Consider the following 64,333-nt stretch of genomic DNA (forward strand, 5'->3'; position numbering starts at 1 on the left):
ATATCTACTATATAATTTCCATAAACTCCTGTATGAGCCGGAATCCAACAGAACTGAATTTCAATACCATTTCTTTGTAATCCCAACAACAGCATAATTATTTCTAACCATAAATCTCTCGTTCTGACTTTCCAGATCTTAAACTACACAAAACTGATGCAGAGTCCGAACATATTACTACTCTTCTTGGTTGCACCTCCTATATCCATTGCAATCCAACAATTATCGCAACTATTTCTGTTGAATATACAGATCCATAATTTGTTAGTCTCTTGCATAGATTAACATCGAACTCAATAATAAATACACCTGCTCCTGTCTTCCCATTCATGGGATCATTTGAACCATCTGTATTCATTGCAAGGCAAGAATAAAACTGAGTACTAATATATTGACCCGCTATTGTTCCTACATGAACTTCTTCACACCACTGTTTCTTTTCTTCGATCAGGCTAAGATCAACATGTGATCTTTTATAAAACCACGGTGGCACATTTCCTATTGGCACCGATGGCACTATAACAAGGTCCCTGAGTCCATATTCATCAAGCCTTTTCCCAATCTCTGGACCAAAACCCCTCTTTTGATTCATATTCCCATTAGTCTTCCAATACTGTCAGTATAGGATGATCTACCGTACTACCCTTCAGTCTTGCCCAGTATGCCAGAGCTAGTTTAACTCGTCTAAGCAACAAATAATTAGGAGGGTAGATCAGCTTTAATGTCACGTCTCCTCCCGTTGCTCCCCTCCTGCGCTCTGATTCGCCGGTCTACTGAGCCACCGGTCTGAGCGCACCACCTCGGCAACACCGGAATAGAAACCCAACGCACCCTATTCACCTCCAGCGCACCTGCACCTCATCATCTCATCACCACCCCTATATAGCCCTGGACTGTTCCATGTTGTGTCGTGTGATTGTTAGTGTCATGTCGTGTACGCGCTCTTTGTTGTTCTCTTGCGCAGTGTTACATAAACCTTTACATTGTTGATTTCTGCGTCCTACCTCTTCGTGTCCTCGTCACATTTAATATTGCAGATAGATTGTGGCTTCCATCAATGTAATTGTCTGCATAATTTCCAATCCCCCATATATATTTTTTGTAAATATATATATTAAATATATAGTTTTAAAATATATATTCCTTTATTATTTTCCACTAACCCTACCACCCGTCGCCTAATTGGAGTAAACTAATGGACAACAACACTTAGGTTTCTACTTCCAGCTTATACATACTATATACATTTTACAGACACAGTATATTTTACAATAGTTATCTTTTGTTTGTTTTTAGTCCCATCCTTCAGCTCCACTCAACCCCTCCCATCTATCTCTGAACACCATCCAGTTTTGATTTCTATTTGCCATATATTTTTCAACTATGCTGTGATGTTTTACAAAAGTTCTGAACCTTTCTATTATCATAGATTCTACATATTGTAAATTAAAGATAAACATTTTTGCTAAGAGTATTATTGATGGATTTACTATGATTTTTTAAATTGCCCAGCAGTGCTATTTGCAGAGTTAACGCCAGGTAAATGTTGCAATTTTTCAGCCATTCCTGAACCTGCGACCAAAAACAAGCTACATATGAACAGTACCAAAACAAATTATCTAATGATTCTGTCTCTTCACAACAAAATCTGCAGAGCTGGGATGATTGTATCCCCCATATATATAACATTCTATTGGTTTCAAGAATTTTGCATAATAATTTAAATAGAACAACTCTATGTTTTGAATCCATTGTTGTTTTGTGCATCAGTTCATAAACCATGTGCCAAGGAATCGGTGCATCGAAAATCTCTTCCCAACTATTTTGCAATCTATATGGCACAGCTGTCAATTTTTTGGTCCTTAAATGGAACTGGTATAGTTTTTTATTTATCACATTTTTCTTTAACCAATTATTAGAATGAATTCCTATATTAGTACATTCACACTGTCTGTTCTTCTGAGAGGCAACATAATAGGGTTTTTAGAACTGTGTGAAATGATATGAGCCTCTGAGATTGAACTCTGACCGTCGATTTACGCTGGTTTGGTGATAAGACAACATTCCATTCCATGATTAGTGTCTGTGTGCCTGTCTGTCGTGCCAGGGAGATCCAATCTCCAGTTTATTTATCCCATATGGCAGATGAATACTGGACTCCATCATTCTGAGAAAAGGGCTTAGTATCCTATGTTGCATTAGTATTTTTGTATAAACAAGCAGTAAATGAACTAGAGACAGATATTTGGCGCCATGTAAATATTGATGTCGGTTGAATGAGAGCACAATGTACCTTTGTCTAATTTCACGTATCTGTTCTTCGTCACAAGGACTCAGGAAGACTATAAAGAGTTGTAACCGAATCCTGTTTATTTGGGCTTTAACTCTACACCATTGGGTGACCTTTAACGCTCCATTACTTCAGTAATTAATAAAGTTCAATTGTTTTGAGGAAATCTAAAAGTCTCTCCTTTGATTAGAATAATTACCATGACAAAAGTAGTGTATGTCTTCCTTTCAACCCTTTGCTGGATGTCTTGTAGCTCCACTTGTAGCCCTCAAAACCTAAGTGGCATTTCATAAAATGGTCTGATGGTGATGTGGATATACTCGGAAATACATATCCCAAATGAAATAAATTATCTCACTCCAATCAATTTTAATAGAAAGTTAGCAAAAATAGATAAGATCTTGCTACTATGGAAAGGTAAATACCTGTCAATTTGTGGAAAAATTACATTTACATGTACATTTACGTCATTTAGCAGACGCTCTTATCCAGAGCGACTTACAAATTGGTGCATTCACCAGTGGGATAACCACTTGACAAATTTATTTATTTTTATTTTTATTTTTTTTAGGGGGGGGGGGGGTAGAAGGATTACTTTATCCTATCCCAGGTATTCCTTAAAGAGGTGGGGTTTCAAATGTCTCCGGAAGGTGGTGAGGTGACTCCGCTGTCCTGGCGTCGTGAGGGAGCTTGTTCCACCATTGTGGTGCCAGAGCAGCGAACAGTTTTGACTGGGCTGAGCGGGAACTATGCTTCCGCAGAGGAAGGGGAGCCAGCAGGCCAGAGGTGGATGAACGCAGTGCCCTCGTTTGGGTCTAGGGACTGATCAGAGCCTGAAGGTACGGAGGTGCCGTTCCCCTCACAGCTCCATAGGCAAGCACCATGGTCTTGTAACAGATGCGAGCTTCAACTGGAAGCCAGTGGAGTGTGCGGAGGAGCGGGGTGACGTGAGAGAACTTGGGAAGGTTGAACACCAGACGGGCTGCGGCATTCTGGATGAGTTGTAGGGGTTTAATGGCACAGGCAGGGAGCCCAGCCAACAGCGAGTTGCAGTAATCCAGACGGGAGATGACAAGTGCCTGGATTAGGACCTGTGCCGCTTCCTGTGTAAGGCAGGGTCGTACTCTCCGAATGTTGTAGAGCATGAACCTGCAGGATCGGGTCACCGCCTTGATGTTAGCGGAGAACGACAGGGTGTTGTCCAGGGTCACGCCAAGGCTCTTCGCACTCTGGGAGGAGGACACAACGGAGTTGTCAACCGTGATGGCGAGATCATGGAACGGGCAGTCCTTCCCCGGGAGGAAGAGCAGCTCCGTCTTGCCAAGGTTCAGCTTGAGGTGGTGATCCGTCATCCATACTGATATGTCTGCCAGACATGCAGAGATGCGATTCGCCACCTGGTTATCAGAAGGGGGAAAGGAGAAGATTAGTTGTGTATCGTCAGCGTAGCAATGATAGGAGAGGCCATGTGAGGATATGACAGAGCCAAGTGACTTGGTGTATAGCGAGAATAGGAGAGGGCCTGGAACTGAGCCCTGGGGGACACCAGTGGTGAGAGCACGTGGTGCGGAGACAGCTTCTCGCCACGCCACTTGGTAGGAGCGACCGGTCAGGTAGGACGCAATCCAAGAGTGAGCCGCGCCGGAGATGCCCAGCTCGGAGAGGGTGGAGAGGAGGAACTGATGGTTCACAGTATCAAAGGCAGCAGACAGGTCTAGAAGGACAAGAGCAGAGGAGAGAGAGTTAGCTTTAGCAGTGCGGAGAGTCTCCGTGACACAGAGAAGAGCAGTCTCAGTTGAATCACCCTGATTAACTATTTAGTATTATCCCAGTTTACCTATTTGCTTATGGTCTTGCCTACGCCTAGCGAACAGTTTTTTAAATTATATGAGAAAAAAATATTCCATTTTATTTGGAACAGCAAGCCAGACAAAATTAAACGGGCCTATTTATATAATGAATATGAATTCGGAGGACAGAAATTATTAAATATTAAAGCATTAGGCCTATCACTAAAAGCTTCAGTCATACAAAAGTTATACTTAAATCCGAACTGGTTCTCTAGCAAATTAGTGAGATTGTATCACCCAATGTTCAAGAAAGGCCTTTTTCCCTTTATTCAGATTACAACCTCTCACTTTCAGTTATTTGAAAAGGAAATCATCTCCCAAATATCACTATTTCTAAAACAAGCCATAGAAAGTTGGTTGCAATTTCAATTTAATCCTCCAGAAACAACAGAACAAATAATGTAACAAATATTGTGGTTAAACTCAAATATACTAATTGATAAAAAACGTTTTCTTTGACAAAATGTTTAAAAAAGGTATAATCTTCGTAAATGATATCATCGGTAGGACTGGTGGAGTGATGTCGCACATGCAGCTAACAAAAACATATGGAAATGTCTGCTCTACCCAAAATTACAACCAAATAATTGCAGCATTACCGCAAAAATGGAAGAGGAAAGTGGAAGGGGGAAAAAGTAAGGAACTTGTCTGTCGGCCTTGCATTAAAGAACATAATTGGTTAAAGAAAACTGTGATAAATAAAAAAGTACACCAGTTTCATTTAAGGACCAAAGGATTGACAGCCATCCCATATAGATTGCAAAGTAGTTGGGAAGAGATTTTTGACGTACCGATCACATGGCATAGTGCACAAAACGACGCTGGATTCAAAACTTAGAATTGTTCAACTTAAATTATTATATAACATTCTTGCTACCAATAGAATGTTATTTATATGGGGGATACAATCTTCCCAGCTCTGCAGATTTTGCTGCGAAGAGACAGAATCATTAGATCATTTGTTTTGGTACTGTCCATTAGTAGCTTGTTTTTGGACACAGGTCCAGGAATGGCTAAAGGATTGCAATATTTACCTGGAGCTAACCCTGCAGATAGCATTACTGGGTGATCTGAAAAGTCATAGTCAATCGATCAATAATATAATAATACTTTTAGCAAAAATGTTTATTTTCAATATACAATCTGTAGAAACAATGAGAATAGAAAGGTTCAGAACTTTTGTAAAACATCACAGTACAGTTGAAAAATATATGGCAAATAGAAATCCAATATGGATGGTGTTAAGAGATAGATGTATGTATGTATGTGTATGTATGTGTGTGTATATATATATATATACAGTGGGGGGGAAAAGTATTTAGTCAGCCACCAATTGTGCAAGTTCTCCCACTTAAAAAGATGAGAGAGGCCTGTAATTTTCATCATAGGTACACGTCAACTATGACAGACAAAATGAGAAAAAAAATCCAGAAAATCACATTGTAGGATTTTTAATGAATTTATTTGCAAATTATGGTGGAAAATAAGTATTTGGTCAATAACAAAAGTTTCTCAATACTTTGTTATATACCCTTTGTTGGCAATGACACAGGTCAAACGTTTTCTGTAAGTCTTCACAAGGTTTTCACACACTGTTGCTGGTATTTTGGCCCATTCCTCCATGCAGATCTCCTCTAGAGCAGTGATGTTTTGGGGCTGTCGCTGGGCAACACGGACTTTCAACTCCCTCCAAAGATTTTCTATGGGGTTGAGATCTGGAGACTGGCTAGGCCACTCCAGGACCTTGAAATGCTTCTTACAAAGCCACTCCTTCGTTGCCCAGGCGGTGTGTTTGGGATCAATGTCATGCTGAAAGACCCAGCCATGTTTCATCTTCAATGTCCTTGCTGATGGAAGGAGGTTTTCACTCACAATCTCACGATACATGGCCCCATTCATTCTTTCCTTTACACGGATCAGTCGTCCTGGTCCCTTTGCAGAAAAACTGCCCCAAAGCATGATGTTTCCACCCCCATGCTTCACAGTAGGTATGGTGTTCTTTGGATGCAACTCAGCATTCTTTGTCCTCCAAACACGACGAGTTGAGTTTTTACCAAAAAGTTCTATTTTGGTTTCATCTGACCATATGACATTCTCCCAATCCTCTTCTGGATCATCCAAATGCACTCTAGCAAACTTCAGACGGGCCTGGACATGTACTGGCTTAAGCAGGGGGACACATCTGGCACTGCAGGATTTGAGTCCCTGGCGGCGTAGTGTGTTACTGATGGTAGGCTTTGTTACTTTGGTCCCAGCTCTCTGCAGGTCATTCACTAGGTCCCCCCGTGTGGTTCTGGGATTTTTGCTCACCGTTCTTGTGATCATTTTGACCCCACGGGGTGAGATCTTGCGTGGAGCCCCAGATCGAGGGAGATTATCAGTGGTCTTGTATGTCTTCCATTTCCTAATAATTGCTCCCACAGTTGATTTCTTCAAACCAAGCTGCTTACCTATTGCACATTCAGTCTTCCCAGCCTGGTGCAGGTCTACAATTTTGTTTCTGGTGTCCTTTGACAGCTCTTTGGTCTTGGCCATAGTGGAGTTTGGAGTGTGACTGTTTGAGGTTGTGGACAGGTGTCTTTTATACTGATAACAAGTTCAAACATGTGCCATTAATGCAGGTAACGAGTGGAGGACAGAGGAGCCTCTTAAAGAAGAAGTTACAGGTCTGTGAGAGCCAGAAATCTTGCTTGTTTGTAGGTGACCAAATACTTATTTTCCACCATAATTTGCAAATTCATTAAAAATCCTACTATGTGATTTTCTGGATTTTCTTTTCTCAATTTGTCTGTCATAGTTGACGTGTACCTATGATGAAAATTACAGGCCTCTCTCATCTTTTTAAGTGGGAGAACATGCACAATTGGTGGCTGACTAAATACTTTTTTCCCCCACTATATATATATATATTATTATTATTATTTTTCTGCGAGAAAAAAAACATATGGGGGATTGGAAGTGATGCAGACAATTACATTGATGAAAGTTACAATCTATCTGCAATATTAAAGCTGATAAAAAAATAAAAAATAAATAGTGGCATTTCATGGAGGCATTCCATATGTTTATCAGTACTTTATTTGCAATCTATTCTGTGAGTTTTTCTACAGACCTCTTTGTACTCGCTTTGAAGATATTTTACACATTTCTTCAGAAAGTGTGACTTTTCTTTGTAACGTGTGTATCAAAATATTTTTATTTATTATTTTGTATGATTTATCAAAAATAATTGTACAAAGACTTATCAATGCACTGTACTGTAACTGTACAGTTGAAAATCATATTAAATAAATGAGTATCATTCCATTAAAATTTCTGCAGTTAGTGGAAACTAATATTATACTTATTTGACTGCATACATTACAGTATTCACAGTAATTCTGCTGTTAGGAAGTCAAATGTTTTGTGGTAGGTTCTTCTTCAATTCACAGATGGTGTTGCATAGGTTCCTACTCAGCTGAACAATGTTTAGTCTCTGCAGCACCATACCACAGTCAGACCTTTGAGTACAAAAGGACAAATAGGGTAAATGCTCTGAGCCTCTGTCTCTGCAATCTCTCCCATCTTCATCTTCCAAAGAACATCTGCCAGGTACCACATGACAAACACACACACACACACACACACACACACACACACACACACACACACACACACACACACACACACACACACACACACACACACACACACACACACTCACACACATACCAATCTTATCCTCCTTCCTTCATCTTCTCCTCCCACCCCTGCTTTTTTCACTTCTCCTTCTCCTCTTCCACACTCCCTACTGTAAACAGTTTGTCTCCACAAGGCTGTGTAATCCCAGAAGCATCCTCACGTGCTTAGGTGGTGTTTTTTCCAAGTATTAATTACCCTGTGAAGTGAAAGGGAAAATGTGACCCATGCAGCCCTGTTTCCTATAATAAAAGTGGAGTTATGTGTCTGTCAACTCCTGTTGTTTTTTTGACAGGATATTGGAAAGGATACAGAGGACAGGATATTACAGCATTCTATAACCCATGACTTTCATTGAGGTTTTATTGCTTGGTATTAAATAGGGCTATCCTATATAAATACAAATAACAACACAACAATGTATTCTAATTGAACGTGACCATACTTCACATACAGTATGTGACAGTCTTGCTGTCCTTTAGATTTATATATTTTGACAAAAGGTAGGAAGGGACACTGGATGAGAGGAAAGTGTGAACAGCCAATGTGAATGAGCCAGATACAGAAAGCAGAAAAGAGAACAAGGAGAACTGGTGACTTGTGCAGAATGTGGTAATGATATAATGACTGTGGTAATGACAGATACAGTAGCTAGAGTGAAAGCAAAATCAACAGACAGAACTGTTTGATCAGGCCTCTTCACAGTCAGCTGCTTCCTACCCCCCTCCCCAGACAGACAGACAGACACAGCTGCCAGACCAAAATACCCCTGCCTGGCCTGAACCAACCCCAAAGATGGGAGGACACCCAGGCAGACCTGGGCAACTCCCCCCTATGGAGCAAGCCTCCCCAGCACTTCCACTCCCAAACCTCTAGACTCCCACAGCTCACCCTCCCACCCAACCCACACACCCCTGCCCCGGCATGGTACAGTCCCACAGTCCCAGGAAGGCCAGTCTATTTATGGAGGGCGGAGTCGGGCTGAGGAGAGGGGCAGGTGCTGAACGTTTTTGGAGACTGTGAGAGTCAGTAAATGCACTTCAGCCAGCACTTTCTCCCTCTCCCACCCTTTTTACCTCTGTCTGTGAGGTGTTCCATTCTTCTATCCACTTAGTAATGACCCTGGATATGGACAATGTGGAGGTGTTTGATACTGGGGAGAAAGGAAGGGGCCTCAGGACCACCAAGGACCTCTGTGCTGGGGAGGTGGTGCTCGCTGAGCCCAGCTTCGCTGCTGTGGTCTTCGACAGGTAGGGACCAATGCATGGAGATTTGGGTCATAATGACATAATCTCTCAGTGGCATGCACACACACATCAATTATTTCTTAGTAAGAAAGACAAATTGAATGCAAAAAGGATACCTACATGGTTCCTGTATCAATGCATATCCTTAACAATTTGAGATTGTGGTTCAATTGATTAAAAATGACTTACCTTCTGCTATGTCTTTGACGGGTAGGGCCTGATTCATGGTTTGTATCATGGTGGCCAAGAGGCCATGTATAGTATTGGTATTTCACAGTGGAGTGAGCATATCCATTACTCCTCAGGTGCCAGCCTTGTCTCATAGACTAGGCGTAACATAGTATACGTAAATCCGGGACGTTTGGTATGGTTATACACTGAGTATACTAAACATTAAGAACACCAACTCTTTCCATGACCTAGACTAACAAGGTGAATTCAGGTGAAAGCTATGATCCCTTATTGATGTCACTTGTTAAATCCACTTCAATCAGTGTAGATGAAGGGGAGGAGACAGGTTAAAGAAGGATTTTAAAGCCTTGAGACAATTGAGACATGGATTGTGTATGTGTGCCATTCAGAGGGTGAATGGGCAAGACAAACAATGTAAGTGCCTTTGAACGGGGTATGTTAGTAGAAGCCAGGCGCACTGGTTTGTGTCAACAACTGCAATGCTGCTGGGTTTTTCACGCTCAACAGTTTCCAGTGTATATCAAGAATGGTCCAACAACCAAAGGACATCCAGCCAACTTAACACAACTGTGGGAAGCATTGGCATCAACATGGGCCAGCATCCCTGTGGAACGCTTTCGACACCTTGTAGAGTCCATGCCCCAACGAATTTAGGCTGTTCTGAGGGCAAAAGGGGGGGTGGGGGGAGCAACTCAATATTAGGAAGGTGTTCCTAATGTTTGGTATACTCAATGTATAAGACAGAAGGTTACTTAAGGCAAAAACAAAAGGAGGGTGGTTGGTCGGGGTAGATGGGTAGGAATATAACGCGAACGTATCCGAACCCAAAAGTTCCGTGTTCGAATCTCATCACGGACAACTTTAGCATTTTAGCTAATTAGCAACTTCGTAACTACTTACTACTTTTTAGCAACTTTGCAACTACTTAGCATGTTAGCTAACCCTTCCCCTAACCTTAACCATTTAACCGAACTCCTAACCTTAACCCTAACCTTAACCCCTAACCCTAACCCTAACCCCTAGCCTAGCTAACACTAGTCACCTGGCTAACGTTAGAGTTAGCCACCTTTCTATCTAGATGACGTTAGCCACATCAAATTGGAATTCGTAACATGTCATACGAATTGTAATTCGAAACATACAGTATCATATGAAATGGATGATGGACATCCACAAATTAAAGCATACCATTCGAAACGTAACATATTATACTAAATGGAGGGAGACAGATTTACATTTACTATAATGCTATGCCTACCCCTGAGTCCAGGTTGCAGGTGCTGGGTAGAAAAGGATACCTGCTGTTCATGTATCAATGTAAACATAATCAATGTATTATTTGTTTAATATTACAATCTAACACATTCTTGAAAGAAATGGCAGTTAAGTTTGTCTAAAATTCAACATCCTGTTGTTTGAGTGCTTGTAAATGAGTTGGGTTTTTCTTGCAGATAGTCATGTTGTCACACTTTCAGTGATGTGCAGTAGAATGATGTCATACTGTGTACTTTGCCACCATTTTATTTTCACAATGGGAGTCACTCTGTCCCTCTCAAATAGGAAAATAAAGATGAGGCAATTATTAAAAAGTACAATATGTAGTGCAGATATTTCTTAACTGTAGAAAGTCCCCACATAAAAATACTAATTATAAACTGTAGTATACTGTAGAATCCTATACTACACACTGTAGTATCCCTTGATCATGTAGTACTTACTTTAGAATGTTGTAGTATACTGTGTAGAATATTATACTACACACTGTAGTGTCCCTTGATCACGTAGTGCTTACTTTAGAATTATATGATCGATTGGACGACTAGCTAGCTTTACTGCTAACTGCTAGCTTTGTCAATGCTGTTTTGATTTGAACGTGCTTTTGTGGACTTTACTGTAGTATTCAATGTAGTGTTTTTTGCGGACATGACTGTGGTATACTATAGTATTCACTGTAGTGTTTTTGCAGACTTTACTGTTGTATTCAATATAGTGTTTTGCAGACTTTACTTTAGTATACTGCAGTATTTACTTTAGTGTTTTGCAGACATGACTGTAGTATACTATAGTATTCACTGTAGTGTTTTTACAGACATGACTGTAGTATACTATAGTCATCACTATAGTGTTTTGCAGACATGACTGTAGTATACTGCAGTATTTACTGTAGTGTTTTTGCGGTCAAGACTGTAGTATATTGTAGTAACACCTGCCGACTAGGATTAGCTAAAATGACACAACTACAGACAACCCCAGTTTCTTTTTAATGAGAGGAACACCTCAATCAGAACATAAGACACACAGGTTTGTGACAGGCTTCTATTGAGTTGGGTCAACAGTTCTGAGCAATGCAACAGACTAGACAACACCTTAGCAAAAATATACAATTTTTATTACAATTGTAACATCTAAATGTTAGACACGTTCTAGGCCCATTAAATAATGTAATTGAATATTGTCATAGATTATTGCCATTAACAGCCGATTAATTATGTATGTTTATTGCTGTTATTGCCCATTATTATTTGCACCTTTCTGTGTCTACTTTTAGATCAACCATACTCCATATAAAGCCAACGAAGTCTCAATTCAAGACAAAACTCATCAACAACTGTCAATCATTCCCTGCCATGTATCATCTCCATTACCTTAATCTATAAAGACTCTTAAACTGAACTGCATCTCTACCTCCGCCTGCTCTTTAACTGGAGTCCCAGGGTAGATGGGAATCACCATAAAAGCCAATTCATGCTTCATCCAAAAATGTGGTTGGAGGCTCCATATGGAGGGTGTGACGCAATGGCGGAGCCTCCGGAATTGCGTCACGCTGGGGAGTATTTCTGTCTGTAATAAAGCCCTTTTGTGGGGAAAAACTCATTCTAATTGGCTGCACACCTGCCCAGTCATGTGAAATCCATTGATTAGGGCCTAATTTATTTATTTCAATTGACTGATTTCCTTATATGAACTGCAACTCAGTAACATCCTTGAAATTGTTGCACGTTGCATTTATATTTTTGTTCAGTATAGATTTGAATGTACTTTGTCTAGTGTAGATAAGCGACACACACACAAACACATATTACAATACAGTGTATCAATCTCTCCATCTACTGTACAGGTGGATGGTCCTTGAATAAGACCACACTTTCAGTTCTGTGTACTGTACTCTGCTTCTACATATGTCTGAGTATGTGTGTGAGAGCATGTGCGCATTGAGGGATCTCAGTCTCTATATCTGCTGCAATGCTAGTCACAGATATGCTTGCTTACTGCGGGCCAGTGTGGTGCCATATAAGAGCTAGCGTCGGTATGACAGCAGACTTAGCAGGTATGCAATGAAAGGATCATGCTGTTTGGAAAGGGGGGTGTGTGCAGGGGCTGTGTGTGTGTGTGTGTGTGTGTCTTGTCCCCTTGCAGTTTTGTTGAAGCTTTACAGCATGCCAACAATCATTGCAGGCATTAAGCTAGTTCCATTTCCTTTTAGACACACTCCCAGACACCCATAGGATAAACTGTTTACACACACAAGCCCATAGTCTTCAAGGTGTCTTCAAGGTGTGGCAGTTATTTAATGGCTGTTTAGTATTATGTTTTTGGCATTGCCATGTCACTTACACACGTTTTTAGTCCTACGCTAAAGCTGTTTGCACAATCTTTACACACCTAGGAAGAAAAAATATATTGAGTTGTGGCCTACACAGATGTTCTATTTTTAGATACAAAACCATACTGTACACATCAGCCTTCACCTTAAGGCGAAGTTCAGAGATTGAGGAAGTTGTGTACAATATACATGTTGAGAAAGCAGGTTTGAATGCTGCTAGATGAAAAACATTTAGAATGTCTGGCCTCATGTGTATTACGTGATTGTCTATTTTAGAAATGGGATCTCAGGTACCTGTTTTTTGGCACGTCAGAGGGAATGATAGCTGAGACCAGTCGGGTGCCTGTCCACAGGGGTGAACTTAGTGAATTGGGGGCCTCCCCTACTGCCCAAAGGGGCCATCTTTCCACAGACGTTACTTGCTATGATTAGGTTTATCCCACAATTGAATATATTTATTTAATATGCGTTTTTAATTTCAGGAATTTATTCAATATATAGGCCGTATAAAGATGTTAAAAATCTGTCAGCGGGGACCACCTATGAAACATTGTAGTATACTGTAGAGTACTATACTACACACTGTATTGATATGCTAATATTTAATTTGCATATGTCCCTCCCATTCCCCTCCCCCATAGCCCAATGTGTGTCACCCATAACTAAAAAACCTACATGCCAAGTATAGACCATATATTGTGTTCCATAGTTCAACAATAACTACAACTATTTATCACACTATTCAAAAATCACACACCTTCCCTCCCAGTATCCGGAACAACAAGTTTCCATCCCCTACTTTCCATTTTTAATAAAGTTATTTACCCCTTCCTCCAACCCAAGTCCCCTTACCCTAACCCGGGTTTGTATCCTATTCCCAACCTTTAGCCTAAACCAGCTTCGTATCCTCTACCCAACCCCTCCTCCTCTATTTTTGTATGTTTTACTTTACTTCTTAACTTTTTAAAATCCATTAAAGTTTGTTTTAATCAAATCAAGTTGAGGAAGAAAATAGGAGAACGCCCCCATCCCATTCCCCTTGTACCTTGCCAAACCTGACCTTCACCTGACAGATACTGTACATGGAGAAGAGGGATAGAAGAGGGCTAGCTAACATTAGCCACCTAGCCAACTAGCTAGAATTCGTAACATATCATACGTTTAGCAAATTCTGAACATATTGTACTTTTGCAAATTCGTAACATATTGTACATTTGACAAATTCTGAACATATAATACGAATTGTAATTTGTAACATATCATACGAAATGGGTGATGGACATCTACAAATTGATACATACCATACAAAACGTAATGTACTGTACTTACTAAATAAAGTGTCTCAGATTTACGTACAGAATAATACGAAATGCTCTGAGACCAGGTTGCACTGAGATGTCCCTAACAGTCCCAAAGTTATTCATCCCTACATGTTATAGAAAATAACCGGTCAGATCACTGTCCTACCTACAGTACATAGAGGTTATGGACAATTTGCTCTTTTAGTGTTTGTCCAGTAAGTTTCCTCAAGGAGAAAACCCCAAAAATATATTTTTAAAGATGTTTAAAAAGATAATAAACAAAAGATAATTAAACAAAAACACTATAGTAAATACTACATATACTAGAGTAATGTCGGCAAAAACACTACAGTAAATCCTACATTCATGTCCGCAAAAACACTGCAGTAAATACTACAGTATTCACTCTAGTGTTTTTGCTTAAAAACCCAGCGCAAAAACACTACAATGAATACTACGGTAAAGTCTGCAAAAACGCTACTGTGAATACTATAGTATATGCTGTACATCAGTTGGGGTCTCTATAAGCTTGAATATGAGGTCCTAAACCTAGCAAGAAAGTGCATCATTGTAGCTGTGTGGGCTAATATAGTCCAAATATTTGCCTTGGGGTAAGTTGAGACTATGGCCATTGGGTATGTTGAGCCAATGGTTGAGCCAATGGCAAGTTGAGCAAATTGAAGTGTTTTCTTCCCAGGCGTAATGCAAGACATAATCGCTGATATGTGAGGTAACAACAGCACCTGACCTATGTTTAAAGTGTTTTTAAAAAGTACAAAGTGTTTGTTAAAATATGTTTAAAATTATTAACAGACAAAAAAGTGATTGTGATTGTATTAAATTGGGTTTGGGAAATAAAGATAGACATGGTTATAAAAAGGTAGTGGCAATATTTCATTCAGTACAGAAATGTGTACACGGCTGAACTTACCCTGTCCTGCGGCGCAACTTACCCCATACCCAGGGGAGGGTTGTGCCAAGATACCACTTTTTTGTGACAAGCTATGTTTTCAAAACTGTAATGTTTACATGCATTGTTATTCTCTACCCCATAACAATTCTCTAGGTTGTAGTCATTAAAACTCGTTTTTCAACCACTCCACAAATTTCTTGTTAACAAACTATAGTTTTGAGCTTGGAAAATTCCAGAAAATGATGTCATGGCTTTAGAAGCTTCTGATAGGCTAATTGACATCATTTGAGTCAATTGGAGGTGTACCTGTGGATGTATTTCAAGGCCTATCTTCAAACGCAGTGCCTCTTTGCTTGACATCATGGGAAAATCAAAAGAAATCAGCCAAGACCTCAGAAAAAAATGGTAGACCTCTACAAGTCTGGTTCATCCTTGGGAGCAATTTCCAAACGCCTGAAGGTACCACGTTCATCTGTACAAACAATAGTACGCAAGTATAAACACCATGGGACCACGCAGCCGTCATACCGCTCAGGAAGGAGACGTGTTCTGTCTCCTAGAGATGAACGTACTTGGTGCGAAAAGTGCAAATCAATCCCAGAACAACAGCAAAGGACATTGTGAAGATACTGGAGGAAACAGGTACACAAGTATCTTTATCCACAGTAAAACGAGTCCTATATCGACATAACCTGAAAGGCCGCTCAGCAAGGAAGAAGCCACTGCTCCAAAACCGCCATAAAAACGCCAGACTACGGTTTGCAACTGCACATGGGGGCAAAGATCGTACTTTTTGGAGAAATGTCCTCTGGTCTGATGAAGCAAAAATAGAACTGTTTGGCCATAATGACCATCGTTATGTTTGGAGGAAAAAGGGGGTGCTTGCAAGCCGAAGAACACCATCCCAACCGTGAAGCACGGGGGTGGCAGCATCATGCTGTGGGGGTGCTTTGCTGCAGGAGGGACTGGTGCACGTCACAAAATAGATGGCATCATGAGGAAGGAAAATGATTTGGATATATTGAAGCAACATCTCAAGACATCAGTCAGGAAGTTAAAGCTTGGTCGCAAATGGGTCTTCCAAATGGACAATGACCCCAAGCATACTTCCAAAGTTGTGGCAAAATGGCTTAAGGACAACAAAGTCAAGGTATTGGAGTGGCCATCACAAAGCCCTGACCTCAATCCTATAGAAAAATTGTGGGCAGAACTGAAAAAGCGTGTGCGAGCAAGGAGGCCTACAAACCTGACTCAGTTACACCAGCTCTGTCAGGAGAAAATTCACCCAACTTATTGTGGGAATCTTGTGGAAGGCTACCCGAAACGTTTGACCCAAGTTAAACAATTTGAAGGCAATGCTACCAAATACTAATTGAGTGTATGTAAACTTCTGATCCACTGGGAATGTGATGAAAGAACTAAAAGCTGAAATAAATCATTATCTACTATTATTCTGACATGTCACATTCTTAAAATAAAGTGGTGATCCTAACTGACCTAAGACAGGGAATTTTTACTAGGATTAAATGTCAGGAATTGTGAAAAACTGAGTTTAAATGTATTTGGCTAAGGTGTATGTAAACTTCCGACTTCAACAGTATATCTGCGTTTCCAGTTTGTCTTGTCTCGTCAAGCCTACCAGCATGTTTTTTCCCATACTCCTGTTGCTCTAGTCCCTGTTTTCCAGTCGTCCCGGCTCCGACCATTTCTGCCTGCCCTGACCCTGAGCCCGCCTGCCATACCATTCTGCCTGCCCTGACCCCGAGCTTGCCTGCCGTCCTGTACCTATCTGACTCGAACCTGGTTACGAACCTCTGCCTGGCCTCGACCTGCCCTTTGCCTGCCTCCTGTGGTTTAATAAACTACTCTGTGTATTGAGCCTTCTGTCTCCTGTGTCTGCATCTGGGTTATATCCTGAGTCGTGTTAGTACGAACTGGCCATGACTGACACAGCAGACTCGGACCAGCTCCACAACGCTGTCTCCTCCCAAGGAGCCACCATTGGAAGACACGAGGAGTTACTTCAAAACCTTATTGAAGGACTCCAGAACTCGGCAGAACGCCACAACCGCACTTTCAATGCATTGCTGGAGCTATTCCGCGGATATTCTACTAGGCAGCAAGCCTCTATGGTAACCCCCCAGACTCCCAGTAACCTCGCTACCAGAGGCGCTTCTCCCCAGCCTATCCCGGCTTCCTGAGAACTCCACTTACCTCCTCCAGAGCACTACACTGGAGAGCCAGGAACCTGCCGAGCGTTTCTCTCCCAGTGCTCCCTCATCTTCGAGCTGCAGCCCACTTCGTTTCCCTCGGATCGCTCAATGATAGCATATCTTATAACGCTGATGTCCGAGAGGGCTCTCGCCTGGGCGACAGCGTTGTGGGAGCAACAATCCACAGTTTGCCTCAGTCTGGACAAGTTCGTGGCGGAGGTTAGGAAGGTGTTCGATTCTCCGAGAGAGGGAGAGGAGGTCTGTTCCCGGTCACACTCGCTCGTCCACTGCTCCCACCTCGCCTCAGAGGAATCCCGGAAGTTCCCGACGTCCACGTTACCGAGAGAATCCGATGTCATTCGAGTACCCACGGGACTCACCGAGGGCGATCGACTTGCCTCCTCCAGAGCCCAAGCTACTGGGAAGGGATGGATTGTCTCCGGATGAATGTTTACGCAGATTGAGCACCAGGAGCTGTCTGTTTTGCAGGACTACAGGACATGTTATTTCCACATGTCCATTAAAAAGCAGTACGGGAATTTTCCAATCTCACATTACTCGTACCCCTCTCCATGCCAACCTGTTGTGGGGTGACCAGGCCAAATCTCTCTGGGTGCTCATTGACTCTGGGGCCGACGAAAGCAGAGCAATACGGTTCCTATCAACCTACGAGTATCAGGAAATCACAGCGAGTGTATGCAGTTCCTGCTCATAGAATCTCCCCATGTACCTGTGGTTTCGGGGTATGCATGGCTCCAGAAGCACAATCCCTTGATCGACTGGGCTACTGGTTCTATCGTGGGTTGGAGCCTGTTCTGCCATGTGCTTATCTTAAGTCGACACAGCCTGCCCCGGGACATCTTCCTGCAGGCTTGGGAGAAGCCTCAGATCTCTCTTCCATTCCCGTGGAGTACCTGGACCTCCGGGAGGTCTTCAACAAGGCCCGTGCTACGTCTCTCCCTCCGCATCAACCCTACGACTGCGTCATTGACCTTCTCCCGGGCACTACACCACCTCTGGGGCGGATTTACTCCCTGTCGGGTCCGGAAACCAAGGCCATGGAGGAGTACATTGAGGACTCTCTCACTGCAGGGAGTATTCATCCATCTGCCTCCCCCGCCGCAGGGTTCTTCTTTGTGGAGAAGAAGTACAAAACCCTGCGTCCGTGTATCGACTACCGGGGCCTTAATGACATCCCTCTTCAGGGAGCGACCATCTTCTCAAAGTTGGACCTTCGGAACGCCTACCATCTGGTTCGGATACGGGAAGGAGACGAGTGGAAGATAACCTTTCACATGGCTAGCGGGCACAATGAGTACTTGGTTATGCCATTCGGATTGACCAACGCTCCCGCTGTGTTCCAGGCCCTGGTCAACGATGTGCTCCGGGACATGCTGAACCGGTTCATGTTTGCCTACCTCAACGACATCCTTGTATTTTCCTGTTCAGCTCAAGAGCACATCCTCCTCGTCCGACAGGTCCTTCAGCGTCTCCTGGAGAACCAGCTTTTCTTTAAAGCGTAGAAGTGTGAATTCCATCGCTCCACCATCTCCTTCCTAGGATACGTCATGGCTGCAGGACACATACAGATGGATCCAGACAAGGTGAGAGCGGTGGTGGATTGGTCTCAACCTACATCCCGTGTGCAGCTGCAACATTTCCTGGGATTTGCTGACTTCTACCGCCGCTTCATCCGGGGTTACAGCACCCTGGCTTCCCCCCTCTCAGCACTCACCTCTCCCAAGGTTCATTCATGTGGTCTCCAGCAGCTGACTGGTCGTTCTCGGACCTCAAACATCGATTCACTACAGCACCCATCTTAATCCACCCGGACTCGTCCCATCAGTTTGTGGTGGAAGTCGACGCCTCGGATGTCGGAGTGGGGGCCGTCCTGTCCCAGCGTTCTGTCCAGGACCAAAAGCTGCACCCCTGCGCTTTCCTCTCCCATCGTCTTACCCCTGCTGAGAGGAACTATGATGTGGGAAATCGAGAACTCCTCACTGTCAAGATGGCGTTGGGGGAGTGGAGGCACTGGTTGGAGGGGGCGGAACACCCATTCTTAGTGTGGACTGACCATAAGAACCTGGAATATCTCCGCACCGCCAAGCGCCTCAACTCTAGGCAGGCTCGTTGGGCCCTGTTATTCACCCGTTTCCATTTCACTCTCTCCTACTGCCCGGGGTCCAAGAATGTGAAGCCTGACGCACTCTCATGTTTGTATAGCCCCGCTGCTACTCCGTCTGACCCCGAGACTATTCTCCCTACCTCCTGTCTTGTGGCTGCACTCGTCTGGGGTATAGAGAGCCTGGCTAACTGGATGTTTGTCCCGGACTCTGCCCATTCCTCGAGACTGACCTGCCATCCAGGCTCCCGTTGGACCCTGGCTTTCATCCGACAACGCTTTTGGTGGCCTTCCATGGTTCCCGATGTCTCCGCATTTGTCGCCGCCTGCACTGTGTGTGCACAAAATAAGACTTGGTGGCAAGCTCCGGCTGGCCTTCTTCAACCACTCCCTGTTCCTCACAGCCCCTGGTCCCATATATCCCTGGACTTTGTTACTGGTCTTCCTCTGTCAGATGGCAACACCACTATCCTGACTGTGGTGGATAGGTTTTCTAAAGCCGCCCATTTTATTCCCCTTCACAAGTTACCCTCAGCCAAGGAGACGGCTCAGCTCATGGTGCAGCACGCCTTCCAGATCCATGGATTTCCGGTCGACATGGTCTCTGATCGTGGTCCTCAGTTCTCGTCCCGGTTCTGGAAGGAATTCTGCACCCTCATTGGGTTGTCGGCCAGCCTGTCCTCTGGTTTTCATCCCCAATCTAACGGCCAGTCGGAGCGAGCCAATCAGGACCTGGAGACGGCTCTTTGTTGCCTCGTCTCCGCCAACCCCACCACCTGGAGCCAGCAACTCGTGTGGGTGGAATACGCCTGTAACACCCTTCCCTGCTCGGCCACTGGTCTCTCGCCCTTCGAGTGTTCCTTGGGATATCAGCCCCCGCTCTTCCCTGAGCAAGAGAAGTCAGCATACCCTCTGCCCAGATGTTCATCCGCCGCTGTCGCCGTACCTGGAAGAAAGACCGGGCCGCTCTTCTGAAGACCACATCCAGGTATCGGCAACAGGTGGATCGCCACAAACCTCTGCTCCCCGCTATCGGCTCGGGCAGAGGGTATGGCTTTCCACTCGGGACCTGCCCCTCCGGGTGGAGTCCCGTAAACTTTCCCCCCGTTTCATCTGCCCTTTCCCCATCTCTAAAATCCTCTGCTGTTCGTCTTCTGTTGCCCCGCACCCTCCGTATACATCCCACTTTTCATGTGTCTAGGATTAAACGTCTGTCTCACAGCCAGGTGTCTCCAATCTTCCCCCATTATCCCCTGTGTATTTATACCTGCGTTTTCTGTTTGTCTGTTGCCAGTTCGTCTTGTCTCGTCAAGCCTACCAGCGTGTTTTTTCCGTACTCCTGTTGCTCTAGTTCCTGTTTTCTAGTCCTCCCGGGTTCCGACCATTTCTGCCTGCCCTGACTCTGAGCCCGCCTGCCATGCCATTCTGCCTGCCCTGACCCCGAGCTTGCCTTCCGTCCTTTACCTATCTGACTCTGACCTGGTTTACGAACTTCTGTCTGCGCTGACCCTGAGCCTGCCTGCCGCCCTGTACATGTCGGACTCGGACCTAGTTATGAACCTCTGCCTGTCCTCGACCTGCCCTTTGCCTGCCTCCTGTGGTTTAATCAACTACTCTGTGTATTGAACCTTCCGTCTCCTGTGTCTGCATCTGGGCCATATCCTGAGTCGTGTTAGTCTCCTCCCCTTCATCTACACTGATTTGAAGTGGATTTAACAAGTAACATCAATTAGGGATCATAGCTTTCACCTGGATTCAACTGGTCAGTCTGTCATGGAAAGAGCAGTTGTTCTAAATGTTTTGTATACTCAGTGTATAGGCTATGTTCCCAGGACAGTTTGGAACTTCAATTCCCACAGGGCCTATGTTGTACTTCGGACTGATTTCTCTAGGGACCATGTGTGTGGGCCTGCTATCCCTGCCATTTTAGGTTTTATGGTAACAGGTTTCCACTAAATCTGATAGTTACCAAGGACAGAAGGGAGGATGAGAGTGCAGCAGGGTTTGATTTTCAATAGTTCCAGGGGGCTGGTAAACCCCAGAACCCCATAAGAAATCATGACCTCTAACCCTTGACCTCCTCCCCACTTTTCCCAGTCTGTCTCAGCAGGCGTGTCACAGCTGCTTCCGTCGCCAGGCCAACCTCCACCGCTGCGCCCAGTGTAAGTTTGCCCACTACTGCGACCGCACCTGCCAGACTGCATGCTGGGACGAGCACAAGCAGGAGTGTGGTGCCATCAAGAAGAACGGAAAGGCCCCCAATGAGAATGTCCGGTAAGAAGGAGATAGGAGAAAGAGGAGGAGGGAGAATGATAGAGGAGAAGGAAAGAGAGCTAGAGGAGAGAGGAAAATGGATGGACAGGGGAAGGTGGGTTGATGTCAATGCCTTGCCAAGTTGCATAAAACAGAAACAGACTATCGCCCAGGCTACGTCAACCACTCATATAAAACTATAATGCTAATGCTAACTATCCCTGTCCCTCTCCAGTCTTGCTGCCCGTGTGCTGTGGCGCATACAGAAGGACACAGGCATTGTGTCGGACAGCCAGCTGACCTCAGTGGACAAGCTGGAGGACCACGTGGCCGACATGCCCGCCGACAACCTCAAAGAGCTCAAGATCGATGTGCACAACTTCCTGGACTACTGTCCCAACACTAGGCATGGTGTGGAGTACATCTCACACATCTTCGGCATAGTATGTATCACTGAGTTAGTCATCTTACCATCCAGATATCTCAAACTTTGGCACAATATATACAAGATCACTGGTTGATCTATTTTGACAATAGTATGTGTGTTCCTCTCTGGACTGTGAGGTACTGTCATTAACATCTGTCTTTCTGTCTTTCCCTCTCTTTATTCTTCTCTCTCTCTGTCTTCCTCCACTTTGTTTCTGTTATTCTCATTCCATCTGTCTCTCCCCCTCTCTTTATTTTTCTCTGTCTCCATCCCCCCTTCTCTCCATCCATGTGTAGATCAACTGTAATGGTTTTACTCTGAGTGACCAGAGGGGTCTGCAGGCAGTGGGAGTGGGTCTGTTCCCTAACCTGTGTCTGGTCAACCATGACTGCTGGCCCAACTGTACTGTCATTTTCAACCATGGCAAGTATGTATCCCCCAAGAGAGGGAGAGGGAGAGCGAGAGAGAGATACAACTTTTGTACGTGATTTGTAAACTCTTTGACTGCCATCTCTTCCAGTCAGTCAGCTCTGAATGCAACCTTCCACTCTAAGAGGAGGTGGGTCTATCTGCCTGCTTTGAACTAACGTCTAACCTTTGAACCTTGAGCATCCGATCCTCAAAGATCTCTTCAACACCTGTTATTAACCCTCAACCCTCTATCACTGGACGATAGTGAGGAAGTCAACAGGACAACAGTACCAAATGACAGTCAGGCATTCTAATCTTGATCCTAACATTGAATAGTTCGATTTCCCCTATACATGTATTTCCCTATTTTTCCTTCTTTACCAATAGCCCACAGGACTATTTCCTCATTGAGCAAGATCAAATGAGTCATTATCATAAAAGTATTATCAAATATAACCCCTAAAGTGAATAACTGAGGAGGGGAAAACAGAATATTACGAAACTCAACAAATTGGGTCTGTCCGACTATAACTTATAGCATGGTTTGTTTAGCTCTCAGTAGGACTGAGTTGCTGTTCTGCTTGAGGCTTTGTTGTGTGAAGTGTGTCTATTGTTAGATTTAGCTCATTTTTCAGTCAACTACCTGATAAGATTACTTCAAACATCACATCATAACATGAATGTATTTTTAGACGGTAATTGTTTTTTGGAGCAAAAAAACAAAAACATTACCGTCTAAAAGTCTAAAAATACATTCATGTTATGTTGGTGATGATGGCCTGAGATGTGTCTTTGGTTGTCTGTCAGTGCAAAATCCCCAAACTGCTTTGTTAGAATGTTGCTTTAAGTTGAGTGAAATTAAAAACCCCACTCTGAGCTTGCAGCTGGGCTATGGATGTTTCTCCAAAGCTTATTTATTATTCATCAGGAGCCAACAGTCCAAGAAGATGTTGAATGATCAACATAACTTTCTCTGAACTTCAAGCTGCAAGGATTATCCAATCAGTGATGTTTATGATTGCGGACTCGTCAATAAAGGTTTCCTATCTCCAAAAAAAACAAAAATGCTGTCATCCCCCTGGCCAACTATGTCACTGCAATAACTTTCCTGGCCTTTTGCTATTGTACCAATTGAGAGAGAACATTCGTAGCAGGGCTTGAACTTGCAGCCCTGCCCTAACAGGGAAAGCACCTTACCTCCTGTGCTGTAAAGGTCCAGAGACCTACTAGGGGCTACTCTACACACTACACTACCCGCTTTACCCTCCCTTATGGTTACTACCATCACATCACACTATATCATCCCCCTTATCAACTGCTCCAGGGCCTGTTCTGTTTCAGCATGTGACATGCAGAGCTCACAAGCTGATCCTAGAGCAGCTGTTACTCTGGGACTAGGCTAACCATGCCACCCTGCTCCCCCAGGATCGAGCTGCGTGCGTTGGGTAAGATTGCTGAGAATGAGGAGCTGACGGTGGGCTACGTGGACTTCCTGAACGTATCGACGGACCGCCAGAGAGCCCTGAAGCACCAGTACCACTTTGACTGCACCTGCAAAAGCTGCAGCGAGCACCTCAAGGATGACCTAATGATGGCTGCCAAGGAGACCGAAGGCAACAAGGTGGGGGAGGTAGTGACATGTTCAGGGCAGAGTTGAGGTCAATTCATTCCATTCCAAACAGTGGGGTCCTGGGTCCTTGGCCCCCTGCCGTACCCAGACTCACGTTGGGCACATAACCCTATCACGCAGATAGACATCTCTCAGCTGATGCATCAGAAAGAAGCATGTTGTTAAATGCACAAATTAAACACCTGATCATACCTCTGAGGGCCCAGGGGCCTACAACACTTCACCCTAGTTACTTTTCAGTTCAGTAAAGTTCCATGCTTCCCCTCTCCCTTAATGGATCTCAACTCTCACTCTACTCGTGACACACATGAGATCCCCACCCTAAATATCAGCTACCATAGATAGAACAAAATACATGTAGCAGTTGATATGAAATCAAGTTATTCTGGTTTCATCTGAGATATGGTCACCTGATGCTGAATTCCAATTGATTGTCTGAGACATATGACTGAATAATATGACTAACTCTCTCAGCGCATGACCATATCTTTAGACATGGGTCAATGCCATGGACCTGGATATGTGATATGTCAGTATCTACAGTTGAAGTCAGAAGTTTACATACACTTTAGCCAAATACATTTAAACTATGTTTTTCACAATTCCTGACATTTAATCCTAGTAAAAATTCCCTGTCTTAGGTCATTTAGGATCACCAATTTATTTTAAGAATGTGAATGTCAGAATAATAGTAGAGAATGATTTCTTTCAGCTTTTATCTTTTTCATCACATTCCCAGTGGGTCAGAAGTTCACATACACTCAACTAGTATTTGGTAGCATTGCCTTTAAATTGTTTAACTTGGGTCAAACGTTTTGGGTAGCCTTCCACAAGCTTCCCACAATAATTTGGGTGAATTTTGGCCCATTCCTCCTGACAGAGCTAGTGTAACTGAGTCTGGATTGTAGGACTCCTTGCTCGCACACGCTTTTTCAGTTCTAGCCAAAAATGTTCTATAGGCTTGAGGTCAGGGCTTCGGCTTGCAAGCGCCCCCCTTTTTCCTACAAACATAACGATGGTCATTATGGCCAAACAGTTCTATTTTTGTTTCATCAGACCAGAGGACATTTCTCCAAAAAGTACGATCTTTGTCCCCATGTGCAGTTGCAAACCGTAGTCTGGCTTTTTTATGGCGGTTTTGGAGCAGTGGCTTCTTCCTTGCTGAGCGGCCTTTCAGGTTATGTCGATATAGGACTTGTTTTACTGTGGATATAGATAATTTTGTACCTGTTTCCTCCAGCATCTTCACAAGGTCCTTTTCTGTTGTTCTGGGATTGTTTTGCACTTTTTGCACCAAAGTACGTTCATCTCTAGGAGACAGAACGCGTCTCCTTCCTGTGTGGTATGACGGCTGCGGGGTCCCATAGTGTTTATACTTGCGTAGTATTGTTTGTACAGATGAACGTGGTACCTTCAGGCGTTTGGAAATTGCTCCCAAGGATAAACCAGGCTTGTGGAGGTCTACAAATTTCTTCTGAGGTCTTGGCTGATTTCTTTTGATTTTCCCATGATGTCAAGCAAAGAGGCACTTAGTTTGAAGATAGGCCTTGAAATACATCCACAGGTACACCTCCAATTGACTCAAATGATGTCAATTAGCCTATCAGAAGCTTCTAAAGCCATGACATCATTTTCTGGAATTTTCCAAGCTGTTTAAAGGCCCAGTCAACTTAGTGTATGTAAACTTCTGACCCACTGTAATTGTGATACAGTCAATTATAAGTGAAATAATCTGTTTGTAAACAATTGTTGGAAAAATTCCTAACCGACTTGCCAAAACTATAGTTTGTTAACAAGAAATCTGTGGAGTGGTTGAAAAACGGGTTTTAATGATTCCAACCTAAGTGTATGTAAACTTCCGACTTCAACTGTATGTATGGGAATTGACTTGGAGCGAATTACGATGAAGTCACAAGGTGTGTAACACATAGCTAAATTATAAGTCTGTGTCCTACACTAGTCCATTTTTGTAGTTGCTGGACCGATAGTCTCCTCACACAGCTGCTGTGTCTGTGAGAAGAGACTGGAACATAAATACTTTACACATTTCCTTCAAAGGAACAGTTTTCAGAGTTGTGGGATATGTCACTCTCTTATGGTTGTCTGCAGTAGTGCATTTTGGTCACCAGGTGCTTTCTTTTCCTGTCAATGATCAGGAGTGAATGATGGTGGGATGTGCAATGTGCATTCTCCCTAATGTTAATACACTGACGCTGTTGTGTTTACTGTATTATCTCTCTCAGCCCTCTGATGAGCTGGTGAAAGAGGTACAGGAGTTAAGTTTGGAGTGCCTGGCCAAGGTTGAGGCGGCTCGCACTGCAGGAGACTTTCATGAGGTAAAAACAACAACTCCCTCCTTTACCTTTAGGGATGGCATTGGAGGTTGATAAATTACTCCCTTTCACTGTCCCAAATATACTATGGGTCAAAAGTTTTAGAACACCTACTCATTCAAGGGTTTTTCTTTATTTTTAAAATTTTCTACATTGTAGAATAATACTGAAGACATCAAAACTATGAAATAACACATATGGAATCATGTAGCAACCATAAAAGTTTTAAACAAATCAAAATACACTACTGTTCAAAAGTTTGGGGTCACTTAGAAATGTCCTTGTTTTTTTAAAGAAAAGCAATATTTTTGTCCATTAAAATAACATCAAATTGATCAGAAATACAGTGTAGACATTGTTAATGTTGTAAATGGCTATTGTAGCTGGAAACGGCTGATTTTTAATGGAATATCTACATAGGCGTACAGAGGCCCATTATCAGCAACCATCAGTCCTGTGTTCCAATGTCACGTCCTGTGTTCCAATGGCCATATCTCAGACTGCCCATCTTAATATTTTATTTTTATTGGCCAGTCTGAGATATGGCTTTTTCTTTGCAACTCTGCCTAGAAGGTCAGCCTCCCGGAGTCGCCTCTTCACTGTTGACGTTGAGACTGGTGTTTTGCGGGTACTATTTAATGAAACTGCCAGTTGAGGACCTGTGAGGCGTCTGTTTCTCAAACTAGACACTCTAATGTATTTGTCCTCTTGCTCAGTTGTGCACCGGGGCCTCCCACTCCTCTTTCTATTCTGGTTAGAGTCAGTTTGCGCTGTTCTGTGAAGGGAGTAGTACACAGCGTTGTACGCGATCTTCAGTTTCTTGGCAATTTCTCGCATGGAATAGCCATTTCTCAGAACAAGAATAGACTGACGAGTTTCAGAAGAAAGTTATTTGTTTCTGGCCATTTTGATCCTGTAATCGAACCCACAATTGCTGATGCACCAGATACTCAATTAGTCTCAAGAAGGCCAGTTTAATTGCTTCTTTAATCAGCACAACAGTTTTCAGCTGTGCTAACATAATTGCAAAAGGGTTTTCTAACGATAAATTAGCCTTTTAAAATGATGAACTTGGATTAGCAAACGCAACGTGCCATTGGAACACAGGACTGATGGTTGCTGATAATGGGCCTCTGTACGCCTATGTAGATATTCCATAAAAAATCAGTCGTTTCCAGCTACAATAGCCATTTACAACATTAACTATGTCTACACTGTATTTCTGCTAAATTTGATGTTATTTTAATGGACAAAACATTTGCTTTTCTTTCGAAAACAAAGAAATGTCTAAGTGACCCCAAACTTTTGAACGGTAATGTATATTTTATATTTGAGATTCTTCAAATAGCCACCCTTTGCCTTGATGACAGCTTTGATAGCCCTATTTGGTAAAAGACCAAGTCCAAATTATGGCAAGAACAGCTCAAATAAGCAAAGAGAAATGACAGTCCATCATTACTTTAAGGCATGAAGGTCAGTCAATACGGAACATTTCAAGAACTTTAAAAGTTTCTTCAAGTGCAGTCGCAAAATCAATCAAGCGCTATGATGAAACTGGCTCTCATGAGGACCGCCACAGGAATGGAAGACCCAGAGTTACCGCTGCTGCAGAGGATAAGTTCATTAGAGTTACCAGCCTCAGAAATTGCAGCCCAAATAAATGGTTCACAGAGTTCAAGTAACAGACACATCTCAACATCAACTGTTCAGAGGAGACTGTGTGAATCAGGCCTTCATGGTGGGATTGCTGAAAATAAACCACTACTAAATGATACCAATAAGAAGAAGAGACTTGCTTGGGCCAAGAAACACAAGCAATGGACATTAGACGGGTGGAAATCTGTCCTTTGGTTCCAAACGCTGTGTCTTTGTGAGACGCGGTGTGGGTGAACAGATTATCTCTGCATGTGTATTTCCCACCATAAAGCTTGGAGAAGGAGGTGTTATGGCGTGGGGGTGCTTTGCTGGTGACACTGTCTGTGATTGATTTAGAATTCAACGCAAACTTAACCAACATGGCTACCACAGCATTCTGCAGCGATACGCCATCCCATCTGGTTTGCGCTTAGTTGGACTATAATTTGTTTTTCAACAGGACAATGACCCAACACACCTCCAGGCTGTGTAAGGGCTATTTTACCAAGAAGGAGAGTGATGGAGTGCTGCATCAGATGACCTGGCCTCCACAATCCCCCGACCTCAACCAAATTGAGATGGTTTGGGTTGAGTAGGACCGCAAAGTGAAGGAAAAGCAGCCAACAAGTGCTCAGCATATGTGGGAACTCCTTCAAAACTGTTGGAAAAGCATTCCAGGTGAAGCTGGTTGAGAGAATGTCAAGAGTGTGCAAAGCTGTCATCAAGGCAAGGGGTGGCTATTTGAAGAATCTCAAATATAATTTATATTTTGATTTGTTTAACACTTTTTTGGTTACTACATGATTCCATATGTGTTATTTCATAGTTTTGATGTCTTCAGTACTACTCTACAATGTAGAAAATAGTAAAAATAAAGAAAAACCCTTGAATGAGTAGGTGTTCTAAAACTTTTGACGAGTAATGTAATTCTCTCTCCCTCTTTTGTTAAACACGCAAAATTACCCCTCCATCCCTCCCTCTCCCTCCACAGGTGGTGAAGCTGTGTCGTGAGTGTCTGGACAAACAGGAGCCTGTGTTGGCTGATACACACCTGTACCAACTGCGTGTGCTGAGTGCAGCCAGCGAGGTGCTGTCCTACCTGCAGTTCTTCTCTGAGGCTGCAGAATACGCACGCAGGATGGTGGAGGGATACATGTGAGTGTTTGTAATGGGGACAGTGGTGGAGACTAATCTAATGGACCAAACGAAAATTAGCATGACTACAGCATTAAAATCGCATTTCTACATTTACATTTTAGTCATTTAGCAGACACTCTTCTCCAGAGCGACTTAGTTAGTGCATTCATCTTAAGATAGCTAGATGGGACAACCACATACACTGCATGCTCGTTGAACATCTCATTCAAAAATCATGGGCATTAATATGGAGTTAGTCCACCCTTTGCTGCCAAAACAGCCTCCACTCTTCTGGGAAGGCTTTCCACTAAATGTTGCTTCCATTCAGCCACAAGATCATTAGTGAGGTCGAGCACTGATGTTGGGCAATTAGGCCTGGCTCGCAGTCGGCATTCCAATTCATCCCAAAGGTGTTCGACGGGGTTGAGGTCAGGGTTCTGTGCAGGCCAGTCAAGTTCTTACACACTGATCTCGGCAAACCATTTCTGTATGGACCTCGCTTTGTGCACAGGGGCATTGTCATGCTGAAAAAGGAAAGGGCCTTCCCCAAACTGTTGTCACAAACTTGGAAGCACAGAATCGTCTAGAATGTTATTGTATGCTGTAGCGTTAAGATTTCCCTTCACTGGAACTAAGGAGCCCAAACCATGAACATCAGCCCCAGACCATTATTCCTCCTCCACCAAACTTTACAGTTGGCACTATGTATTGGGGCAGGTAGCATTCTCCTGGCATACGCCAAACCCAGATTCGTCCGTCGGACTGCCAGATTGTGAAGCGTGATTCATCACTCCAGAGAACGTGTTTCCACTGCTCCAGAGTCCAATGGCGGCGAGCTTCACACCACTCCATCCGACGTTTGGCATTGCGCATGGTGATTTTAGGCTTGTGGGCAGCTGCTCGCTCCTGACGAACAGTTCTTGTGCTGAAGTTGCTTCCAGAGGCAGTTTGGAACTGGGTAGTGGTCCTCTGTAGCTCAGCTGGTAGAGCACGGCGCTTGATCCCCGGGACCACCCATACACAAAAATGTATGCACGCATGACTGTAAGTCGCTTTGGATAAAAGCGTCTGCTAAATGGCATATTAATTTTAAAAATATATATAGTAAGTGTTGCAACCGAGAACAGACGATTTTTGTGCGCTACGCGCTTCAGCCCTTGGCGGTCCCGTTCTGTGAGCTTGTGTGGCCTACCACTTCGTGGCTGAGCCGTTGTGGCTCCTAGAAGTCTCCACTTCACAATAACAGCACTTACAGTTGACTGGGGCAGCTCTAGCAGGGCAGAAATTTGATGAACTGACTTGTTGGCAAGGTGGCATCCTATGTAGGTACCGCGTTGAAAGTCACTGAGCTCTTCAGTAAGGCCATTCTATTACCAGTGTTTGTCTCTGGAGATTGCATGGCGGTGTGCTCGATTGTATACACCTGTCAGCAACGGGTGTGGCTGAAATAGCTGAATCCAGTAATTTGAAGGGGTGTCCACATACTTTTGTATATACAGTACCAGTCCAAAAAGTTTGGACACACCTACTCAAGGGTTTTTCTTAATTTTTACTATTTTCTACATTGTAGAATAATAGAAGACATCAAAACCATGAAATAACACATATGGAATCATGTAGTAACCAAAAAAGTGTTAAACAAATCAAAATATATTTTAGATTTTAAATTCTTCAAAGTAGCTTTGCACACTCTTGGCATTCTCTCAACCAGCTTAATGAGGAATGCTTTTCCAACAGTCTTGAAGGAGTTCCCACATATGCTGAGCACTTGTTGGCTGCTTTTCCTTCACTCTGCGGTCCAACTCATCCCAAACCATCTCAATTGGGTTGAGGTTGGGGGATTGTGGAGGCCAGGTCATCTGATGCAGCACTCAGATGACCAGATCACTCTCCTTGGTCAAATAGCCCTTACACAGCCTGGAGGTGTGTTTTGGGTCATTGTCCTGTTGAAAAACAAATTATAGTCCCACTAAGCTCAAACCAGATAGGATGTATCGCTGCAGAATGCTGTGGTAGCCATGTTGGTTAAGTGTCCCTTGAATTCTAAATAAATCACAGACAGTGTTTTACAGCAAATCACCACCACACCATCAAACCTCCTCCTCCATGCTTCACGGTGGGAACCACACATGCGGAGATCATCTGTTCACCTACTCTACGTCTCACAAAGACACAGCGTTTGGAACCAAAAATCTCAAATTTGGACTCATCAGACCAAAGGACAGATTTCCACCCATCTAATGTCTATTGCTCGTGTTTCTTGGTCCAAGCTAGTCTCTTCTTGTTATTGGTGTCCTGTAGTAGTGTTTTTTTTTGCAGCAATTCGACCATGAAGGCCTGATTCACGCTGTCTCCTCTCAACAGTTGATGTTGAGATGCGTTTGGGCTGCAATCTGATGTGCAGTTAACTCTAATGAACTTATCCTCTAATGAACTCTGGGTCTTCCTTTCCTGTGGCGGTCCTCATGAGAGCCAGTTTCATCATAGTGCTTGATGGTTTTTGCGACTGCACTTGAAGAAACTTTCAAAGTTCTTGACATTTTCCGGATTGACTGACCTTCATGTCTTAAAGTAATGATGGACTGTCGTTTCTCTTTGCTTATTTGAGCTGTTCTTGCCATATGGATTTGGTATTTTACCAAATAGGGCTATCTTCTGTATACCACCCCTATCTTGTCACAACACAACTGATTGGCTCAAACGCATTAAGAAGGAAAGAAATTCCACAAATTAACTTTGAACAAGGCACACCTGTTAATTGAAATGCATTCCAGGTGACTACCTCTTGAAGCTGGTTGAGAGAATGCCAAGAGTGTGCAAAGCTATCATCAAGGCAAAGGTTGGCTATTTGAAGTATCTCAAATATAAAATATATTTTGATTTGTTTAACACTCTTTTGGTTACTACATGATTCCATATGTGTTATTTCATAGTTTTGATGTCTTTACTATTCTACAATGTAGAAAATAGTAAAAATAAAGAAAAACCCTTGAATGAGTAGGTGTGTCCAAACTTTTGACTGGTACTGTATAGTGTACTAATTACTTAATCCTACACATGTTATCTTCTCATCCCCTTCCCTTTGCACCAATCCTCTTCTATCCCTTCTCCCTGAGCAGGAAGTTGTACCACCCCAATAATGCCCAGTTGGGCATGGCCACCATGCGGGCTGGCGTGACTCACTGGCACGCAGGGCTCATCGAGGTGGGCCATGGCATGATCTGCAAGGCCTACGCCATTCTCATGATCACCCATGGACCCAACCACCCTATCACCAAGGACTTGGAGGTACACTAGACTACAGGCTGCCTCATTAGATTGATTAACCTATGCCATTAGAAAAAGATAGCATGGGGCCTGTTCAGTAGGGTAGAATGTTACAGAACATTCAATGAAAATGTGTGGAAGGAAGATATGATTGTCAGGTAGAATAGTGAAGTGTAAGCTCTATTTGTTACATATCTATAATTTTACCTCACTGAATACCCCGAGCTGCATTTCCCAGATTACACCAGACCAGTATAACTTTTGACTCCTGACCCCTTGTTTCCTAGTCAATGCGTATGCAGACGGAGATGGAGCAGAAGATTTTCAAGCAGAATGAGTGCGTCTACCACAGCATGAGAGAGGCTGCCCTGCAGAACAAGCCCATGGGCATGATGGCTGAGGCAGTCAGTGTTGAGGACAACGTCAAGGCCCGCTTCCACAAGCAATGAGCTTCTGTACACACCACTTTCATACCATTGAAATGCAGTGGTCACCAAATCTGCCCCCCCTCCCAAAAAAAAAGTATTATCTGGCCCTCCCCTACAGCTGTAAGGCTCAAAGTTCCTCAAACCCTCAAAGTCTTACCTTTTTTGTGCTAGTAAACATTGAATCAGTACACCAACCATGTGCCATAGTACCATGTGAAATATTGAATGTAAAAGGCAATAAAAGTGAACACTGGATAGTGTGGAGTCTGTTTTGCTATACATTGCAGCTCAACCAATCAAAGCTAAGGATCAACTCTTTATATACAAACCACAGAAGTCAATACATTTTCTTGGTTTATTCAAAAAGGTTTGAGAGATCACTACATGCGCTTGCTTATCCTCTTGCAGCCGATGGGCCAAAGCGTCATGGTCTGGAAAGAGAAAGGCTGCACACAGATGAGGTTTTACAGCCCAGTTACATTTGAAGGAGAGAAATTCCACCCCTTGTTGCCAATTCAAACCCATTCTAGTCCCCAACCACATACTCACAACGATGATGTTCCGTGACTGACTCAATGCCCTTCAGTGAGACGTTTAGCGTGTTCCCAACCAGATTCACCATAGCCTGGGAAAGGGTAGAGTAGTCAGTGCATGACATACCATGCAAGAGTAACAAACTAGACAATACCAAGTTAGCACACTACGGCTTGTCATAAGTAGGTTTAGCACCACTCATAGAATGGATCATGGAAACTCATAGAATGGATCATGGAAACATGCTAAAATAAATAACACATCCGAAGTTGCGTGAGCAACTGTTCATTGATCGCTACATGTGTAGACTTCTGCTCCAGCACTAAGGAAACTGATAATCATTTTATCAGGTGCAAAAGCTGAACTGGAACAAATGCCTGCACACTTTGGCCCTCCAGGACTGGAATTGCGCATCCATGTAATTTACAACTCAAGTACAAGTTAACCAGTGGTGGAAAGAGTACCCAATTGTAATATTTGAGTAAAAGTAAAGAAACCTTAATAGAAAATTACTCAAGGAAAAGTCACCCAGTAAAATACTACTTGAGTAAAAGTATTTGGTTTTAAATATACTTAAGTATCAAAAGTAAATGTAATTGCTAAAATATACTTAAGTATTGAAAGTATTAAAATAATTTCAAATTCCCTATATTAAGCAAACCAGATGGCACCATTTTCTTGTTTTTATTTATTTACGGAGAGCCAGGGGCATGCTCCAACACTCAGACATAATTTACAAATGAAGCATTTGTGTTTAGTGAGTCTGCCAGATCAGAGGCAGTAGGGATGACCAGGGATGTTCTCTTGATAAGTGGTGAATTGGACCATTTTCCTGTCCTGCTAAGCATTCAAAATGTAACGAGTACTTGTCGCTGTCAGGGAAGATGTATGGAGTAAAAATAACATTATTTTCTTTAGGAATGTAGTGAAGTAAAAGTAGTCAAAACTATAAATAGTAAAGGAAAGTACAGATACCCAAAAAACTACTTAAGTAGTACTTTAAAATATTTGTACTTAAGTACTTTACACCACTAAAGTTAACCAATGTGCAGGTGCACCCATGAGGCCCCAAGTACGTGTGGGAGTGTCTGGTTGACCAACTCACCTTGTTCTTCTCTCCAGTCATCCTCTCCAGCTCAGCCTCCTGGCCAACTGTGAACGAGTTGACCATGACTATGGTCATCTTGGAGTGGTCTCCATTCTGCTCAATCTCATCAGAGTCTGCTAAATGGCATATTATTATTAAAGAGAGAAGGTAATGTGACAGAGACCCTGCTACCTTTATATACCAGACTGGGGGAATTAGGCTGGTTTAGACAGGCAGACCAATTCTGATCTTTCTTTCACTAATTGGTCTGAAAAAGCTCTGATGTGAAAAGATATGATATGGTTGGTCAAAAGGCCTATTAGTGGAAAAATATCAGAATTGGACTGCCTGTCTAAACGCAGCCTTATAAACCAACAGACTTAAAGGAATAGTTCAGTCACATTGGTTTCCTTACCCTGTAAGCAGTCTATGGACAAAGTATGACAGCAATCCATGCTTTGGTTTAGTTTCCCTGGCACTGTTTCCAAATGTTTTAGCATTTGTGGCACAAATCCCATTCAAGTTATTTGAGCGATATTAGCATTTTTCGTGCATCTAGTCCAAATCATCCGAATGTATCAAAACATTTATTGTGAAGCTGAACAAAGTTACTTACATGTGTTTTGAACATTATGCACAAACAATGCTAATATCGGTTCCATGACCTGTAAAAAATAAAAATGCACACCCTTCCCCCTCATATACATTCAAAAAAATGTTTACGACCACAAATAACAATAACTGTGTCGACCCTGTGTTTATAAACGCATGCTTTTGTTCCACAGTCGATGCCGCGCAGGGCTACCGTGAGGGTTCGCCGACCACCATCGACGAGCTCACTCTCCCTGCCTATTTCACTAGCCCTACACTAGGATCAAACCCGTCTGCAGACAATGATCAGCTAGGGTGAAATCAGATTTTCAACATTTTTATGCCATATTTATAATTATATAAAATATATGCAACGAAGTTTCAATTCAATATCATGGTTTGCGTTTTCAACACCACAATAAATAGAATATGTCAATCTCGACAAACAGAAAATACATCCCTCCCTACCTTGTAGGCCTACCCAATATCAAAGGCTTGGCTTGACAATCTCCAAATGTCATCAAACTGTTTGGTGTTTTGTAACATATATTTCTTTCCATTCATCAAATGGCTGCTGCACAGTTTGGATTGATTGATTGATTGATTTTATTTGTCAGTTAATATCAAAATGTGGTTGTGTCCCTCATTAAACTTTTTGAATGCATTTTGCAGTAATGACCAGCAGGTGACGCTTTAGAGTAGATATTTTGAAACGTTAGGCACCAGATTGATCTTCACTTCGAAATTCGAACTCTGGTGTTGCAACAATACAGTTCCCCAAGCAATCGCTACGCTACTTCGGAGCCATTTCTTCTTATAGCAAGCGGACGGTAAATAACGTTAATTTGACATTTTATGGACTAGATGCGATAGTCAGCAGCTTTGAATTTACCTAACCTTAATTTATACCAAATAAATAAGCTATAATATGTTTTTTCAACAGTAGCTTACTGTAAACTTAAGCTGACAGTTCTTTTTTATATTATGCTATGAATTAATAATGTCATCTCCCATAAAGAAAAAAATTAACACGAACACATGTTTTTGCAACTGCAGTAGGCTGACTGTTATGCATTATAATAATGTTATTACATTATAGTCCAGTACTCACTTATGAAGTGTTGATCCATGTGCCCAGATAGATATGTCTGCCCTTGCCTCCTTATTGTCAATTATTCTGTAAAATTGCTACAACAATGAAGGGAATGTAACCCAAAGGCTTATCATCATACTATTTTTCATCATACTTCTCTCTGTTTTGACTACTGACAGGTGTCAGTTATGCGGTACTGCAGCACACGTGGCGGTGTTCAGGGTTGGGACTTTCAGGATGTTTTGTTCTCGGGATATGCTCCAGACGGGGGGATGTTCATGCCTGAGACCCTCCCCACCCTGAGCCCTGATACCCTGAGGTCCTGGAGCTCCCTGTCCTACCCCCAGCTAGTGACGGAGGTCTGCTCCCAGTTCATACCTACAGAGCTGATCCCTCGAGCAGACCTGGAGGGTGAGACCTGGAGGGTTTGGGTAGCTGAGTGACACGTTGATGGACTGATTGATGGTTCGAAAATATGGTACAGTTAGGTGTAAAGTGAAGAGGGTTTGGCACATGTGGGTCTTTTCACATCCGGGTGTATATCAAAATGAAGCAACTCAGTTCATGTCCCTTCCTCATCCCTTCTCCTTCACTCTCACTCTTTTGTGTGATCCTTCTGCCCATTTCACTCTCTCAATCTCACTCAATCTCACTATTTCACACCCCTCTCTTCTCTCTCTCTCCCATCCCTCTCCTGTCTCTCTCTCTCCATCCCTTCCCCCAGGCCTGGTGTGTGCGGCCCTGTCTGGGTTCTCCGTGCCGGGGGTGGTGAGCCTGGCCAGGATGAAGGGGGGGCTGTGTGTGCTGGAACTCTTCCACGGTGAGACCCTGGCCTTCAAGGACCTGGCCATGACCTGCACCGTGCGCTTCCTCGACTACTTCCTGCGCAAGGAAAGCCGCCGCGCCATTGTAGTCGTGGGTGAGAAGGGGCACTTGGGGCATCATTTGGTGTGTTTACATGTTTAGTTACATGCTAGGTCTATTATGTTTATGTACAGTATATTCAATCTTACGTGTCTTAATAATGTCCTCCTATCCCACGCTGCGGCCTACCTTCCCAGGCACGTCCGGGGACACAGGTGGTTCAGCCATCCAAAGTGCGAGAGGCCTTAGTGGGGTAGACGTTGTAGTGGTGTACCCCCGGGGCCGCATAACCGCTGTGCAGGAGAAACAGATGATCACCTGCCTGGAGGACAACATCCATGTGTTTGCAGGTTAGAGAGATGGCCAGATAGTATGAGAGGGCAATAGTCTAAAGTGGCTTCCTTTCCTTGCCCCTTCTTTGATAGTGAGAGATGATGGCAATATGATGGAAATGTCCAAGCCATATCATGGGAAAATATAGGAGTTTTAGCCTTCAATAATAATGATCTTACCTTAACCTGTGATAAGATGGTATCACCTCCCGAGTGGCGCAGTGGTCTAAGGCACTGCATCGCAGTGCTAGCTGTGCCACTAGACATCCTGGTTTGAATCCAGGCTCTGTCGTAGCCGGCCGCGACCGGGAGACCAATTGGCCCAGCGTCGTCCAGGGTAGGGGAGGGAATGGCCGGCAGGGATGTAGCTCAGTTGGTAGAGCATGGCGTTTGCAATGCCAGGGTTGTGGGTTTGATTCCCACGGGGGGCCAGTATGAAAGAAATAATGTATGCACTCACTAACTGTAAGTCGCTCTGGATAAGAGCGTCTGCTAAATGACTAAAATGTAAATGTATCATTGGTATGATAACACGATTCTCATCTTTCTCCCCTGCACTTATAGCGGATGGCAGTTCTGATGACATCGACGTGCCCATCCGTCGACTGTTTTCAGACCAGGAGCTGGTGAAACAACACAGCCTGATGAGTCTCAACTCAGTCAACTGGTCTCGTGTCATGGTGCAGCTGGCACACTTCCTTTATGCCTACCTGCATGTGAGCGGGCTGGAGCAGGCAGAGACGGGGGCACCCCTACCCATCTTGGAGATGGTAGTGCCCACAGGGGGGGCGGGGAATATCGCCGGTGAGAAATATTACCATGCCACAGTGTTTCTACAACTTTTTCCCATTAGTGCCCCTTTTTTTATATATATTTTTTATTAGAAATATATTGATATTTCTTCAATATTTTTTTGCTCAAAGAGGAAAATAAACTAAGCCGTTTGAGAGTATTGGAACATAGCTCATGTTTTTCTCTGTTTTTCCTTTTTTCTCTCCTCTCTTCATTCTTTGTCCGTCTCTCTGTTCCCTCTCTCAGCCGGCTGCATTGTGAAGCAGATGGGGATACCGCTGTGCCTCGTTGCCATGACGAACGCTAATGACATAGTGCACAGGACGGTGCAGACCGGTGACTTTTCCATGGCAACCAATGTCACGCAGACCATGGCCCCGGCTATAGACATTCAGGTGCGTGATGGCTCGCCACTTTGTTTAAGGTTTAAGAAGTGTGTGTGTGTACTGTGGCTAACACTGTGCTCTCACCCCAGGACCCCTATAACATGGAGCGTGTGTTCTGGCTGCTGTCTGGTAGAGATGGAGCACTGGTAAAGGGCATGATGGAGGAGTTTCAGCACTCTCACAGACACACTCTGCCTGAAGCTCTCCACAAACAGGTCAGACGCATGAATACATAATTGACATGTTCTTGTAGAAAGATAAGTGCCCAGTACCGTTGGTTGTTTAATGTTTTCTCTCAAATCACCACACACCACATATCCTTATCCCCCCTCCCCTTGACATCTCAGTCAACTAGACAGGTCCTACAGGCCTTAGTTTTGTCGCACCTGGACTACTGCCCAGTTGTGTGGTCAGGTGCGGCAAAGAACGACATAGGCAAATTGAAGTTGGTCCAGAACAGAGCAGCACGTATTGCACTTAGATGTACACGGAGGGCGAATGTCAATAACATCCATGTCAATTTCTCCTTGCTGAAAGTTGAGGAGAGATTGACTGCATCACTATTGGTCTTTGTGCCAGGTGTTGATGTGTTGAAGGTACCGAACTGTCTGTTCTGTGACATGATGAGGTTGGACCCAGGAGCAGAGAATAGACCAAACGAGGAATCAGTGGTAAAAGTAAACATAAATACTTTACTGAGAATAGGGAACAGCAGGATTACAGTAACGCTGAGAAAACAACAAACACTAGGACTAGAGAACATACTCAGGAGGCAAACACACATGACAAACGAATCAAGCTACTGCAAAGGGAAACAGAAAACCCACCTCTCTTAAAGGGGAACTCATAATTAGAAAATAGAAAATACCTGAGTGTCATAATAGTCTCTAGGATGGTCTCTGTCACCCTCTGGTGACAGGTAGAACCATGACAGTACCCCCCCTTCTAGAAGCCGCTCCAGCCGCGGAGCCAGGGCGACCACCACAGAGTTGGGGGGGGGGCAAACCCGAACTGACACTCAAACGGTGACAGTCCAGTGGATGAGTTCGGCAGTGTGTTGTGAGTATACTCCGCCCAGACGAGGAACTTGCTCCAGTTGACGACCTGAGAAGAGACAAAACAGCGGAGGAACTTTTCCAGCTCCTGGTTGACCCGCTCAGTCTGCACATTCGACTGTGGGTGGAACCCGAGGAGAGACTCACTGACGCCCCCAACAGGGTGCAGAAAGCTTTCCAATACTGCGCCACGAACTGGGGCCCACAATCCGAGACAATGTCCTGGGGAAGTCTGTGTATTCGAAAGACATCAAGAGATTAGTAATCAAGAGATTAGCGGTCTCCCTCGCTGAGGGCAACTTGGGCAAAGCAATGAAATGGGCTGCTTTGGAGAACCGATCTACGACCACCAGTATAGTGGTCAGCCCTTGGGAAGGAGGTAACCATGTGATAAAGTCTACAGACAGGTGGGACCAGGGCCGGCTGGGGATGGGCAGAGGTTGGAGCAATCCAGCCAGTCGTGAAGATTTACTTTGGGCACAGGTGGAGCAGGCCGTCACGAAGGACCTCACATCCTCAGTCATGTTGGGCCACCAGTCATGTTGGGCCACCCGTCGTACCGCTCGGGGGCAGGGATCTTGGGTTCCCGGTGCAGGTTCCCTGGAGGAACTATGGCGACACCTGTAGTACTGGGCGATGAGACTTGGGCATTGGCTCCTCCTGGGTTGGGGTTGGGCCGTGGTAGGAGGGAATCGGTATGTGCCCGAAGGGTCTCAGATATTTGGGAGGTTGTTCTTGCTGCCGTCCCAACAGTGCTCCTTGGTGGGTTATAACATTCTTGATGAGGGTGATCTCTGCTGGGTCCATGTTGGGGGCAGTAGCTTGCTGTGACATGATGAGATTGGACCCAGGAGCAGAGAATAAACCAAACAAGGAATCAGTGGTAAAAGTAAACACTTTACTGAGAATAGGTAACAGCAGGATTACAGTAACGCTGAGAAAACAACAAACACTAGGACTAGAGAACTTACTCAGGAGGCAAACACACATGACAAACGAATCAAGCTACTGCAAAGGGAAACAGAAAACCCACTTCTCTTAATGCGGAACACATAATTAGAAAATATAAAACATTTTAGTGTTATAATGGTCTCTAGGATGGTCTCTGTCACCCTCTGGTGACAGGTGGAACCATGACATGTTCAAGCAGTTGGCACACAGTTCGGACACTCATCGGTACCACACAAGATATGTAACCAGAGGTCTCTTCACAGTCCCCAGGTCCAGAACAGACGCTGGGAAACGCACAGTATTAAATAGGGCCATGACTACATGGAACTCTCTGCCACCCCAGGTAACTCAAGCTAGCAATAAAATCTGGGGAAAAAACGGATAAAAGAACACCTTACGGCACGACGGGGACTGTGAAGTGAAACACAGACATTTTTATGTATTTTGTATTGTATTTTGCGTTGATATGTGATGCGTGGTTGTCTCGCCTGGCTATCTTGAGATGAATGCACTAGCTGTGGGTTGCTCTGGATGGGAACATCTGCTAAATGACTAAATTGGGATGTAAATGTAGTGCTGAGTGTACAAAACATTAAGAACACCTGCTCTTTCCATGACATAGACTGACCAGGTGAATCCAGGTGAAAGCTATGATCCCTTATTGACGTTACTTGTTAAATCCACTTCAATCAGTGTAGATGAAGGGGAGGAGACAGGTTAAGGAAGGATTTTTAAGCCTTGAGACAATTGACACATTCATTGTGTATGTGTGCCATTCAGAGGGTGAATGGGCAAGACAAAATATTTAAGTGCCTTTGAACGGGGAATGGTAGTCAATAACTGCAACGCTGCTGGGTTTTTCACGCTCAACAGTTTCCCGTGTGTATCAAGAATGGTCCACCACCCAAAGGACATCCAGCCAGCTTGACACAACTGTGGGAAGCATTGGAGTCAACATGGGCCAGCATCCCTGTGGAACGCTTTTGACACCTTGTAGAGTCCATTCCCCGATGAATTGAGGCTGTTCTGACGGCAAAAGGAGGGTGGGGGGTGTAACTCAATATTAGGAAGGTGTTTTTAATGTTTTGTACACTAAAATACATATTATACAGTGGATAATATGTATTTTATATGTTGTTGTGATATTTGTTTGGACCGCAGGAAGAGTAGCCGCTGCCTCGGCAGCAGCTAATTGGGGATCCTAATAAATACTACTAATACTACTCCTCCCCTCCTCTCTCTGTCTCCAGTTGTCTCAGGTCCTCACAGCAGGTGCAGTAAGCGATGAGGGGATAGTGGAGACCATGCAGAGATGTTGGAAGGAGAACCAGTATCTACTATGTCCCCACACTGCAGTGGCTGTGTGGCATCACTACCACTGTCCCCCCACTGCAGGGGTCAACAGGTAAGAGACACAGACACACACACACACACACTTTTAGTATTTTACAGAATAAACACATTTCTTAGTTGCAGGTTCAATAATTTACATAATGCATCATGGCTGCATACCGAATACCGCTGGCTAGCTCACAATTTTACACCCATTCCCCTGTCTAGGTGTTGCATAGCAACAGCCTCTCCAGCCAAGTTCCAGGCGGCGGTGCAGAAGGCGGGGCTGACCCTTGATCTCCCTGAGGCATTGCGGGCCCTGGACAAGATGTCCACTCGCTACCTGGCCCTGGAGCGGGGCCAGGACTGGGACAAGGACTGGGAGGGCAGGCTGAAGCAACACATCCAGGCTATAGGCTCAGCCAGGCAACGTGGAGTGGCCTACTACTCAACTGTGGAGTGTAACTAGTTATTTAAGAAATGAGGCTTATGGATGCGCAGTGATAACTCAGATGGAACTGTTAACAGGCATTTGCCATGTATTATCAGAAATAACTAACATTTATTAACCAATCAGATTGTTTTATAAAGTGGATAATAGGCCACTTACTGCTAATACCAGCAATAATATGCCCACAGTTAGATTTGTTATTTACTGTCTTGAAGAGAGCAGTTTTATATGATCATATATTGTTACAATAAAAGAAGATTGTTTATTGTATACATTTGATCAGAATTCAGATCAAATGGTGTAATTGTCAAATGGTGTGTTTTGCAATCGAACCTCTGGACAGTTTATTGCCTGACCATAAATGTTGACAATAAAAGTTGCAGAGGCAATCATGTGTGCAGGAGTAATTACAGTATATGATTAGAACTGAGCTATGATTCGGTTTTTATTCCCATCACTACATGTAAGAGAGACAGTGTCGTGGTGTGCATGATGCCTGTCAATATTGCCTTAAGAAATTGCCTGTGTACCATAGGCTTTAGCATTCAATTCAGAAGACTTAGGGCCATAGGTTTATATGGGTCACATGGGTTTCTCTCACAATTGATTAACAAGCTGTTGGTTTGTATTGTACATCTATGGATAAGACATTTTACAGCCAGCACCCCTGACCTATTGTACTCTCAGGCAGCTGAGAGGGACTTTGGTCTCATAAAGATGATGTCAGAGGTTGTATGACTCAGCTCTGTTCCTGCTCTGTTTACGCATCGTAAGGTAAGACACATATACAGTACACACATAAACACAAAAACTCATCCATAATGTTTACATATTTCAGCAGCATCTCGTGGTGAGTTTTAGTGTGTGTGTGTGTGTTTTGGTATTGGAAATACTTGAGACCCGAGTTGACTTTAAACATGCAACAGTGACTAACTAGACAGTTATGTTTTTGTACAGTAAGCTTTATTTGTCTCAGAGCACAAGCCATTACACAAGCAGTTACAAGCAAAAACTCAGATTTTACGTCTATATCTATCTGCTATAGAAAATGTATGTACATACTGCAGGTATGCCTCTGACATTGAAAGATGTTACAGATTTCTTTACACTGTCCTTCAACTCAGGACTGTCCCTGAAAACCCCTAGAGGCTGTTTTATTGGTGGACTCTGTGGGGAGGGGTGTGGCTAATCATGTGCAGTAGCTTCATCAGCAGATCGTTGTCATGGCTACTGCTCTCTGATTGGCTTATGTATTCGGCAGCTTCGTCCTCAAAACAGGATTGGTCAATACTACAACCCTCTAAAAGAGAAAAGGTACAAATAGACAATCTGTCACACAACTGTAACCTACAATATCAAACTGAATCCAGGTGAACTCACAAGCAATACAGTTAATTTGTACAGTTTTACCATTGACTTTGGCCAATGGCTATACAACACCACATTTATTCCTGAACTCTTAATAAGTGATCTTGGAACAAATAGTTAGCTAGCTGACAATAAGAATGTATTCAATACCACAAGAGCTTGGCACATGCTATTAACAATTAAATGGTCTATTGAAATTGCCACAACGAGCAATAAATAGAAAAACAAACCCTACTGCATGCAAGGCTTTTTGCTATTTTGCAGAATCATTCAGTATGGATAGAAACAGTTGCTATACAGGAACACAGGAGAGTAGTCTTGGTCTTACCCACGTCACAGCAAATCCCTGGCGCAGCACAACGTCGCTCTTCAGAGCCACACAATCTTCCTCCGGCCTCACAGGGAGAGGGCAGGTAGTTCTCCTCCACACAACCAGCTGCCTCTGGGGAGCCCACGTAGCAGCCCATCCCCTCCCCACAGCAGATACTGGGGCCAAAGCAGCGGCCCCTGTCCCCGGGGCCACACGACATGCACTGGAAAGATAATAGGAAACATAAAGTTACATTGTTTTTATAGATAAAAGTGATTTACTTATAGAAAAGGGAAGTGGTTTTAAGCTTTGTGGTTAACAAAAAACCCAGTAAAATACAATATACAATATTGACATACAATAACCTTTGACTTAAATGTGCAATCCCAACCCTTCGAAGCTAAGAGGCAAGCCTCTATGGCAGGCAGCCACCAATCTAACTCTATAACAGACACACAGTTACAATAAACAGTAACAAAGTGGAACTGCTGAGAATGACTGGGTACCTTTCTGGATGGGAAGTCTAGTGCTGATCTCTTGCCTCCTATGGGGCAGTTGGAGATGTAGCAGGCAGTGCACACAGATAGCAGGAACAGCAGACAGAGGGCGGACACTGGGGCGCCAGACATTGCCACTGAGAAAGAATAAAAAAAATAGATTTAAGTTTGTCAAAAGTGGATGCGTCTCGTCTCAGGATAGATATAAGATAGTAAGATGAATCATAGTCTATTTTTGCAATAGTTTTTGCAAACGTCTGTTACAAAAACATTTCCTGCAATTATGTTTTTAAAGATAAAATCGATTTAAAAGATTGTCAGAGAAAATACATACCGTTTGAGACACAAAATGACACACTCACTGTGTTGAAGTTGAGGCTTTGGTGATGATGATCTGCAAATTTGTCGATGGTTGATCGTCTTTGTTTATGGTCCTTGCCATGAAAAGGTACCTTTTATACCTCTTGCTCTTTCTCTTAGGCTGTGACAGGGCCTCAAAACCACCAATTAAGTCCAATCAAGCCATTATTACACTGGTATTAATTACGTGACCTGATTAGTAGAGGGGAATGGACATTGAGATGGACAAGAAAAGGGCATATCAGGCGTGACCATGCATAAGAGGTATGGATGGTCTGGTTAGTCTTACTGTGTCCTCAAACACTGATATGAGTTCATCTTTCCATAGTTCTACGCTACATTCTTAAAAATGTTTATTTTTTAGTCATTTTAGCAGACACTCTTATCCAGAGCAACTTACAGTTAGTGAGTGCATACATTTTCATACTGGTCCCCCGTGGGAATCGAACCCACAACCCTGGCGTTGCAAGCGCCATGCTCTACCAACTGAGCTACACAGGACTGTATGAACAACAATGGTAGGAGGGAGGGGGGATGGAAAGGGTAAGACAGGAGCTATTACTTCAGAGCTGTTTGTGTGTGTGTGTGTGTGTGTATGTGTTTGTGTGTGAGAGAGAGAGAGAGAGAGAGAGAGAGAGAGAGAGAGAGAGAGAGAGAGAGAGAGAGAGAGAGAGAGAGAGAGAGAGAGAGAGAGAGAGAGAGAGAGAGAGAGAGAGAGAGAGAGACTTGTTTGAGTCTCTGTGTGTGTATGACTTAACTCGGCCAGTATAGGCTATGTAACAACTAATAGGAAAAAATAACTTTTGATAAATAAATGACTCAAGGGATGACTAAAATGTTTTCATTGTCCTCAGAGGGTAATGCATTAATAATAAGAGCACAGTTGACCTTGACCTCATCATGTTAATCATGTATTTCTCATTATGTTTTAACCTGAACAGATCCTATGAATTTAACTCAAGTCATTATCTGGACAGTGTTATTTCCACCCCAACTTAATTTTTCGAATTACACTAATTATTACTCAGTCCATCTAATGGAAAAACGTAAATTGACGTCATAGGCCTACATGATAATGCTGAAGAATGGACATTGAGAAAGGCACATTTTGAAGGCCCTAGTGGCCATATTCTAATGCATCTAATAATAATAATAATAATAATAGCTCATATCTTACTTATATTTTTGAAAAAATATGCTACAGACCATAAAGAACTATTAATTAATGAATTAAAATGTAACACATTCATCAATTTGTAAAATATTACAATGTATCCGTGTATAAAATAGCTTTGATGAAAGGGTACACCACAGTTGAGATTTGGCGTGTCAAAAATAGATTTGATTTCTGACAGCCGACAGAGAACCATGCTCCTCCCCGGTTGACTGTCGACTCCACCTGCCCACTAGTGATAGGCATTCCGAGTCTTTTCGGTGAGCCGGCTCATTTGGCTTCGTTCATTTATAAGAGCCGGCTCATTTCGCTACCAAACGGCTCTTCGTGTAAAATGCTTAAAGATGGACCTAGAACCATGAAAACAAATTGCAAATCTCCAATGTAAAGCCAAAAGGATAGGCTACCAGTATGACAGCTCGTGAAATGCGCGTTCAAATACATTTTTATCTGGCCAATTTACTAAATGGCCTCAGTGGTTTAGTGGAGGGTATACGCAGGTATATGCCATATACCAACGTATTTCTTAATCCCCACTGATACATACCAATTTAGTGTAGTGGAGGTATACGCCGTTTCAATTAATAAGGCTGATGGAACAGATCAGAATGTTTAGCTTAGAATGTTGATAGGCTATTATTTCTTTACATTTTAGGCGCAGCAATGTACCGACGACGGCAGGTCTTCGCGTGAATGTTCCGAAATGCAATTTGCGGAAAGAAGCCGTTCTAAAATGTGCACCGCACATGCGAGCGGTTACATGGACAGAGATGGAAATATCCGTTAGAAATGTAGAAAGAGGGGGGATTTGAATATGCAACAACTATCATGGGTTGCTAATATGACTAGGATAATGTATTTGGCTGCTAGACCATGAAATAAATTTGAAAGAAAATCAATAGGACAGGAGAAAGCATATGAGTAGGCCTAAATCTTTATAAAAATAATTGCCTCCACGTTTCTATGGTGGGATTTTGGCTATAGGCTACTTTTAAGTAAGGTAGGACATGCCTGATAATATGAAGTAAAACGTCCAGGTTTCAAACAATTAAGGAATAGAAAAATATAGCAACGCTAATGATAGGCCTTTCGCAAAATCCTTCTCTATTAAATGTTAACTACAGTAGCTACAAAGTAGGCTATGCCTACCTGTCAGAATATCATAGTTATTTGTGTCAATCCAGTAGCCATTTATTTAGCAAACTCCAACTCATGCTACAGAAACACTGCTAACCAAACAACAGTGCAAGGTGACTGCGCACTTGAATTAAAGGGTAACTACACTAAAAAATCAAAACAATTTATATTTTTTCCAGACCTCAAAAGTGGACTTAGAACAGTGTTTCCCAACCCTGGTCCTCGAGTACCCCCAACAGTACACAGTTTCGTTGTAGCCCTTGACAACCACACCTCATTCAGCTCATTGAGGGCTTGATGATTAGTTGACAAGTTGAATCAGATGTGCTTGTCCAGAGATACAATAAAACATTGAACTGTTTGGGGGTACTCCAGGACCAGGGTTGGGAAACACTGACTTAGAACATAAAAGGGTGTTGTCTTTCTGTTCAAAAAGTGTGACTGTGAGAGTGAAAACCTGAAAAAATAAGGATAAACCTGTGTTTTTTTTTTTTTTATACATTTATCTGTTTCAATGGTAGTCATACTATAAGCCTACTTGCACAGTACAGCTTGGGTTGGCCTGACTGTGAAAGACCAATATGGGATTTATCATTTTAGGTCATTCAGAGTGTAGGCTATGTAGGTGCCTTTCCGTCGCCGGGCGCTGCGTTTGGAAAAATTTGAGTATACCTACTTCTCCAGGCACCACTATACCACTGGATGGCCTGTTTTTTTTTAGGCACTCAAAAGATCAGCTTGTGGTATCTGCAGTGAGGATTCACCTTCTTTTTATAATAATTTTGTAACTTATCTGCAGAAAACGTTGTTTTGTGCTCAAAAAGCAGTAGTAGCAGTATGCAAATCACGGAGCCAAATTAACGGATCTTTCACCGATTGTATTCGGCTCCCGACGTTCACCAAAAATATCCGTTCAAAAAGAGCCGTTCGTTCGCGAATGACCCATCACTACAGCCCCGGGTGAGTCGGACAAACATGGCGGCGGTTCGGTAGATGAAGAGCGGACGACGAGCACTATTTTATTAATGTCAACAGTCACGGATAAACCAGAGGTCGAGAAGAACCGAAGAGAGTATAGTGGAAAACGGAAACATTGTATCCGCGTATTATTCTGTTTCTTCCAAGAAATGTCAAACAGGTTTGTGTGCAACAACAGTGAGCAGTAGAACGCTTCACTAACAGCGCAGCGGAGTGTTATTTTGCTGGACATCCTGAGCCTTGTTTGTAATTTTAGTTGACTCCAGAGAAATGTGTGGGAGGTAAGATGTCAATGGCATTTGACAACGTGGTTCTATTGTTGTTTTCGTCCAAGTTGGCTTAATTCTATTTCTCTCCTATCGTGCATGTGTGTCACTGTCAGCTGACACGTCGTTCCTGGCAGGTCGATACTCGACTTGGGAGATGGGGCAGTAAACTAATGGAGATAAGGAGAAAAGAGAATGAATACTCACAGGAGGAGTTATTGTTGGACGACTGATACAGGTGTTGTCACCCCTAGTTTCTAATGACCACATGCAGTATCAATATCAGTCTATTGTCATGGCCATACAGTTCTCATATATGGTTTCACATTGTTTTGTGTGATGCATTTGAACATAATGCCAAATTGTTATATGCCAATATTTTGTTGGCATGATAGTAAATAATATATATACATTTTTTAAAGTACTAGTCATTGTTGGCTATAACATGTTTATAACATGTGATGTCCGGCATCCAGTGTTCTTTGTTATTGTCTACTGTAAGCCCCAGGCTGACACTAGACCCCTCCCACATGTGATTCATACATGATGTTGAACATTACTAATCGTCTCCCCCCTCAACCTCCCCTCCTCACCCCATCTTTCCCCATGGATGGACTCCCCTCATGCGATGAGCTCTAATGTTTTCCCCATAGCCCATACTAGCCCTCTGTGTATTCTTTGTTTCTGTATGCAGTCCTATGTCAGTGTACTCAATAAACATAGGTAAGTGTCAAGCAGGCAGGTTAGGCTACTGGTAACCATGGACCATCAGAAGATACACTATATATACAAAAGTATGTGGACACCCCTTCAAATTAGTGGATTCAGCTTTTTCAGCCACAACTGTTGCTGACAGGTGTATACAATCGAGCACACAGCCATGCAATCTCCATAGACAAACATTGGCCTAGAATGGCCTTACTGAAGAGCTCAGTGACTTTCAACGTGGCACCGTCATAGGATGCCACCTTTCCGACAAGTCAGTTCGTCAAATTTCTGCCTTGCTAGAGCTTCCCTGGTCAACTGTAAGTGCTGTTATTGTGAAGTGGTAACATCTAGAAGCAACAACAGCTAAGCCGCAAAGTGGTAGGCCACCAAGCTCACAGAACGGGACCGGCGAGTGCTGAAGCGCGTAGTGGGTAAGAAATCGTCTGTCCTCGGTTGCAATACTCACTACTGAGTTCCAAACTGCCTCTGGAAGCAACGTCAGCACAATAACTGTTCGTTGGGAGCTTCATGAAATGGGTTTCCATGGCCGAGCAGCCGCACACAAGCCTAAAATAACCATGCGCAACGCCAAGCGTCAGCTAGAGTGGTGTAAAGCTCGCAACCATTGGACTCTGGAGCAGTGGAAACGCGTTCTCAGGAGTGATGAATCACGCTTCACCATCTGGCAGTCCGACGGACAAATCTGGGTTTGGCGGATGCCAGGAGAATGCTACCTGCCCCAATGCATAGTGCCAACTGTAAAGTTTGGTGGAGGAGGAATAATGGTCTGGGGCTGTTTTTCATTGTTCGGACTAGGCCTCTTAGTTCCAGTGAATGGAAATCTTAACGCTACAGCATACAATGACATTCTAGACGATTCTGTGCTCCCAACTTCGTGGTAACAGTTTGGGGAAGGCCCTTTCATGTTTCAGCATGACAATGCCACTGTGCACAAAGCGAGGTCCATACCAAAATGGTTGAGATCGGTGTGGAAGAACTTGACTGGCCTGCACAGAGCCCTGACCTCAACCCCATCGAACACCGTTGGGATGAATTGGAACGCCGACTGCGAGCCAGGCATAATCGCCCAACATCAATGCCCGACTTCACTAATGATCTTGTGGCTGAATGTGGATCTAGTGGAAAGCCTTCCCAGAAGAGTGGAGGCTGTTATAGCAGCAAAGGGGGGACCAACTCCATTTTAATGCCCATGATTTTGGAATGAGATGTTCGAGCAGGTGTCCACATACTTTTGGTCATGTAGTGTAGCTCGGCCTACTCCTTTTCAACTTCTCTTTGTTGACATATCAATTGAGGTGTACCCATTACAAGATATACCCAAGCTGTTATTACCTTATGTGAGAACCGTAGCCTACTTATCAATATCATGCAGTGTATTCATATTTAACCAATCACAATCTACCCATTTTAAAGTCATACATTATTTTATCCAGCCTAGTAGTGAAGTTAATCTAGGTCTTATACAATTTTTATCTGAGGTTTCTCGTGAATGTACAAAGGCAGTCTCAGTCTAGTCTAGACTTTGCATTTTATGCATTGACTCGGTCCGGATTGTTTGCATATCAGTGTTGCTGATCGTTTTAACAAAGAGAAGTGTGTGTTAACCATGACTGATTACATGTGGAAGTCTATGTGTGTCTGTGTCTTTCTGTGTTGTTTGTGTGTGTGCGAGTGCTCTTGTGTGGATTGCTCCATGCACATGGGGCAAATGCAGACATTCCAGGAGTGAGTGGAATAGCACAGGCCCACAGCTGCTGTACAGAGCTAGAGCTGCTCTGTGCTGTTTGTCACTGAAGCTGTCTGACTTCCTAGGCCTGCAATGACTAGACTAGCTACAATGCACTCTGCATAGCACAACTGTTACTGTATACTGAGCTAGTCAAGGATGAAAATTACCTTACCCCTGTGAAAAGTTTGAGGCTTCTTACACCACATTAAACTTTCTCTCTCAGGATATAAATTATATTTTTGAAATAACATGTGATATATATATATACATATATATTGCATTTCCTTCTGTGACTCAAGTTTAACACCAGGTCCCTAGCCTCAAGCAAATGAATCCCTTTGTCTCAAGACGGGTCAACTAAGTTGAGTGAACTCTAAAACTTGCTCTACAAGCTCTAACACAACAGCATCCAGATAACCAATGCCTCTTTCTCTTCTCTGGTCCTCTCCCCAGGTAGCCCTTTTCCTTTTTCCCCTCCCGTCTCCCCCATCCACCCTGCACTGATGTCGTCATCCCCTGCGTCTGCCCCCTCGACAACGTCCCCCTCCACCCTCCGCCCTCCCTTGGCTCTGGACTCCCTCTCCATGTCCTCTCTCCTGTCCAGGGACCTGGAGGACGGGGCGGGGGACGGAGGGGGGGATGAAGGTGGCCTGGGTGACCTGGAGGTGAACCCGTACGATGGCTTGCCCTTCTCGTCACGCTACTACTTGCTGCTGGAGGAGAGGAAGAAGCTTCCTGTGTGGAGCCTCAAGTACCGCCTGCTGGAGCACCTGGAGACACACAGCATGGTCGTGGTCAGTGCCCCCAGTGGCACAGGAAAGAGCACACAGGTAAGACACATGCATAATACATACAAACATGCATGCACACACAGATACATGGGCACACATGAGCACTGGTGGTGAAGAGCCCAGAGAGAGAGCAATGGCTGGGAAGGTGGGGAAACATGGCAAACATACAGGTAGACACACTCACATTCACACTCAAACACACATTGGTATAGGGACCCTCCAAATTTACTCAATATTCAGACACTGAGTACAGGCAGACAGACCACTGTACAAACTTAAGCAAGTAAGCACACAGGCTATCATACTGTACCCACTCTTACTTTGTGTTCATATCAGTCTTTCACTCTGTCTCCCTCCCTCTCTTTGTCTCTATCTCTGTCCCTCACCTTCTCCCTCCAAGGTGCCCCAGTGGTGTGTGGAGTATGCCCTGTCCCATGAGCTCTCCCAGGGCTTGGTGTGTTGTTCCCAGCCCTACGCTGTGGCTGCAGCGAGTCTGGCCCTCAGAGTGGCTGATGAGATGGACCTGAGTCTGGGCCTGGAGGTGGGCTACTGTGTCCCCCACGACGATGGCTGTACCCCCGATACGCTACTCAGGTGAGGAGGGAGGTAGACACACAGGTGTGCATGAAGATTGGGGCATTTGTATGTACACACACATACACATAGGTACAAGCTTGGGTACACACGCATCACACTATCTGACGGCACGGTCCTTACTTCCTCCTTATCTTCTTCTAACTCAAATCAAATCAAATGTATTTATAAAGCCCTTTTTACTTCAGAAACCCAGCCTAAAATCCCAAACAGCAATCAGATGTAGAAGCACAGTGGTTTGTCTGACTGGTTTGTCCACCCTCCTTTCTGCTCTCTGTCTCCCCCTGAGGTTTATACAAGTGCAATACAATCGGATTAAAGGTGCAATATGCATAAATCGCTCCGCCATTTCCTGGTTGCAAAAATTCTAATAGTTTGCCTAATTTCAGTTTATGTGACAAAACAAGTGTAGAGAGTCATTGTACCATCTAAACCGCTGTGAAATATTTTTTTAATAACCAAAAATATTGTATTTTCAGCTGTTTGAAGCTGGTGTACAAAAACGAAACTTAAAGCTGCAATATGTAACTTTTTGGGCGACATGACCAAATTCACATAGAAATAAATGTGTGTTATAGATCTGTCATTCTCATTGAAAGCAGGTCTAAGAAGTGGTAGATCTGTTCTATGTGCGCTATTTCTATGCTTCCCATTCTTAAATTTCATTTTTGCGTCTTTTACTTTCGGTTTTTGTACACCAGCTTCAAACAGCTGAAAATACAATATTTTTGGTTATGAAAAATATATTTCACAGTGGTTTAGATGGTACAATGATTCTCTACACATGAGTTTCCCAAACTCGGTACTGGGGACCCCCCTGGGTGCCCATTTTGGTTTTTGCCCTAGCACTACACAGCTGATTTAAATATCAAACTCATCATCATGCTTTGATTATTTGAATCAGCTGTGTAGTGCTAGGGCAAAAACCAAAACTTGCACCCTGGGGAGGGCCCCAGGACCGAGTTTGGGAAACCGTGCTCTACACTATACTTGCTTGTTTTGTCATATAAACTTCTGCATAGAAGTGATTTCTGCATAGAGCGATTTCTGCATAGTGCATCTTTAAGATTGGGAAGCATAGAAATAGCACACATAGAACAGATCTACCACTTCTGTGTAAGAATGAAAATGTAATGAGAATGACAGATCTATAACTCGCATTTCCAAAAAAAAAAAGTTCCATATTGCAGCTTTAAGGGGTGGGTTTGTTTCTCTCCATGATCTCTCTATCCCCTCTCATCCTCTCTCTCCCCCACCCTCTCTCAGGTTCGTCAGTGACTCTCTGCTCCTGGGAGAGATGATGTCGGACCCCCTGCTGCGTCAGTACGGGGTGCTGGTTGTGGACGAGGTGCAGGAGCGCACGGTGCCCACCGACGTCCTCCTGGGCCTGCTGCGGGACGTGTGCGGCCAGCGCCCCGACAACCTCCGCGTGGTCCTGCTCACCGACCCCTCCCTCGCCCCCAGCCTTGCAACCTTCCTGTGTGAAGGAGTTCCATTTCTAACGCTGGATGAGCCTGTCGGAGGTACACCCGACACAGAGATGAGGATGAGACCACTGGTTGTCGTGGAAACGGTGTACAGGGATCCTGGAGGGAGGGAGTCGGCGGCGGCGGCGTGTCACATGGTGTTGGATCTCCACCGCAGGGGGGAGGAGGGGGATGTAATGGTCTTTCTCCCTAGCGCCCAGGTAGATGCGCGCACACACACACACTACACACTATACTAAATATATACAGCTAATCTCATTAACTACTGGGGCTGTTTTTAGCCTTACAGATCAGTAGACAGTAGATGCCCAGTAGGCCTACTGCTGGTACAGAGAGATGGCTCAGTGGGTTACGTTTGGTCGGGTTAGTTAGGGTAGTTAGGGCTAGTTAGGGTAGATGGGGTTAGTTAGGGTTAGTCGGGTGCATGCAACAGCAGAGTTGTGGTATTACTTCCTGCACGATGTAAGTCGTTTTGGATAAAAGTGACTGCTAAATTAACTTCCTTTCTATAATAATAATAATAATATGCCATTTAGCAGACGCTTTTATCCAAAGCGACTTACAGTCATGCTTGCATACATTTTTGTGTATGGGTGGTCCCGGGGATCGAACCCACTACCCTGGCGTTACAAGTGCCGTGCTCTACCAGCTGAGCTACAGAGGACCTATCCCATATCTTCTTGTCTGTTTCTGATAGAAGAAAGTCTATCTGAAAATCCCTATTGAACTGAGTCTTATTTCTTAATGCTTTGTTGTGCTGTGTTTTGTAATATGCCATCCTCTTCCTTGTCTGTTGTTGCCTCTCACGCTGGGGACAGAGAAACGGGGACACTGTAACCTTAGACTGCTGAATGGCATCAGTCTGTATCAGGTGTCCTGGTTAATGCATCCAGAACACACACACACACACAGATTGATAGATAAATAGCCCCATCATATTCACATACACCTCTCACATACACACTTCCACTATGTCAACATCACCACACCCTAGCTCCTCGCCTCATTCCCGGCTATGGATTCAAATCCGGAGGCAGACCTGGACTTAAGTACAGTAGTTGACACCATGGCTGCAAAACACAGAGCTAGCTAGCCAGCCAGGAGAACTGATCTGGTTAAGGCTCATTAGAAGAGCCACAGTAAACAGAGTACTGTTTGCCAAGTCTCAACTCAGATCAACCTAAACCATGTGTTTAGGGAGAGGGAGAGAGGGCGAGAGAGAGGGGGTGAGACATGAGAAAGGAGCAGGAGAATGGGCACTCCTGCGTCGTCTTGGCTGTGTGCTTAGTGTCGTTGTCCTGTTGGAAGGTGAACCTTCGCCCTAGTCTGAGGTCCTGAGCGTTCTGGAGCAGGTTTTCATCAAGGATCTCTCTGTACTTTGCTCCGTTCATCTTTCCCTCAATCCTGACTAGTCTCCCAGTCCCTGCTGCTGAAAAACATCCCCACAGTATGATGCTGCCACCACCATGCTTCACCGTAGGGATGGTGCCAGGTTTCCTCCAGACGTGGTGCTTGGCGTTCAGGCCAAAGAGTTTAATCTTGGTTTCATCAGACCAGAGAATCTTGTTTCTCATGGTCTGAGAGTCTTTAGGTGCCTTTTGGCAAACTCCAAGCGGGCTGTCATGTGCCTTTTACTGAGGAGTGGCTTCCGTCTGGCCACTCTACCATAAAGGCCTGATTGGTGGAGTGCTGCAGAGATGGTTGTCCTTCTGGAAGCTCTGTCAGAGTGACCATCGGGTTCTTGGTCACCTCCCTGACCAAAGCCCTTCTCCCCTGATTGCTCAGTTTGGCTGGACGGCCAGCTCTAGGAAGAGTCTAGGTGGTTCCAAACTTCTTCCATTTAAGAATGATGGAGGCCACTGTGTTCTTGGGGACCTTCAATGCTGCAGACATTCTTTGGTACCCTTCCCCAGATCTGTGCCTTGACACAATCCTGTCTTGGAGCTCTACGGACAATTGCCTTGGTTTTTGCTCTGACATGCAATGTCAACTGTGGGACCTTATATAGACAGATGTGTGCCTTTCCAAATCAGGTCCAATCAATAGAATTTACCACAGGTGGACTCCAATCAAGTTGTAGAAAAATCTCAAGGATTATCAATGGAAACAGGATGCACCTGAGCTCAATTTCGAGTCTCATAGCAAAGGGTCTGAATACTTATGAAATAAGGTATTTCTGTTTTTTATTTTTAATACATTTGCAAAAATGTCTAAAAACCTGTTTTGTGTGTAGATTGATGAGGGAATAAAAAAATACATCAATTTTAGAATGAGGCTGTAATATAACAAAATGTGGGAAAAGGGAAGGAGACTGAATATTTTCCGAATGCACTGTATAATACCAACCATCTCTCGCTCTGTTTCTCAGGAGATAGACGAGTGTGGCTTTCTGCTGGAGAAGGAGTCTGTGGCCCTGAGTCCTCAGCTTGGGCCCCTCAGAGTTCTACACCTCCATACAGGCCTTGGAGGGGCCACCCAGCGCATCTACGAACCTGAGCCAGAGGGGCCTTCTGGTGACACGGAGGGGTCTGAAGGACTGGAAGGGCCAGGGATAGGGTTGGGAATGGGAGTGAGGCGCAGGGTCATCCTCACAGACACCCTGGGGGAGGCCTCCTTCTCTCTATCTGGAGTGCGCTACGTCATAGACACAGGCATGCAACTTAAGACAGTGAGTACTCAATTATCAGAGGTGGGAGGGAGAAGGAGTGTGTGTTGCACTATCCGACACAGTGGGCTCATCTCCATTGTCAAATGTGGCAATGCTACAATGCCGCATAACCTCAACAAACTATTGAGGTGTACCGAGTCCCAGTGCCATGCATAACCTCCCACTCTTTCTGCCTCCGTGTCATAGGTTTACAACCCTCAAATCAGAGCGGACTCACAGGTCATGTGTCCAATCAGCCGGCACCAGGCAGACATGCGGACGCAGAGGGTAAACAGTGACCTACCAGGTATGTTAGGGTCAATCAATCTGTTTTAAGAAATCATCATGGACTGTGGTGTTTTTCTAATTTAAGAGAAGGGACATACATAGCTGTTACAGGCCAACTATCCTCTCTCCATGTATTCTTCTGACCCCTCTCCTGTCCCTCCAGGTCTGTGTTTCCGTCTGTACCCCCAGGCTCTGTATGCGGAGGGCATGGAAGAGGCCCGCAGCCCGGGGGTGATGGAGGAGAACCTCAGCCACCTGGTGCTGCTGCTCAAGAGGCTGGACATCGCTGACATGGGCCAGTGCAAGTTCCTGGACAGGCCTGGTAAGGAGGGCCACACATCATCTAGCTAGTTCAGCCTTGCTGTCTCCTTTGAATGAATGAAGTGCACCTTGCATTCATGGGAGTTTGTGTTTTCTAGGTACCTTCTATTTTGTGATATCAGACAGAATATAAATATAATCTCTTCCCGTATCCCTCAATTTCTTCAATCCATCCCTCTCTATTTTATTCTCTCTCTCTTTTACCCCCCCCCCCCTCCCCCAGCTCCTGAGGCTCTGATGCAGGCTCTAGAGGACCTAGACTACCTGGCAGCGCTGGATGATGATGGGAACCTGTCTGAAGTGGGCATCATTATGTCAGAGCTGCCCCTGGAGCCTTCGCTGGCCAAGGCCCTCATCGCTGCCTGCGAGTTTGACTGTGTCAACGAGCTGCTCACCATCGCCGCCATGCTCACAGGTACACACGGCAGACTCTCTCACACACACACTACACTCGCTACAATGACCAAGGTGCTAATTACTGGCTGTAAAATGTGCCTTTACTCATAGCTTCCCTTTTTTACGTGCCTTTCAGAATATTGTTTTGTTTCTATAACTTTGACTTTTTGTTTTTTAACAGTCATTCATTTAAATTCTCTACCTGTGCGTGTTCCCAGCTCCCTCCTGCTTTGTGACCCCCCCACCCCAGAGAGAGGAGGCAGCAGCCACTCACAGACGTCCACTGTTGCACAATGAGGGAGACCACTTCACCCTCATCAACATCTACAACGCGTATATACAGCGTGAGTCTATATACTACTACACACACACAGCTGCAATGTACAGGAGGTTTGGTTTATGCGCACAAACACACACGCACACGAACATCAACTTATAGTAATACACATATGGGCACGACATGCATTTTACACAGTTCTCCTCCTGAATATTAATCTGTGTGTTTATCTGATTGCTCTTTTAGACAATGAGGATGATGCCTGGTGTACTACCAACTTCCTGAACCCCGCTGCATTACGATTGGCTGTGATGATTAGGGCGGAGCTGCTGGAGGTGATGCAGCGAATAGAGTTGCCCGTCTCGCCTCCTGCCTTTGGTTGCCAAGACAACTGCACTAATATCAAGCGTGCGCTCATCTCAGGGTTCTTCCTCAAGGTAAAAGGACTCATCAGTTCAATTCTCCATTGAAGATTAGTTTGTTCGTTTGTTTATGTTGTGTATCTGAAATAAGACGGGGAAATATATAGACCCTAACCTCTCTCTCCTCCCCCCTATTTGTCTTTACCTTACTGTCTTTCTCAATTTTCATATTTTCTTCTTACTTTCCATTCTGGTGTCTCTCTGCCTTCCCCCACTCGGTCTATCCTGCTCTTTCTATATTTGTTTCTCTCTATCTTGTTGCGTTTCCTCTTCTCCCTTCCCCTGTCTCGTTCTCAGGTGGCTCATGATGTGGACGGCTCAGGTAACTACCTCCTGTTGACTCACCGTCACGTGGCTCACCTCCACCCCTTCTCCTCCTATCTGTGTCGCCGGCCGCGCCCCAACCCCCCCTCCTGGGTGCTCTACCACGAATTTACCATCTCCCACGACAACTGTGTCCGCACCGCCTCCGAAGTGCATCCCCACATGTGAGTAACCCCACATTTTTTTGGTGAACTTTTGTTGTAGATAGTAAGTATGTAATGTACACAGTAACCCTGAACATCTTTAGGCCATCTACATAATGGCGACTTTGCTTCCTTTTGGAATACTAGTTCTTTGATTTGACAGTTCAGTAAACTGTACTATCTGTCAGAAGATAGTGGGTGCATTCCAGGTCGTCATGCTGCACAGATGATCAGATCGCACAACAACAAGCATTAAACTTCTCCGGAACCATGTTAATATGGTATAGAAGTCTTCTGACGTGCACATGTCATTACATTGAGGTAAACTAGGCATTTAAGTGCATTACTTTTATGGAACCTTTTCCCCTGACTGTTTCCTGTGGGAAGGTTGGTGGAGCTGGCCCCTCAGTACTACCTGGGCAACCTGCCATCCAGCGAGGGACGGGACCAGCTGATGGAGCTGAGACAGAGTCTGCTGCCCACAGAGGAGGAACAGGAGAGGGGGCCGGAGGGGACTTACGACACACGTCACATTGAGGAACACTTAGACAGGACCGCAGATCCATGTAATCAGGACAGCACTGAGCTGTGTGTCATACAGTGACGGGAACGGAGTTGGTGACCAAAAGCATAACCAAGGGAGGTGAACCTGAGAGGGAGGACATGGATGCACTATGCACTTTCAAAGTGCTACAAGGAACACACTACAGAACTGTGCTGTACTGTTGCATGGACAGCTGATGAGGGAGAGAACGTACAGTACACTATCCAGCCATACACAGCTATATGGAAGCAGTTGTTTACATCGGAGTGAATAGGGCCCCACCTACAGGTGTTAGTGAAATATTTCTCAAATGAGATTAAATGCATTTTTGGCACATTAAAATGTTTGAGACTGAACCTGCAGAGTTCCTATAAAAAACGGAATACTGGTACGCAAAGTAATATACAGTGTATTCGGAAAGGTTTCAGACCACTTGACTTTTTCCAAATATTGTTATGTTACAGCCTTATTCTAAAATGGATGAAATTGTTTTTTTCTCTTATCAATCTACACACAATACCCCATAATGACAAAGCAAAAACAGGTTTTTAATTTATTTTGCAAATCTATTAAAAATAGAAATTTGAACTCACATTTACATAAGTATTCAGACCCTTTACTCAGTACTTTGTTGAAACACCTTTGGCAGCGATTACAGCCTTGAGTCTTCTTGGGTATGACGCTACAAGCTTGGCACACCTGTATTTGGGGAGTTTCTCCCATTCTTCTCTGCAGATCCTTTCAAGCTCTGTTAAGTTGGATGGGGAGCGTCGCTGCACAGCTGTTTTCAGGTCTCTCCAGAGATGTTAGATCGGGTTCAAGTCTGGGCTCTGGCTGGGCCACTCAAGTACATTCAGAGACTTGTCCCGAAGCCACTCCTGCGTTGTCTTGGCTGTGTGCTTAGGGTCGTTGTCCTGTTGGAAGGTGAACCTTCACCCCAGTCTGCAGTCCTGAGCGCTCTGGAGCAGGTTTTCATCAAGGATCTCTCTGTACTTTGCTCCGTTCATCTTTCCCTCGATCCTGACTAGTCTCCCAGTCCCTGCCGCTGAAAAATATCCCCACAGCATGATGCTGCCACCACCATGCTTCACTGTAGGGATGGTGCCAGGTTTCCTCCAGACGTGACACTTGGCATTCAGGCCAAAGAGTTCAATCTTGGTTTCATCAGATCAGATAATCTTGTTTCTTATGGTCTAAGAGTCCTTTAGGTGCCTTTTGGCCAACTCCAAGTGGGCTGTCATGTGCCTTTTACTGAGGAGTGGCTTCCTTCTGGCCACTCTACCATAAAGTCTTGATTGGTGGAGTGCTGCAGAGATGGTTGTCCTTCTGGAAGGTTTTCCCATCTCCACAGAGGAACTCTGGAGCTCTGTCAGAGTGACCATCGGGTTCTTGGTCACCTCCGTGACCAAGGCCCTTCTCCCCCAATTGCTCAGGCGACCAGCTCTAGGAAGAATCTTGGTCGTTCCAAACTTTTTCCATTTAAGAATGGAGGCCACTGTGTTCTTGGGGACCTTCAATGCTGCAGACATTTTTTGGTACCCTTCCCCAGATCTGTGCCTCGACACAATCCTGTCTCGGAGATCTATGGACAATTCCTTCGACCTCATGGTTTAGTTTTTGCTCTGACATGCACTGTCAACTGTGGGACCTTATATAGACAGGTGTGTGCCTTTCCAAATCATGTCCAATCAATTGAATTTACCACAGGTGGACTCCAATCAAGTTGTAGAAAAATCTCAAGGATGATCAATGGAAACAGGATGCACCTGAGCTCAATTTCGAGGCTCATAGCAAAGGGTCTGAATACTTATGTAAATAAGGTATTTCTGTTTGATATTTTTTATAAATTAGGAAACATTTCTAAAAACCTGTTTTCATTTTGTCATTATAGGGCATTGTGTGTAGATTGATGAGGAAAAAATGTAATTTAATCAATTTTAGAATAAGGCTGTAACGTAACAAAATGTGGAAAAAGGGAAGGGGTTTGAATACTTTCCGAATGCACTGTACATTGAGAATTATATATTGTCAGAAAAGTTGACTATTCTACGAGGGTACCTGATACTTCAAGTGGACATGCATCCTTTCAATGATGACAGGTGAGGTATGGCATTGATGCTGTCACTTCCAGGGAATATGTGTTTTTTTGTTTGTTGTGGCACCAGCACCTATCTCTTCAGTGGAAACGTTTGTTTGACCTTTGATCCCTTTGTAGAAGTGCCCAATCACAGAAGCTTGATGTGGACTGGACATGTGATTCTCAGGGCTCAGTTGGGTTTACAAAGGGTGATCTACCATTGTACAGAGCTTCCATGTTGAGGGATTTAGAAACCAGTTTTTGCTACCGTTGTTCTTTGTATTCTATTGGGTTTAGTGTTTGTATCTGGACCCCTCTTCCCACACTCCAATGTGTTTAAATAATCAAATATTTGTGTGTGTAAAACAAGGGTTTCAGGTCAGCCTCCCCCTATTTAAAACAACTTTTAAATATATGATATTGAACATCAAAATAAAAGGTTTATTTGTTGAATTTCTGCTTGAAATAGTTAACTACTTTATTTGAAAGGATTCCGCCGGCCTTTCCTCGACACCATCCTGTCAAAGATGGAGCGTTTGTGCTTCTCCTCGGGTTGAGCGGTAGAGGGAAGACTCAAGTGTAGATGAGACAGCTTTTGTCACTATGCAGGGTGCTAGAGTAAGTCGCTCTGGATAAGAGCATCTGCTAAATGATGTAAATGTAAATGTAGAGAAAGGTGCAAATGAGTCTCTGAATCTTACCTGGCCACTGCCAGCCCTGTGCTTTGTCTCCTTCTTTGGCTGAGCCACTGGCTCATCCTTCACCTCCATCACTTTCCTTTCTCATCCTTCACGTCCTGAATGATACAAAAAGGTGTATTTTTCACTTGCACTATTTCCCAATTTTTGGTTAAATTGTTTTGAATTATTATCACAAATGTTATAGGCTAATCATTTCCAGTAGAGATGATCAATGTTTTGTTACATAGGATTGTGCATGTTTTAATTACTAAATTAATTAGCCAATGTAAAACGTCTATAAATTGCAGAAAGTTCTTCTAATTTTAGGCCATCTACACACATTTGAAAACTGCAGAGCGCATCACAGAAATACAACAAAAATATGGATAAACTAGATGGTCTGTCGTCCGACCTTGACGTCATAATGGACAATGTGTCATGTTTTGCGGCCTAATCTCTTGTGGACAGATTATCTACGTAAACATAACTGGTACCGTAGAATCTGTCTGGACTGAACGGGATGCATAGGATAACGAGCTGTGTAGGATAAAGGGATGCGTAGTATAACGATGTTTGGGTTTTTCATCACTGGTTGTCTGGTTATTTGGACAAATCACACAAATCCGCAGGTGATGCAAAATGCAATTACACAATACTTTAGTTCTGGGTTAACTAAGATTATTTGCAGCAAAAATACTGTTTGCTGGTATCACAAGATTTTTTTGCGCTGGATCATTAAATATTAGTCCTGTTATATTATTTAGTTATTATTTTCAAGTGAAAACTGTGAGATTTTTTTTTATTGCACAACAATTTCACAATGCTTAGGATAGTTTAATAAAAGTAGACATTTTATTTTAGGTACAACACAATATGCATTATTTACAGCTGTTTAATGACCTACCATACAATGTCCTATGGTTGTTCAATGGCTTATAAACGCCTCATGAGCATAACCTGTTTAGGGCCCCATCCCTCTGCTTTATAGAGTGGCAGGGCTGCCATTTGGTTAAAAACAAATCAAGGACTGTGGCTTTATAAGCCACCTAAGCCAATCTGACACCTGATCAATATTAAATAGCCTAAAGTTAGGCTAAGTTACCGGGTCACAGAGCATGATACAATATCAACATTGTCTTTGCATTAGGCATGACAGTAAATCAAACAATGTGAAATTAAACTAATTAAATGTAGGCTAATCCTTATGACTCACCAAACTGTCATTAATTAAATATTGTAGTGACCTTAACCCAACACCTAGCAACCTTGCCAAGAGGATCTGACCTATTGGTGTAACGGTAAGGTGTTGGCTTGACATTTGCTGGACCCAAGTTCAAGTCCCGGTTGGGGCTACCCCCCGAATTTGCTACATTGGTGTCAGAAGTGGGATGGTACCCGTGAGGCCATTGGAGATGCAAGTACACGTGAGGGACTTGGTATAGAGAAGCGTGGGGGGGAACTCTCCCGAAGGAAGAGGGTAATGTAGGTTGCTGGACACATGTTCAAGTCACGGTCGGGACTACCTCCCATTTGCTATAATATTACTTAAAACATTTGCTTACCTTCATACGTTTTGTGTCGGATTGCTCGTCCAACATGCCAAGGTGAGATACAGTGCCTTTGGAAAGTATTCAGACCCCTTGACCTTTTCCACATTTTGTTATGTTACAGCCTTATTCTAAAATGGATAACATTTTAAAAATCCTCAGCAATCTACACACAATACCCCATAATGACAAAGTTAAAACAGCTTTTTTGAAATTTTCGCAAATGTATTCAAAATACAACCGAAATACCTTATTTACATAAGTATTCTGTATTCAGACCCTTTGCTATGAGACTTGAAATTGAGCTCAGGTGCATCCTGTTTCCATTGATCATCCTTGAGATGTTTCTATAACTTGATTGGAGTCCACCTGTGGTAAATTCTATTAATTGGACATGATTTGGAAAGGCACACACCTGTCTATATAAGGTCCCACAGTTGACAGTGCATGTCAGAGCAAAAACCAAGCCATGAGGTCAAAAGAATTGTCCATAGAGCTCTGAGACAGGATTGTGTCGAGGCACAGATCTGGGGAAGGGAACCAAAAAATTTCTGCAGCATTGAAGGTCCCCAAGAACACAGTGGCCTCCATTATTCTTAAATGGAAGAAGTTTGGAACCACCAAGACTCTGCCTAGAGCTGGCCGCCCAGCCAAACTGAGCAATCGGGGGAGAAGGGCCTTGGTCAGGGAGGTGACCAAGAACCCGATGGTCACTCTGACAGAGCTTCCAGAAGGACAACCATCTCTGCAGCACTCCACCAATCAGGCCTTTATGGTAGAGTGGCCAGACGGAAGCCACTCCTCAGTAAAAGGCAGCCCGCTTGGAGTTTGTCAAAAGGCACTTAAAG

The 64,333-nt window shown here is 43.9% G+C and overlaps 4 protein-coding genes across 6 annotated transcripts; 3 read left to right on the top strand and 1 right to left on the bottom strand.

Annotated features, from left to right (window-relative positions):
* Positions 1 to 8,934: 8,934 nt before the first annotated feature.
* LOC311127744 (histone-lysine N-methyltransferase Smyd1-like) lies at positions 8,935 to 32,952 on the top strand (the record flags this gene model as incomplete). Its single annotated transcript, XM_084159612.1, has 10 exons — positions 8,935 to 9,068; positions 21,508 to 21,684; positions 21,899 to 22,106; positions 22,387 to 22,521; positions 22,615 to 22,649; positions 23,927 to 24,122; positions 26,375 to 26,467; positions 29,091 to 29,254; positions 32,356 to 32,524; positions 32,791 to 32,952. 10 exons carry the CDS (start codon positions 8,935 to 8,937, stop codon positions 32,950 to 32,952), a joined length of 1,473 nt encoding a protein of 490 aa, XP_084015738.1.
* A 2,943-nt stretch (positions 32,953 to 35,895) lies between these two features.
* Positions 35,896 to 42,796, top strand: thnsl2 (threonine synthase-like 2). The gene is made up of 9 exons (XM_084159697.1): positions 35,896 to 35,973; positions 36,416 to 36,647; positions 36,961 to 37,155; positions 37,298 to 37,450; positions 37,997 to 38,236; positions 38,471 to 38,619; positions 38,700 to 38,825; positions 41,867 to 42,021; positions 42,177 to 42,796. Exons 2-9 carry the CDS (start codon positions 36,425 to 36,427, stop codon positions 42,415 to 42,417), a joined length of 1,482 nt encoding a protein of 493 aa, XP_084015823.1. The 5' UTR covers positions 35,896 to 35,973; positions 36,416 to 36,424; the 3' UTR covers positions 42,418 to 42,796.
* Positions 42,797 to 43,553: 757 nt separating this feature from the next.
* Positions 43,554 to 44,706, bottom strand: LOC311127895 (isotocin-neurophysin IT 1-like; the record flags this gene model as incomplete). Its single annotated transcript, XM_084159794.1, has 3 exons — positions 43,554 to 43,699; positions 44,096 to 44,300; positions 44,584 to 44,706. The coding sequence occupies 3 exons, from the start codon at positions 44,704 to 44,706 to the stop codon at positions 43,554 to 43,556; spliced, it is 474 nt and encodes a 157-aa protein (XP_084015920.1).
* A 3,513-nt stretch (positions 44,707 to 48,219) lies between these two features.
* LOC311127372 (ATP-dependent RNA helicase DQX1-like) lies at positions 48,220 to 61,711 on the top strand. 3 transcript variants are annotated; one of them, XM_084159215.1, is made up of 12 exons: positions 48,220 to 48,504; positions 51,401 to 51,777; positions 52,139 to 52,332; positions 53,599 to 54,019; positions 56,188 to 56,487; positions 56,674 to 56,773; positions 56,918 to 57,076; positions 57,299 to 57,490; positions 57,690 to 57,815; positions 57,995 to 58,185; positions 58,468 to 58,658; positions 59,025 to 61,711. In XM_084159215.1, the coding sequence occupies exons 2-12, from the start codon at positions 51,451 to 51,453 to the stop codon at positions 59,239 to 59,241; spliced, it is 2,418 nt and encodes an 805-aa protein (XP_084015341.1). In that variant the 5' UTR covers positions 48,220 to 48,504; positions 51,401 to 51,450; the 3' UTR covers positions 59,242 to 61,711. The 3 variants fall into 3 exon arrangements, with proteins under 3 accessions (XP_084015341.1, XP_084015342.1, XP_084015340.1); XM_084159216.1 differs by having other exon boundaries at positions 48,220 to 48,383; XM_084159214.1 differs by having other exon boundaries at positions 48,220 to 48,383; positions 51,405 to 51,777.
* Positions 61,712 to 64,333: the final 2,622 nt, after the last annotated feature.

The sequence above is a fragment of the Coregonus lavaretus genome, assembly GCF_964263955.1.
Source record: "Coregonus lavaretus genome assembly, chromosome: 4".
Classification (NCBI taxonomy): Eukaryota; Metazoa; Chordata; class Actinopteri; order Salmoniformes; family Salmonidae; genus Coregonus; species Coregonus lavaretus.

Bases quoted from the DNA above. Each gene is read 5' to 3' on its own strand.
- thnsl2 (XM_084159697.1), top strand. From the start codon at position 36,425: ATGCGGTACTGCAGCACACGTGGCGGTGTTCAGGGTTGGGACTTTCAG. The intron at 37,156-37,297 runs GTGAGAAGGGGC...CTACCTTCCCAG, and splicing joins CCGCGCCATTGTAGTCGTGG to GCACGTCCGGGGACACAGGT. The intron at 38,620-38,699 runs GTGCGTGATGGC...CTCTCACCCCAG, and splicing joins CCCCGGCTATAGACATTCAG to GACCCCTATAACATGGAGCG.
- LOC311127372 (XM_084159214.1), top strand. From the start codon at position 48,271: ATGTCAACAGTCACGGATAAACCAGAGGTCGAGAAGAACCGAAGAGAG. The intron at 57,491-57,689 runs GTACACACGGCA...GCGTGTTCCCAG, and splicing joins CATCGCCGCCATGCTCACAG to CTCCCTCCTGCTTTGTGACC. The intron at 57,816-57,994 runs GTGAGTCTATAT...TTGCTCTTTTAG, and splicing joins CTACAACGCGTATATACAGC to ACAATGAGGATGATGCCTGG.